Source organism: Triticum urartu, chromosome 6A, assembly GCF_056163025.1.
Source record: "Triticum urartu cultivar PI428250 chromosome 6A, HENAU_Tu73, whole genome shotgun sequence".
In the NCBI taxonomy this organism is placed as follows: domain Eukaryota; kingdom Viridiplantae; phylum Streptophyta; class Magnoliopsida; order Poales; family Poaceae; genus Triticum; species Triticum urartu.
In genome coordinates this window covers 368,473,694-368,545,782 of record NC_141878.1, presented here as the reverse complement: position 1 = coordinate 368,545,782, position 72,089 = coordinate 368,473,694, and the positions used below count along the sequence as shown (strand labels likewise).

The window sequence follows — 72,089 nt, the reverse complement described above, 5'->3', positions numbered from 1 at the left end:
TAGAATAATCATCAACAATGACAAAGCCATAGAGACAAGCAGTAGTAGTGAGAGTTGAGTAATGAGTGGGACCGAAAAGATCCATGTGGAGCAGTTCGAAGGGTCGAGTAGTTGTCATGATTGTCTTCGAGGGATGTTTGCCCTCATCATCTTCCCTGCTTCACAGGCACCGCATAAGTGATCTTTCTTGAACTTGACGCCCTTGATGCCTATGACATGCTTCTTCTTTGCAAGGGTGTGGAGGTTCCTCATGCTAGCATGCCCAAGCCTCCGATGCCAGAGCCAGCATTCTGAAGCTTTTGCTAGAAGACATACGGCAAACTGTGGTCCTGCTGAGAAATCTACCACGTACAAATCATCTTTCTAATACCCTTCAAACACTAGAGACTTGTCAGATTCCATTAGAACAAGGCAACGATATTTTCCAAATATTACGATCATGTTCAAATCGCAAAGCATTGAGACATACATTAAGTTGAAGCCAAGGGATTCAACAGCATGACTTTATCCATGTGTTGATCCTTTGAGATTGCAACTCTACCTAGACCCAATACCTTACTTTTACTAGTGTCAGCAAATGTGATGTGGCTCTTGTCGGATAGACGTAAGGTTGAGTCCATAAGAAGGCTTCTTTTGTCAGTCATGTGGTTGGTACACCCACTATCAATAATCCATTCTAAAGACGCTGGTGTCGTACCCTACAGTGCAGTTAGGGGGATAGGCTTCACGAAGAGAATTGTGAAGCAAAAACATTTGACGAACCAGTGGGTTATGAAAGCTTAGATCCAGATTAGGACTGATAGGGAGAGTAGCAAGCGATTCAGGAACGAAGTACATAGTAAGACCATTCGGGCATTTGATCTTGCGCCCCACAAGATGTTTAAGGTCCCCAGCAATAGCGTCAGACGATTTTGGTTTTCTGCTGGAGACCTTTCCCTGCAAAAGAGAGTTAATCCTTCTTAGCCACCCACATCTTCAAGGGTGGCTTGGAAGCAATAAGTCTAAGTGCAGTGTCTGAGAACTTTGGCTTTGGAGCTCTAGCAAAAAGTCTTGCAGGCGGACAATAGTACTCATAAGAATAAGCAGAATAGTTCTTGGTCTTATGAACATGGCGGTTTGATGAACCGCGCTCATATTCATAGGCCTGAGTATGGTTTCCCTGCAAAACATTTGCGTTAGTGCGACTCAGGTGAGTCCTCTGTCTGTATGAAGCCTTTGGGCCGTATGAAGCTTGTGGTCTGGGGTTAGTCTTCTTCATCTGTGGTGTCATGAAGACATTCACAAGAAGATTTTCCAAACACCTTTTGGGCACCCAGATCTTCTTCATAGGCAGTCCATTCCTGTAGTTAGTACCAATGTACCTGGCAAACACTTCACCATTCTGATTCTTAAATAGTTTATAGTTTGCATCAAAGGATTCATCAATGACAATGGGGTTAGCACAAGTGAAGCCAGACAGATTGGATGGATCTGCTGAAGGTTCCTTTGCAGCATCCCATGTGGTTTTGGGGTACTGTTCAGGTTTCCAGTAAGAGCCGTCAGCATTCATTTTCCTTACGACCCAACACCCTCTTTCCTCGGGTTTCGGTTCAGAATCTGCCTTTTGAGGACATCACATAGTGTCTGATGCCCTTTAAGGCTTTTGTACATCCCTGTTTCAAGCAATGTCTTCAATCTAGCATTCTCATCAGCAATAGCAGTGGTATCCTCAGCAGACGAGTTAGTTACCACATCAACAGTTGAAGATATTGCAACAGTAGCAGTAGTAGAACATTCAGCAACAGAAGTAGCATTATCACGCTCAATGCATTTAAGACATGGTGGTTCAAATCCTTCCTGAGCGGAACTGATCTGTTCGGCGCGAAGTGACTCATTTTCCTTTTGAAGATCTTCATGAGCCGCTCTCAATTTATCAAGATCTTGCTTCCTTTGAAGATAATCATAGGAAAGCTTTTCATGAGTTGTTGAGAGCGTTTCATGACGACTTTCAAGTTCCTCATACTTAACGTGAAGATTTTTTATGTCTTCTATTAAGGACTCAGATCGAGTCATTTCAGCGCCCAACAGATCATCGCTTTTGTCTAACAGTTTTTGAATATGTTCCATGGCTTTCTGTTGTTCAGTTGCAATTTTAGCAAGTGTTTTGTAGCTGGGTCTTGAACCACAATCAGAGTCATCGTCACTAGATGTTTGATAGTGAGTAGTGCGTGTGTTTACCTTGGCACCGCGTGCCATGAAGCAATAGGTAGGAGCAGAGTAGTCCTTGTCATTTGCATCGGTGTCGGTGGTGAAGTCATTGTCTTCAGTGTTGAAGATGGACTTGGCAACATATGTTGTAGCCAGACTTGCAACGCCAGAATCAGACTCCTCCTCAGACTCCACCTCCGCCTCCTCAGAAGCGGACTCCTCCTCTGAATTCATTTCCTTGCCAACAAACGCATGTGCCTTGCCAGATGAGCTCTTCTTGTGTGATGAAGACTTTGAGGAAGACTTGGAAGAAGACTTTGAGTATTTATTCTTCTTCTTGTCGTCAGAGTCATATTCCTTGCTCTTCTTCTTATTTCTGTTCTCATTGTCCCACTGCGGACACTCAGAGATGAAGTGTCCAGTTTTCTTGCACTTGTGGCATGTTTTCTTCTTGTAGTCATGAGCAGAAGCTTCATCATTCCTTGAGCTTGATCGTGAAGACTTTCTGAAGCCTTTCTTCTTGGTGAATTTTTGGAACTTCTTCACAAGCATAGCAAGTTCCTTTCCAATGTCTTCAGGATCATCAGAACTGCTGTCATATTCTTCTTCAGATGAGGAGACAGCTTTTGCCTTCAAGGCACGAGTTCACCCATAGTTTGGACCGTAGATATCTCTTTTCTCAGAAAGCTGAAACTCATGTGTGTTTAGCCTCTCAAGTATGTCGGACGGATCGAGTGTCTTGAAATCAGGTCGTTCTTGAATCATCAGGGCTAGGGTGTCAAACGAACTGTCAAGTGATCAGTAGTGTCTTGACGACTTCATGCTTGGTGATCTCGGTAGCGTCGAGGGCTTGAAGCTCATTTGTGATGTCAGTGAGTCGATCAAACGTGAGCTGGACATTCTCATTGTCATTTCGCTTGAAGCGGTTGAAGAGGTTGCGAAGGACACCGATTCTCTGATCTCTCTGGGTTGAGATGCCTTCGTTGACCTTGGAGAGCCAGTCCCAGACCAGCTTAGATGTTTCCAAAGCACTCACACGGCCATACTGTCCTTTGGTCAGATGACCACAGATGATGTTCTTGGCAGTAGAGTCCAGTTGAACGAACTTCTTGACATCAGCAGCAGTGACACCTTCTCCAGCCTTGGGAACGCCGTTCTTGACGAGATACCATAGGTCGACGTCAATGGCTTCAAGATGCATGCGCATCTTATTCTTCCAGTAGGGATATTCAGTTCCATCAAAGACGGGGCACGCAGCGGAGACTTTAATTATCCTTGCAGTCGACATAGCTAAAACTCCAGGTGGTTAAACCGAATCACACATAACAAGGGAGCACCTTGCTCTGATACCAATTGAAAGTGCGTTATATCGACTAGAGGGGGGTGAATAGGCGATTTTTATGAAAGTCTTCAAAACGTGGAAGTTATGAAGACAAACAGTAGAAATAAACCTATTACCCTGCAGCGGAAGGTAGACTACACTAGGCAAGCCATAGTCAAGTATTCAATAAAGTGAAAGCACAATGACAAATAGCTGCAATGTAGTAAGGATCAGGTAGGAAGATATTATGAAGCCAAACAGAACAAGCAGTCATTCAGTGAAGATAAAAGATAGTGCAATCATACAATGACTTCACAAGGAGTAACAGTACGTAAAGAGAAGGGAAGGATGAAACCAGTGACTCGTTGAAGACAATGACGTGTTGGACCAGTTCCAGTTGCTGTGACAACTGTATGTCTGGTTAGAGCGGCTAGGTATTTAAACCTGAGGACACACAGTCCCGGACACCCAGTCCTGAACACGCAGCTCAGGACACCCAGTCCTCACCGTATTCCCCTTGAGCTAAGGTCACACAGACCTCGCCCAATCACTCTGGTAAGTCTTCAAGGTAGACTCCCAAACCTTCACAGACTTCGTTCACCGGCGACCACAATGTCTCTTGGATGCTCAGAACGCGACGCCTAACCGGCTGGAGGATGCACAGTCCTCAAGTGTAATAAGTCTTCAGATCACACAGACAAGAAGACCTAAGTGATGCCTAATTCTCTTTGGCTCTGGGTGGTTAGGGCTTTATCCTCGCAAGGAATTCTCTCTCAAAGGCTTCGAGGTGGGTTGCTCTCAAACGACAAAAGCCGTACTCTGAATCTGAGCAGCCAACCATTTATGGTTGTAGGGGGTGGGCTATTTATAGCCACTAGGCAACCCGACCTGATTTGTCCGAAATGACCCTGGGTCACTAAGGAACTGACACGTGTTCCAACGGTTAGATTTCAAACTCACACGGCAACTTTACTTGGGCTACAAGAAAAGCTGACTTGTCCGACTCTGGACAAGATTCGCTCTCATAGTCTTCACTCGAAGACATAGGTTATGTTTAAGCATCACTTCAGTCATTCTGACTGATTCTCTTGGACCCCACTTAACAGTACGGTGGTTCCTATGACTCAACACAGAAGAAAAAGAACTACGAAAGATCTAAGTCTTCGAGCTCCATAGGCTTCATGCGGTGTCTTCTCTTGTCATAGTCTTCAATGTGAATATCTTCATATACCACCTTTGACATCAATGTCTTCATACATTTTTAGGGGTCATCTCTGGTAGGAAAACCGAATCAATGAGGGACTTCTACCTGTGTTATCCTACAATTCTCACAAACACATTAGTCCCTCAACTAGGTTTGTCGTCAATACTCCAAAACCAACTAGGGGCGGCACTAGATGCACTTACACATTGAACTCTATTTCTCGTAAAGTGCTTGTGGCAGGAAGCCGAGAATGATTTTTGTAGATACTACGTTTGCGAGTTCATCTACAACGTGACCTCTCAGCGGGGCTACTCTAAAAAACAATTTCAAGTACGTAAACAATAATATTCACAATTTTATTTTATTACCATCATTTGTGTTGAGTTTCATTCATATATATGTATCGATGTCACTCTTTAAATTAGATCTGGCAGATGCGGGATGAACTCCTACCACATGATCGCATACAAGCAATTCAAGAGGAATTGGCGGGATTATTTCATGACCACGTCATACATAAAACCGGATAATACCATGTGGAAATTGATATAGACATGAGATGTTAGGGATTGTAAGAGATCTTATATTGTATATATGTAGCTAGTAGCATCGGATAGATATACGAAAACTTCCTAACTCTCCAAATTAACCCTCCAAAACCCCCTAACCCTCGATATTTATTGCATTATGGGCTGTTATTTCACATTATGTCACAATACTTATGGTTATTCTCGCTTATTTTACAAGGTTTACATAAGGAGGGAGAATGCCGGCAGCTGGAATTCTGGGCTGGAAAAGGAGCAAATATTAGAGACCTATTCTGCACAACTACAAAAGTCCTGAAACTCCACGGAACACCTTATAATAAATAATGAAAAATCCTTGCCAAAGATGAAGACCAGGGGCCCACACCCTGCTCACGAGGGTGCCCCCCCCCCGGGCGCGCCCCCTACCTCGTGGGCCTCCTGGTGGCTCTCCGATGACCATCTTCTCCTATATGAAGTCTTTCATCAGGAAAAAAATAAGAAGCAACCTTTCGGGACGAAACTCCGCCGCCAGGAGGCGGAACCTTGGCGGATCCAATCTAGAGCTCCGGCAGAGCTGTTCTGCCGGGGAAACTTCCCTCCCGGAGGGGGAAATCATCGCCATCGTCATCACCAATGCTCATCTGATCGGGAGAGGGCAATCTCCATCAACATCTTCATCAGCACCATCTCATCTTAAAACCCTAATTCATCTCTTGTATCCAATTCTTGTCTCCAAGTCTGGGACTGGTGCTAGTAGGTTGCTAGTGGTGTTAATTACTCCTTGTAGTTGATGCTAGTTGGTTTAATTGGTGGAAGATCATATGTTCAGATCCTTTATGCATATTATTACCCCTCTGGTTATGAACATGAATATGCTTTGTGAGTAGTTACGTTTGTTCCTGAGGACAAGGGAGAAGTCTTGCTATTAGTAGTCATGTGAATTTGGTATTCGTTCGATATTTTGATGAGATGTATGTTGTCTAGCCTCTAGTGGTGTTATGTGAACGTAGACTACATAACACTTCACCATTATTTGGGCCTAGAGGAAGGCATTGGGAAGTAATAAGTAGACGATGGGTTGCTAGAGTGACAGAAGCTTAAACCCTAGTTTATGTGTTGCTTCGTAAGGGGCTGATTTGGATCCATATGTTTCATGCTATGGTTAGGTTTACCTTAATACTTTCGTTGTAGTTGCGGATGCTTGCAATAGAGGTTAATCATAAGTGGGATGCTTGTTCAAGTAAGAACAGCACCCAAGCACCGGTCCACCCACATATCAAATTATCAAAGTACCGAACGCGAATCATATGAACGTGATGAAAACTAGCTTGGCGATATTCCCATGTGTCCTCGGGAGGCTTTTCCTTATATAAGAGTTTGTCCAGGCTTGTCCTTTGCTACAAAAAGGATTGGGCCACCTTGATGCACTTTATTTACTTTTGTTACTTGTTGCTCGTTACAAATTATCTCACCACAAAACTATTTGTTACCACTTATTTCAGTACTTGCAGAGAATACCTTGCTGAAAACTGTTTATCATTTCCTTCTGCTCCTCGTTGGGTTCGACACTCTTACTTATCGAAAGGACTATGATAGATCCCCTATACTTGTGGGTCATCAAGACTCTTTTCTGGCGCCGTTGCCGGGGAGTGAAGCGCCTTTGGTAAGGAAAAATTTATAGTGTGCTGAAATTTACTGTCACTTGTTACTATGGAAAGTAATCCTCTGAGGGGCTTGTTCGGGGTATCTTCGCCCCGACCAGTAGAGCAAAGAGTTGCTCCTCAACCTACTGAACCTATTGAAAATGAAATTCCTTATGAGTATCCTTCGAGTACGATAGAAAAACTGCTAGCTAATCCTTTTACAGGAGATGGAACAAAGCATCCTGATGAACACCTAATATATGTGGATAAAGTTTGTGGATTATTTAAGCTTGCAGGTATACCCGATGATGTTGCTAAGAAGAAGGTCTTCCCTTTATCTTTGAAGGGAGACGCATTGACATGGTATAGGCTATGTGATGATATGGGATCATGGAACTATAGAAGATTGAAATTGGAATTTCATCAAAAGTATTACCCTATGCATCTTGTTCATCGTGATCACAATTATATATATATATATATATATAACTTTTGGCCTCGCGAAGGAGAAAGCATCGGTCAAGCTTGGGGAGGCTTAAATCAATGTTATATTCATGCCCCAATCATGAGCTTCCAAGAAAAACAATTCTTCAAAAAAATTATGCTCGGCTTTCTGAAAATAATCGCACCATGCTCGATACTTCTTGTGCTGGCTCTTTTATGATGAAGACTGTTGGATTTAGATGGGATTTATTGGATAGAATTAAACGGAACTCTGAAGATTGGGACCTCGACAATGGTAAGGAGTCAGGTATGACACCTAAGTTTGATTGTGTTAAATCTTTTATGGATACCAATATTTTCCGTAAGTTTAGCACTAAATATGGACTTGATTCTGAGATAGTAGCTTGTTTCTGTGAATCTTTTGCTACTTATGTTGATCTCCCTAAGGAGAAGTGGTTTAAATATCATCATCCCATAGAAGTAAAAGTAGCTGCACCTATTAAAGTTGAAGAAAAGACTGTCACTTATAATGATCCTATTGTTCCTACTTGTTATGTTGAGAGACCACCTTTTCCTGTTAGGATAAAGGATCATGCTAAAGCTTCAACTATGGTTCGTAAAAGCAATATTAAAACATATACACCTCCTGAGCAAGTTAAAGTTGAACCTAATATTGCTATTGTTAAAGATCTCTTGTCTGATAATATAGATGGGCATGTTATTTATTTCTGTGATGAAATTGCTAGAATTGCTAAACCCCGTGATACAGATAAACCTAGACCTGTGATAGGCATGGCTGTTATTTCTGTTAAAATAGGAGATCATTGTTATCATGGCTTATGTGATATGGGTGCTAGTGCTAGTGCAATACCTATTGACTTATACAAAGAAATTATGCATGACATTGCACCTGTTGAGTTAGAAGAAATTGATGTTACTATTAAACTTGCTAATAGAGATACTATTTCACCAATGGGAATTGTTAGATATGTTGAAGTCTTGTGTGGGAAAACTAAATATCCTGCTGATTTTCTTGTTCTTGGTTCCCCACAAGATAGCTTTTGTCCCATTATATTTGGTAGACCCTTCTTAAATACTGTTAATGCTACCATAGATTGCACAAGGGATGTTGTTACTGTCGGCTTAGATGATATGACTCATGAGTTTAATTTCTCTAAATTTAGTAAATAACACCATGAAGAAGAATTGCCTAGTAAGGATGAAATTATTAGTCTTGCTTCTATTGCCGTACCTCCTAATGATCCTTTAGAACAATATTTACTAGACCATGAGAATGATATGTTTATGAATGAAAGAAGGGAAATGGATGAAATATTCTTTAAACATGAACCTATTCTGAAACGCAATTTTCTTGTTGAAATCCTAGGGGATCCCCCTCTACCTAAGGGTGATCCCGTGTTTGAGCTTAAACCATTGCCTGATAATATTAAATATGCTTATCTTGATGAAAAGAATATATATCATGTTATTATTAGTGCTAACCTTTCAGAGCATGAAGAATAAAGATTATTGAAAACTCTGAAGAAGCACCATGTTGCTATTGGATATACTCTTGATGATCTTAAGGGCATTAGTCCCACTCTATGTCAACATAAAATAAATTTGGAAGCAGATGCCAAACCAGTCTGTGATCCTGACGATGTCTGAATCCTAAAATGAAAGAAGTGGTAAGAAAAGAAATACTAAAGCTTCTGGAGGCAGGTATAATTTATCCCGTTGCTGATAGTCAGTGGGTAAGTCATGTTCATTGTGTCCCTAAGAAGGGAGGCATTACTGTTGTTCCTAATGATAAAGATGAATTGATTCCACAAAGAATTATTACAGGTTATAGGATGGTAATTGATTTCCGCAAATTAAATAAGGCTACTAAGAAAGATCATTACCCCTTACCTTTTATCGATCAAATGCTAGAAAGATTATGCAAACATACACATTACTTCTTTCTAGATGGTTATTCTGGTTTCTCTCAAATACCTGTGTCGGCTAAATATCAATCAAAGACTACTTTTACATGCCCTTTTGGTACTTTTGCTTATAGATGTATGCCTTTTGGTTTATGTAATGCAGCTGCTACCTTTCAAAGATGCATGATGGCTATATTCTCTGACTTTTGTGAAAAGATTTGTGAGGATTTCATGGATGACTTTTCCGTCTATGGATCCTCTTTTGATGATTGCTTGAGCAATCTTGATCCAGTTTTGTAGAGATGTGAAGAAACTAATCTTGTCTTGAATTGGGAAAAGTGCCACTTTATGGTTAATGAGGGTATTGTCTTGGGGCATAAAGTTTCTGAAAGAGGTATTGAAGTTGATAAAGCCAAGGTTGATGCTATTGAAAAGATGCCATGTCCCAAGGACATCGAAGGTATAAGAAGTTTCCTTGGTCATGCCAGATTTTATAGGGGGTTCATTAAGGACTTCTCGGAAATTTCTCGGCCTCTGACTAATTTATTACAAAAAGATATACCATTTGTCTTTGATGATGATTGTGTAGAAGCATTTGAAATACTTAAGAAAGCATTAGTCTCTGCACCTATTGTTCAGCCACCTGATTGGAATTTACCCTTTGAAATTATGTGTGATGCTAGTGACTATGCTGTAGGTGCTGTTCTAGGACAAAGAGTTGATAAGAAATTAAATGTTATCCATTATGCTAGTAAGACCCTAGACAATGCTCAAAGAAATTATGCTACTACTGAAAAAGAACTTTTAGCAGTTGTATTTGCTTGTGATAAGTTCAGACCTTATATTGTTGATCCTAAAGTAACTATCCACACTGATTATGCTGCTATTACATATCTTATGGAGAAGAAAGATGCTAAACCTAGACTTATTAGATGGGTTCTCTTGCTACAAGAATTTGATTTGCATATTATTGATAGAAAAGGAGCTGAGAACCCCGTTGCAGACAACTTATCTAGGTTAGAGAATGTTCTTGATGACCCACTACCTATTGATGATAGCTTTCCTGATGAACAATTAAATGTCATAAGTACTTCTCGTAGTACCCCTTGGTATGCTGATTATGCTAATTACATAGTTGCTAAATTTATACCACCTAGCTTCACATACCAACAAAAGAAAAAGTTCTTCTATGATTTGAGACATTACTTTTGGGATGACCCACATCTTTATAAAGAAGGAGTAGATGGTGTTATTAGACGTTGTGTACCTGAGCATGAACAGGAACAGATCCTACGCAAGTGCCATTCCGAAACTTATGGAGGACACCACGCGGGAGATAGAACTGCACATAAGGTATTGCAATCCGGTTTTTATTGGCCTACTCTCTTCAAGGATGCCCGTAAGTTTGTCCTATCTTGTGATGAATGTCAAAGAATTGGTAATATTAGTAGACATCAAGAAATGCCTATGAATTATTCACTTGTTATTGAACCGTTTGATGTTTGGGGCTTTGATTATATGGGACCTTTTCCTGCCTCTAATGGATATACACATATTTTAGTTGTTGTTGATTACGTTACTAAGTGGGTAGAAGCTATTCCAACTAGTAGTGCCGATCATAACACTTCTATTAAAATTCTTAAAGAAGTTATTTTTCCGAGGTTTGGAGTCCCTAGGTATTTAATGACTGATGGTGGTTCACATTTTACTCATGGTGCTTTCCGTAAAATGCTTGCTAAATATGACGTCAATCATAGAGTTGCATCTCCATATCACCCACAGTCTAGTGGTCAAGTAGAATTAAGTAATAGAGAACTCAAATTAATTTTGCAAAAGACTGTCAATAGGTCTAGAAAGAATTGGTCCAAGAAACTTGATGATGCATTATGGGCCTATAGAACTGCATATAAAAATCCTATGGGTATGTCTCCGTATAAAATGGTCTATGGAAAAGCATGTCACTTACCTCTCAAACTAGAACACAAGGCTTATTGGGCTATTAAATAACTAAATTCTGATTTTAAACTTGCCGGCAAGAAGAGGTTATTTGATATTAGCTCACTTGATGAATGGAGAACCCAAGCTTATGAAAATGCCAAGTTGTTTAAAGAAAAGGTTAAAAGATGGCATGACAAGAGGATACAAAAGCATGAGTTTAATGTAGGTGATTATGTATTGCTATACAACTCTCGTTTAAGATTTTTTGCAGGGAAACTTCTCTCTAAATGGGAAGGCCCCTATGTTATCGAGGAGGTCTATCATTCCGGTGCCATAAAAATCAACAACTTCGAGGGCACAAATCCGAAGGTGGTAAATGGTCAAAGAATCAAACATTATATCTCAGGTAATCCCATAAATGTTGAAACCAATATTATTGAAACCGTAACCCCGGAGGAATACATAAGGGACACTTTCCAGAACGTTTCAGACTCCGAAAAGGAATAGGTATGTGGTACGGTAAGTAAACCGACTCCAAAACAATTTTAAGGCAATATTTCTCCGTTTTTGAATATTTAGAAAAATAGAAAATTAAGTAGCAGTCCGGGAAGGACACGAGGCCCCACGAGGGTGGAGGGCGCGCCCTACCGCCCTGGGCACGCCCCCTACCTCGTGAGCACCTCGTGTGCCTTCCGGACTCCGTTTTCTTGCACAATACATATTTTGGTCGGTAAAAATTCACTATATGTTCTCCCGAAGGTTTTGACTCCAGTATCACGCAAAAATCCCTTGTCTTTGTTTTGAGCTATCCTGCTGCAGACAGAGCAACATGTCGTCCTAGGATTCGGAAGGAGAAAGCTATGTGACTAATTACCTTGCAGATCCTAAGGTCTATGGGGATGTGGAGCATTGTGGTTGGACTACGGAATAAGAAGAAGACTATGAACCCAAGGGAAAGGAGAAGACGAGCTTAGATGAAGATGAAGTCCCACTACCTCAACCTGGGGACATGCATGTGGAGTTCAAAAAGTCAAGCCTCCCGGATAGGGTAAAGAAACCTAAGATCGAGTTTATCCCTTTTCGCCTCTTGCAGGAGAACAAGCAGGAACTATGCAAAAAGATACTAAGCTTGGAGCAGGAGATCGAGGATCTAAGGGACCAAAATTCTGTCCTCAAGCGCAAACTAAGGAAGAAGCCTACGCCATCAACAAAATCACCACCGTCTCCACCAACAAAGAAGAATTGAGTATCTGGTATGGGCACTCCCCTTGGCAACAGCCAAGCTTGGGGGAGGTGCCCCGGTATCGTATCACCATCACTTTTTTCTTTACTATTTTTCTTAGTTTGATCCTTTTGGTAGTATTTTGATCTAGTAGAATAAAGTTTATGGCATGATCTAGTTGTGAGTTTTGCTGTATTATCCTTCTATGTAATCGAGTCCGTGAGCTATATAATAAAGATTAGTGTTGAGTCAAGGGCTTGATTTTCTTGCTATAATCTTGGGTGAATAAAAAAGAGAAAATAATAAAAAGAAACAAAAGTTCATATTGATCTTATTGATAGTAATGACTTCACATAGGAAGAGTGTGATGATTAAAAGTTGTTGAGAGTTGGCAGACATATCTTTGGTCATCATTGCAATTAATAAGAAGTAATAAGGAAAGAGAGGTTTCACATATAAATATACTATTATTGACATCTTTTATGATTGGGAGCACTCATCAAAATATGACATGCTAAAGAGTTGATGTTGGACAAGGAAGACAACGTAATGGGTTATATTTTCTTATATCTGAGATAAAGTATGTTGTCATGGATCATCCAACATGTTGAGCTTGCCTTTCCCCCTCATGCTAGCCAAATCCTCAGCACCAAGTAGAGATACTACTTGTGCTTCCAAATATCCTTAAACCAGTTTTGCCATGAGAGTCCACCATATCTACCTATGGATTGAATAAGATCCTTCAAGTAAGTTTTCATTGGTGCAAAGCAATAAAAATTGCTCTCTAAATATGTATGATTGATTGGTGTGGGAGAAATAAGCTTTATACGATCTTGTGATGTGGAAGTAATAAAAGCGACAGACTGCATAATAAAGGTTCATATCACAAGGGGCAATATAAAGTGACGTTCTTTTGCATTAATATTTTGTGCATCCAACCATAAAAGCGCATGGCAACCTCTGCTTTCCTCTGCGAAGGGCCTATCTTTTATTATTATCTTCTACCTTATGCAAGTGTCATGGTGATCTTCACCTTTCCTTTTTACTTTTTATCCTTTGGCAAACCCAGTGTGTTGGAAAGATCCTGATAGATATATCTAATTGGATGTAGGGGAGCATGAGTTATTATTGTTGACATTACCCTTGAGGTAAAAGGTTGTGGGGCAAAACTATAAGCCCATATCTTTCTCTGTGTCTGATTAAAACTCTGTAACCACAAGTATTGCGCGAGTGTTAGCAATTATGAAAGACTAGATGATAGTTGAGTATGTGCACTTGCTTTTTTTAGCTCTGACATAGACTCTTTCTGATGTTATGATAAATTGCAATTGCTTCAATGACTGAGGTTATAGTTTGTTAGTTCTCAATAAGGTTTCTGATTCATACTTTTGCATTGTGAATAGATCATCACTTGAACGTAAGTAATCATATGACAATATCTATATATGTTGCTGTTATGAGAATAATCACGATGCCCTCATGTCCGTATTTTATTTTTTTATCGACGCCTCTACCTCTAAACATGGGGACATATTTATTGTTATCGGCTTTCGCTTGAGGACAAGCGAGGTCTAAGCTTGGGGGAGTTGATACGTCCATTTTGCATCATGCTTTTATATCGATATTTATTGCATTATGAGTTGTTATTTCACATTATGTCACAATACTTATGGCTATTCTCTCTTATTTTACAAGGTTTACATAAGGAGGGAGAATGCCGGCAGCTGGAATTCTGGGCTGGAAAAGGAGCAAATATTAGAGACCTATTCTGTACAACTCCAAAATTCCTGAAACTCCACGGAACACCTTATAATGAATAATGAAAAATCCTCGCCAAAGATGAAGACCAGGGGGCCCACACCCTGCTCACGAGGGTGCCCCCCCCCTAGGGCGTGCCCCCCTACCTCGTGGGCCCCCTGGTGGCTCTTCGATGACCATCTTCTCCTATATGAAGTCTTTTGTCGGGAAAAAAAATAAGAAGCAACCTTTCGGGACGAAACTCTGCCGCTACGAGGCGGAACCTTGGCAGATCCAATCTACAGCTCCGGCAGAGCTGTTCTGCCGAGGAAACTTCCCTCCCGGAGGGGGAAATCATCGCCATCGTCATCACCAACGCTGCTCTCATCAGGAGAGGGCAATCTCCATCAACATCTTCATCAGCACCATCTCATCTCAAAACCCTAGTTCATCTCATGTATCCAATTCTTGTCTCCAAGTCCGGGACTGGTGCTAGTAGGTTGCTAGTAGTGTTAATTACTCCTTGTAGTTGATGCTAGTTGATTTAATTGGTGGAAGATCATATGTTCAGATCCTTTATGCATATTATTACCCCTCTGATTATGAACATGAATATGCTTTGTGAGTAGTTACGTTTGTTCCTGAGGACAAGGGAGAAGTCTTACTATTAGTACTCATGTGAATTTGGTATTCATTCGATATTTTGATGAGATGTATGTTGTCTAGCCTCTAATGGTGTCATGTGAACGTCGACTACATAACACTTCACCATTATTTGGGCCTAGAGGAAGGCATTGGGAAGTAATAAGTAGATGATGGGTTTCTAGAGTGACAGAAGCTTAAACCCTAGTTTATGCGTTGCTTCGTAAGGGGCTGATTTGGATCCATATGTTTCATGCTATGGTTAGGTTTACCTTAATACTTTTGTTGTAGTCGCGGATGCTTGCAATAGAGGTTAATCATAAGTGGGATGCTTGTTCAAGTAAGAAGAGCACCCAAGCACCGGTCCACCCACATATCAAATTATCAAAGTATCGAACGCGAATCATATGAACGTGATGAAAACTAGCTTGACGATATTCCCATGTGTCCTCGGGAGCGCTTTTCCTTATATAAGAGTTTGTCCAGGCTTGTCCTTTGCTACAAAAAGGATTGGGCCACGTTGCTGCACTTTATTTACTTTTGTTACTTGTTGCTCGTTACAAATTATCTCACCACAAAACTATTTGTTACCACTTATTTCAGTACTTGCAGAGAATACCTTGCTGAAAATCGTTTATCATTTCCTTCTGCTCCTCGTTGGGTTCTACACTCTTACTTATCGAAAGGACTACGATAGATTCCCTATACTTGTGGGTTCATTGCACATGGGGTACACCATATACCGATGTCTGTTTTCCCTTTTTTATATCGACCAGATGATGCCTTATGCGTTGCATGGGAAATTTACTAAAATAAATGCATAAAAGGTACTAAAAGCATCCAAAACTAATGGGAAGCAAATGTAAGTTTTAAAAAATACAATAGGTATAAAAACAGAAAAATAATTAAATTAAGATTAAGAAAATTTTATTTCTAATAAAAATGTGAAGGGTGAACTACATATGTATGCTGCAATCGTCTCAATACAAAATCCAATGCAAAAAATAACCTATGACTAACATGCATGAATTAATTATGTGGCAGCATTGCACGCATAGAGTTATGTAAAAATAAGGAAATTATGACTTGCATGGATGACTGACATATGTCTAGAAAAAATAGATATACTAAGTCATAACTATTTAGGAGTAGAAGATTTGTTTGCTTTCCTATTTTGCATTTTTTTTATTTTTTATTTTTCTCTATGTTTTTTGGTAAAAATATACACATATTATTTAATATGCATGAATACTTTTCCTTACATACGTGAACATTATTTTTCAAAATATGAAACTATTTTTAGACATGCATGAACATGTGTATATACAAGAAATTCTAAGCACTTGTTTAATTAAGAGCACATCCAAAAATATTTTAATATGTGTGAATATTTTTCTTGCTACATATGTACACTTGTTGCATGCATAGCTTTTATTTTTAAATATAATACATATGCATTTTTTACAATGTGGACAATTGTTTTTGCAATACATGATTTTGTTTTGTTTTGGCCTGTGAGATCATTTTCTAGGAGCAGTTTAAAAAATATTGTAACCAATTGTGTAAAATTTGTTTGTATTGTTAGAAAAAAATCACGAGCTCCAAAAACTTTATGTGTGATGTCCTGCAAATACACCAGGCTAGATGACAAGAACAATTCAGGGAAAGTATTGTAACCTAGTTTGTATCGACCAAGGAAGCTAAAGGAAGGCGTCTAGTGGCGGCAGTGACCCATCGCACCCACTATGGGCCGGCATGAATGCGGCGACCAGAGAGGAGGAAGCAGTCGCGCGGGACATAGAGCGGTTGTGCGGGAGAGGTTTTTGGATGAGAGTGCGCTCTCGAACTCGTATGTGGCGGGGGTCGTTTGTATCGACCAAGGAAGCTAAAGGAAGGCGTCTAGTGGCGACAGTGACCCATCGCACCCACTATGGGCCGGCATGAATGCGGTGACCAGAGAGGAGGAAGCAGTCGCGCAGGACATAGAGCGGTTGTGCGGGAGAGGTTTTTGGATGAGAGTGCGCTCTCGAACTTGTACGTGGCGGGGTCGGGCGGATTTGGTGCGGAGATTCAAAAATGTGTCCACAACATATGCGGCACCATGTTGGATAGCAAAAATGATCCTGACACGGGACATTTACAGGCGTGTTGAGGAACACAGTTGGAGATGCTCTTATGCCCGGCAAGTACACCATAATGCAATAACAAAAAAGAAAATGCTTTGACATGGTTCATGGAACACTGATATTTGTCCCATGAGGCCATCATCCTTGTAGCACATAGCTCCGCTCCTCTTTCCCAAAAAAAAGACCAGCTGCATCACGCCATGCCTGTCCACAAAGTGTCTGAGCAACATGTCAACTGTAACGACAAACGTACCGGGGAGATTCACCAATGCGCACTGCACCGCACCCCAGATGCATAAATGGTGTCCTCAGCCTCTCTCTCTCACACACACACAGATGCAACTCCATAGGGTGACTGGTACAGCGCATGCCCATCCTGCCAGCAGTTGAGAGAGAAGGGGAGGGGAGGGACAAGTCCATGTGACAAAAGCCCTTGGTTTCCAAACCCTAAACCCCTGGCCTGCGCTGCACAGCAGGGAATTCAATGCCTTTGCATTTGTGTTTGCTCATAAACTCACCACAGTCGTGCCCATTCCTTCACTCCTTGTGTGCAAGACAAGGAAATCAATCGCATGCTCATAAAAAAAGAAGAGAAGGAATTGCATGGACATTTGAAGGGGGAGAGCAGAGGGGACATCTACTGGTTGCGAAAGCAAGTGCTGTAAATCATGTTTCTGCCACACAGGGCTAGACCAGCTTCTATTCCTTGGGCCCGCCCGCCCACCCGCCCGCCCGGTTAGTATATTTGTCTTACGCTGTTCTCTGCCTGCCTGCCTGCTGTTTCTGGCCCTTCTCTGTAGACGGGTGAACTGCTAGAGCAACCCGTGTGCGTCCACGCACCACGTACTACCGAAGCTTAATTTTGATCGTAGGCACCTCCTTGGTCCTTGCGCTGGGAACGGCGACGGCGAGTTCCATCGAGACATAAGGCCGACTCCACCGCGCGACCCTATCCTGTTCGGTCCCGTCCGTTTGGGATAAAAGAAACAAAAAAAGGCGGTCTAGCGCGCGGGAGCAAACGGACTTTTGTCCGCTTTCGACCCATCCCGGCCCAAACTTACACCGGTTTTGGGATGAAACGAATAGCGCGCGAACGGGCGGGACGCGCGTGCTTGTCCTTCCCTGGCCCGCCTGTCGGTGGGAGAAACCAAAAACCCTCCGACGGTCATTTGGCGCCATTTCCCCCAAATCCTCCCACGTCCCTCCCGCCGCCCTCCCTCCTCTCCCCCCGTCCATGGCCGACGCCCCGCCGAGTTCCGGCAGCCTGGCCGTCGACCCGACCGCAAAGGTGAAGAAGAAGGCGCCAAGGAAGCCGCGGTCGGAGTACACGCCGGAGGAGATCGCCAAGTTGGACGCGGAATCGGCGAAGAGGAGGGAACGGAGAACGGCCGTCAAGATGAATGCCGCCGCGGCCAGGTTCGCCGCCCAGCGCGAGGAGCTGGAGGCCGCGCGTCGCAAGGCCGCTGCCGACGAGAAGGAGGACCTCGTCAACAAAGTGCACGCCATCCTCATGCTTGGCATGGGCCGTCCGGCGGGGTTCCATGCAGCGGCCATCGGCCCGGCGAGCACAGGCTCATCGGTCGCCCGGCCTACGCACTGCCAGTCGCCCACGTCGCGCGCCGCGCCCATGTCGCCCGGCTTTCCTCCACCCAGGCACGACGGCCAGACCCGTTTCTCGGCGTCGCCGGACGTGGGCTTGTTCGCGCCGTTCACACCACGCCCCGCGGCCGTCATCGACCTCAACGTGACGCCCGGGTCCAGCAGCGGCGGGCGGCCTTCCGTCGAGATGCAAAGAAAGCAGGCGCGTGCATCGTTCACGGGCACCATGCCGGCCCCCGCGTGTTGTTTGACGAAATGCCAACCTCAACGCCGACGGTGGACGACCCCTTCTACAATTAGTACATGGAGGACGTGATCTTCCAGGGTGGGCATGGCCGTGCCTACGACCCGATGAGACCCAAAGTCAGGATGGCCGCGCCCAGTACGTGCCCGATGAAGAGGCCGACGACCGTGCTGACTACGACCATGGTGATTCGTGGCATGAAGACGATGACATCTATGTCGAAGGTGAAGATGAAGCCAATGATGTTGATATTAGTGGCGCTCCATTGTTCATAGACGAGCTCACCCAAAGAGCGGAAACACAAAAGAAGCGGAAGAGCATTCGCACCGGTTCATATACACAAGATGAAAACAAGTTGATTTGCCAATGTTGGATGGAGATTAGCCAAGATCCAAAGACCGACGCGCAACAAAAGGGCATTGTTTTTTGGACAAGAGTCCACAAAACATTCCATGAAAGGAAGATGTTTGAGCCCTACCAAATTACAAGCAACCGTGGCATCGGTTCGATTCAAAAAAGATGGTTGTTCATCCAACAAGAGTGCAACAAGTATTGTGCCGCATTTGAGAGCGTTGAAGCACGGCCCGTGAGTGGTCTCGGCGTTGGAGACATGGTATGCTCTTCTCTTTCTAGCCCTTGCTACGGCCATGAGACTTCGGCCGTGTATATGTTTGCATGTTCACTTGTTGTTGATCATGTGGTGTAGGCATTTCAATCTTTGGAGGCATTCAAGGCCCGACACAATGACAAGCCATTCACTCTTACGCATTGTTGGACGATCATCAACAATTACCCTAAGTTCAAGGATCAATACCGTGAACTTCAAAGGAAGAGAGGCAAGAAGACGGCCAAGTTCGCCGGAGGTGGGGATGGCGAGGCGTTGAAGAGGCCGAGGGGCAAGACCAACTCAAAGGTGGACGACATACGTGACGCCTCATCCATGGCCTTGCATGAGACTTTGCATGGCATGATGTCACATAAGGATGTGAGGGACGAGAAGAAGCGGCAAAGCAAGGACGAGCAAATGAAGCAATACCTAGACCTCCAACGACAGAAGCTTGAGATGGAGGAGGCGGCTAAGAAGAGAAAGATAGACATGGAGGAGGCGGCCCGGCAAAGGCAGCTCGACATGGAAGGGACCGCCCGGCAAAGGCAGCTCGACATCGAGGCCGACAACGTCAAGGCCAGGCAGAGGCAGCTCGACATCGAGGCCACCAATGCCGCCATCAAAGCGAAGGAGGTGGCCCTTGCGATCATGAGCGTGGACTTGTCAAAGATGAGCGACAAGACGAGGGCCTGGTTCGAGGCGAAGCAAAAGGAGATGCTCGACGCCAAAGGCCTGAACTAGGTCGTCCGATCGGCGTGGCCGTTCTTTTTGGAGGCTGGCATGGGTGCCGTCCGCCCGCTGGGCCGCTGGCAGTGTGCCGGCGAAAAAACATTCATTTTGGAGGCCGGCTGTGTTGCCGGCCGCTGGCTATGTTGCCGGCGAGGACAATTATTCATTTTGGAGGCTGGCTGTGTTGCTGGTGATGGTCGTGTAGGCCGCTGGCTTTGTTGCCGGCGTGATGAACTCGGGTTTTGAACTAAGGCTTGACATTTAAAACGTTCTTTTTTTTTTAAATAGACGCGGATAGGATCGGGCAAAAGGATGCGGCCGCGCGCTGGGCACAGGCCACCGCATTCCAAGACAGGCCTGGACACGACTCCAAATCCATAACTAAAGGGACAAAAACCGAACAAAATGGACGTCTGTTTGGGGTCATATGGTGGAGTTGGCCTAATAGAAATGAATAGCTAGCGTTGTTGAACTTCCCGTCGATGATCCGACGGCTAATGCAGATGCTAGCAGCCGGTGGGTAAACGTGTAGGTAGCTCATGTCAACAAAGTGCATGCCGTTCGGCCACCGCGCGATGGATCGATCGGTTTTGCCCTGCCATCCCCGTGCGCAATGCTGCTGTGTCCGACCGACCGGCCGGCGTAATCGGGTGGTGGCATGCAGCAAAGCAGCAGGATGCATGTCATGTGCCGACAGGGAATCCTTCTTCACGTCAGAAGCAGGAGCAGTGCATGCCGGTTCTGCTACAGCCAGACAAGAGACAGGAGAGGACGCATACCGCCCGCGCGCCTGCCTGTGTCATGCTCATGCTCTCCAACCCTCACGCGCGCTCCACGGAACCGCCACCATGGAACTCTCTCTCTCTCCCTCTCTCCCTCCCTCCCTCTCTCGTCGTTGCCACAGTAGTCTCGCATCTCTCTAGGGGTACTACCAGATCTTCCAAATCACAGCTTTAAAAATCCGTGCATGAACCATACGTACGTACTGCAAAGTTGATGCATTTCTCCAAGGGGAATTCCTGCGCTCCTTACGCAGGCCAGTACTAGCCGTTTTGGGCCGCGCAGTATGGGTTGACTTCTAGCATATGCATTTACGTGAATCAATCTATGATTGGGTGGTTAGATGAATAGTGGTATCTCAGCCCATCCGAGTCAGACTATAAGGCGTCTATGGTGATTTCGTAAAATCCCAAAATGATATGCTGACTCAGTCTCTCGAAGATACTCATAGAGATAGGATGTATATGTGTGTTCATAGGATGAGTTTATGCGCGTATATATAAGCGGATGCGACTTTATTGTGTTTAAAAAAAACATGCATCTACGTTGACATTAACTAATCAAACTATGTTTGTTTGATTGATGGCTAGCATTGTTGCTGACAAACAACCTCTATTCTCTCCTTGTAGCATGTATAGCCAGACTTTGGCTAATCCGACCCCGCAAAAGCCTGTGGACGCGACCGGGCGCGTCCGCGGGCAGTGATTCGTCACGCCTAAACATGATCATTTGTCGGGCCGGGCTTGGCAAAGCCTGAAGGAAAAATCCCAAGCCCGAGCCCGGCCCGACCCGAAGTACATGGACAGCGCTATTTTTTAATTAAATTAATCGTATTTCGGATATTATATTAATTTATTATACCTATATTTCGTATAAAATATGTTTATGTGTATATTTCGGGCTTTATTTGTGCTTTCGGGCCGGCTTTCGGGTGAGAAAGTGGAGCCCGAGCCCAGCCCAAATGTCGGGCTTGGGGTTCGGGCCAGTGGGCTAGGTTGTCCATGAGCAAGTCTAGTCACTCCTCAAATATTTGATTCTACAACTAGACATCTCAAATTAGAAACCTCAAATCCATATTATTACATGCAACATAAACCGATCTCTAAGCGGAACTCGTCTGGCTCCGCCGTGCCCATGTCTAGCGGCCAGCTGCGCTCCCCAGAGTGTTGGTCCGATACCAGCAAGGTAGAGTAGGGCATGGGACACGAGTCGACTCACGGGACTCAAGGCGCCGCCATCTCCCATGCCCTACTTTTCGTCGTCGGAGCCCGGAACCCGAACGGTGCTGGAGGACGTCATACCGATGATGGATCCGTCCTCGGACGAGCCGGTGACATCTACCACGACACGATTGCGGCGCCTGGAGTGGTGCGCCATACGGGGCACCGGAGAATGCGACTCCGCCTCACCAAGATCCACTGTCGCGAGGGCTGCCGGCGCCTCTCGCGCCCGCTTACTCACACGGTTGACACACCGCGCCATGTTTGCGGATGACGCCCATGGTGGGTCCATGGCCTCGGCGCGCCAACAGAGGGGATGCGCGTGCCACCGTGTTCGGACGCCAGATGGACCACACCGCCTCCGATGAGGCAACGACGACACCTAGCGTCGGATCCATGCGCCATTTGGGCGGATGCGAAGGATTCCTGATGAAAGGAGTCCGAGCGCTGCCTCGCATTGGCCTCCTCCCGTTAGTGGCGGAGCGCAAGCCGGACAACCATCTCCTCCTCGGGGCCGCATGGATGAGCTCGGGTCTGGCGGATCTGGAGGTGAACGACTCGGATCTGCTGCCCGCCATGTCGGAGACGGCTGGAGATCACCGGACGGGAGCTTGGGTGGCGGAGGGGAATGGACTGAAGTGGCTAGGGTTTGGTCCAGCGAGCGGATGGGGAGGAACATTTGTGGGGTTGGGTGGGCCAGTGTGGGTCGGGTCTGACATGGCGGGCGCGCCCTGGCGCGACTGGGCGCCCTCATATCCGCCCCATATTTGGGCTTATACAAGGGGTGTCAGTCAGCCCGGACGTTTGAGGGCCGTTTGAGGCACCCGTCTGGGTCAAAATTTTGTAAGTTGAGTCGCTAGACTCACCAGTATCAACAGGAATGGGTGAAAGATAACCAGTTAAAGTTTCAGGTTCGAGAGTTTTACTCTTTGCATGAACCCAAGTTGTTCGAAGATACTGCTCGGGAGTCCAATAGGATCCATCCACATTGAGTTTCTTTTCGAAACCTAATCCTTCTTCTGAGGATTTTTGTGAAGAATTGACTTCTTGAGCACATCACATAAGGTTTGATGCCCTTTTAGGCTCCTTAGCATTCCAGTCTCAAGTAAACCCTTTAACCTGCGATTTTCTTCAGTGATAGCACCAAAATCCTCGGAAGACGGGTTAGCACTACCAGTTTCAGTGGTAGCAATATTCTAAGTAACATTATTAGAGGTTTTAGCATGAGAATATGCATTGCTACGTTCTAGGCATTTGAAGCAAGGAGGTACAAAATCATCAGGAAATCGAACAGATTGCTCGGCGAAGAGTTCTTGATTCCTGTTAAGGAGTTCATCTGATAAACTCTTATAGTCAATTGTAAGTGAATCATATCGATTGGTAAGATCATCAAAAGTTGATGAAAGAGCATCTTGCTCTTCAATTAACTTTTGATTCTTCTCCATCTCTTCAACCAGTAATCCTTCGGTTTTCCTGAGATTTCTCTCAAGCATTTCAAGTTCATCATGTTGGGATTTAGCAATCTTGACCAGCTTGTCATAAGAAATATATTCAGGTGAATATTCGTTCATGGATCTTTGGTGTTTTGCAGATACCTGATCCTTTGTAGATTTTTCCATGAGACAGAAGGCGACTGGTTCATCATCACTTGAATCATCATTACTTGAAGTATCATTATCGGTATCTGATTCGCTGAAATCCTTCGATGATTCAATGGAAACATATGCATTGCTTCTTCCAATCCCTTTGTAGAATTCTTAATCATCTGATTCAGTGTCAGTAGCTTCTTCTTCGCAGTCCAAAGTCAGATTAGCACATGCTCTATCCAGTCGAGACATCCTCTTCATATTTGATTCAATGGTAGATCTAGCTTTCATGTCAGTGACTGGTCTCATCGAAGAAGATGATGGAGATGCAATTTCCTTCAAGAGCTTAGTATGACGATCTACTCGTATAAAACCACCACAGTGAAGGTATTTCCATCTGCTGCTAGGTTTTCCTTCCCAACCAGGGCAATCAACGATGAGATGACCGTATAATTTGCACTTGAAGCACTTCATATCTTTTGGAGGAAATCTTCTTCGTGACGATTCTGGTGCGTCACACTTGTCATCATTTGTGAGACAGAGGTTTTGCCTTTTTAGATCACTTAGCCTTTGTGTGAGCATTTCAAGTTCTCTGGTGATGGTGTGTTGATTCTCAACATCTTCTTCTGCAGAACTGCCATAGTGTGAGAGAATTTCTCCTTCACTTTCCGAAGAGGATACTTGATTGGTATTTTCTAGTTCCATCTTTTCTTCATAAATTTACAACAGTGTCATGACCTCAACATAGTGAAGCTCTTCATAGTGAAGCTCTTCATAGTCTGGTCTTTGTTTGATTTCAGCTACAATAGGATCGAAGGATTCATCAAGAGCACTCAAAAGCTTGTTGATTACATCTCTATCGGTGATATCAGTTACTCCTCGCTGATGTAGTCTTTCCACAATGTTTGTCAATCGATCAGTGAGTTCCATGCCACTTTCCTTATGAAGGCTTTTGAATCTAGTGAACATAGCACGAAGCATTTGAATGTGAGAATCTGATCTGACAAAAATTATTCATGAGCATTGTTGATACCATCCCAAATTTTCTTTGCAGTATTGAGCCTTTGGAACCGAAAGAAAATATCTTTTGATAGACTGCCACAGATGATAAATTTTGCTTGAGCATCCAACTGCAGATTTGCTTTATTATCGGAAGACAGATTATTTTGTTGCTGAATGGTGTAGCCATCTTCCACAATCTGCCACAGATCGTAGTTGATAGCTTGAATACTGATTCTCATTCGTTCCTTCCAGTACAGATAGTCATTTCCATAGAAGATAGGAAATCTTTCCGAGTGCAAGGATCTACCTGCATACATCATACTCAAAACTCTAAGGACGTTAGACCTTTAATAAACAGAGACAGGGAGTACTGATACGTCCATTTTGCACCATGCTTTTATATTGATATTTGTTGCATTATGGGATTTTATTACACATTATGGTACAATACTTATGCCTTTTCTCTTATTTTACAAGGTTTACATGAAGAGGGAGAATGCTGGCAGCTAGAATTCTGGACCGAAAAGGAGCAAATCTGAGAGACCTATTCTGCACAAATCCAAAAGTCCTGAAAAATTACTAATAATTGTTTTGGAATATATAAAAAATATTGGGCGAAGAAAATACTAGAGGGGACCCACCAGGTCACCACAAACCTGGGGGCGCGCCCTACCCCCAAGGTGCGCCCCAGGGCTTGTGGGCCCCCTGGCAGGTTCCGGTGCTCATCTTGCTATATGGAGGGTTTTGACCTGGAAAAAATCATCAGGAAGCTTTCGAGACAAAGCGCCGCCGTCTTAAGGGAACCTAGGCGCAAGCAATCTAGGGCTCCGGCGGAGCTGTTCTGCCGGGGAAACTTCTCTCCTGGAGGGGGAAATCGAGCCCATCGTCATCACCAACGATCCTTTCTTCGAGAGGGGGTTAATCTCCATCAGCATCTTCACCAACACCATCTCCTCTCAAACCCTAGTTCATCTCTTGTATCCGATCTCTATCTCAAAACCTCAGATTGGTACCTGTGGGTTGCTAGTAGTGTTGATTACTCCTTGTAGTTGATGCTAGTTGGTTTATTTGGTGGAAGATCATATGTTCAGATCCTTAATGATATTCAATCCCCCTCTGATTATGAACATGAATATGCTTTGTGAGTAGCTATGTTTGTTCTTGAGGACATGGGAGAAGTCTTGTTATAACTAATCATGTGAATTTAGTATCCGTTCGATATTTTGATGAGATGTATGTTGTCTTTCCTCTAGTGGTGTTATGTGAACGTCGACTACATGACACGTCACCATGATTTGGGCCTAGGGGGAGGCATTGGGAAGTAATAAGTAGATGATGGGTTTCTAGAGTGTCAGAAGCTTAAACCCTAGTTTATGCGTTGCTTCGTAAGGGACTGACTTGGATCCACATGTTTCATGCTATGGTTAGATTTATCTTAATTCTTCTTTCGTAGTTGCGGATGCTTTCCAAAGGGGTTAATCATAAGTGTGAGGATTTTCCAAGTAAGGACAACACCCAAGCACCAGTCCACCCACATATCAAATTATTAAAGTAACGAACGCGAATCATATGAGCATGATGAAAACTAACTTGACAATAATTCCCATGTGCCCTCGAGAGCGCTTTGCTTTATATAAGAGTTTGTCTAGGCTTATCATTTGCTATAAAAAAGGATTGGACCACCTTGCTGCTCCTTAGTTACATTTGTTACTTGTTACCCGTTACGAATTATCTTATCACAAAACTATCTGTTACCGATAATTTCAGTGCTTGCAGAGAATACCCTCCTGAAAACCGCTTGTCATTTCCTTCTGCTCCTTGTCGGGTTCGACACTCTTACTTATCGAAAGGACTACGATAGATCCCCTATGCTTGTGAGGAGAGGTGATACGTCCATTTTGCATCATGTTTTCCTACTGTTATTTATAATGTTTTTATTCATAATAATGCTTTATGGAGTAATTCTAATGACTTTTCTCACATAATATGCAAGGTTTACACAAAGAGGGAGAATGCTGGCAGCTGGGACTCTGGACCTAAAAAAGCTACGTTAGAGTTACCTATTCTACACATCTCCAAATGACCTAAAAATTACAGAGAATTGTTTTGGAATATATGAAAAATATTGTAGCAAGTAACTACCAGAGGGGGCTCACCACGTGGGCACAACCCACGTGGGCGCGCCAGGCAGCCCAGGCATGCCCTGGTGGGTTGTGCCCTCCTTGGCCCACCTCCGGCGCCCCTCTTCTGGTATATAAGTCATTTTGACCTAGAAAAAAAATAAAGAGAGGAATTTCGGGACGGAGCGCCGCCTTCTTGAGGTGGAACTTGGGCAGGAGCACTTTTGCCCTCCGGCGGAGCGATCCCGCCAGAGGAACTTCCCTCCCGGAGGGGGAAATCATCATTGCCATCATCATCACCAACAACTCTCCCATCTTGGGGAGGGTAATATCCATCAACATCTTCAACAAGACCATCTCCTCTCAAACCCTAGTTCATCTCTTGTGTTCAATCTTTGTACTGGAACCTCAGATTGGTACTTGTGGGTGACTAGTAGCTAGTGTTGATTACATCTTGTAGTTGATTACTATATGGTTTATTTGGTGGAAGATTATATGTTTAGATCCATTATGATATTTAATACCCCTCTGATCTTGACCATGATTATCATTTGTGAGTAGTTACTTTGTTCTTGAGGTCACATGAGAAATCTTGTTGCAAGTAATCATGTGAACTTGATATGTGTTCGATATTTGGATGATATGTATGTTGTCATTCCCTTAGTGGTGTCATATGAACGTCGAGTACATGCCACTTCACCATATGTGGGCCTAAGGGAATGCATTGAGTAGTAGTTATTAGATGATGGGTTGCTAGAGTGACAGAAACTTAAACCCTAGTTTATGCGCTATTTCGTAAGGGACTGATTTGGATCCAAAAGTTTAATGCTATGTTTAGATTTTATCTTAATACTTTTCTCGTAGTTGCGGATGCTTGCGAGAGGGTTAATCATAAGTAGGAGTTTTGTTCAAGTAAGAGAAACACCTAAGCACCGGTCCACCCACATATCAAATTATCAAGGTAGCGAACACGAATCTAACAAACATGATGAAAGTGACTAGATGAAATTCCCGTGTACCCTCAAGAATGCTTTGCTTATGACAAGAGACTGTTTGGGCCTGTCCTTTGACCCAAAAGGATTGGGCTACCTTGCTGCACTTTATTTACCGTTACCGTTACTTGCTCGTTACAAATTATCTTGCTATCAAACTACTCGTTACTTACAATTTCAGTACTTGCAGAGATTACCTTGCTGAAAACCACATGTCATTTCCTTCTGCTCCTCGTTGGGTTCAACACTCTCACTTATCGAAAGGACTACGATTGACCCCCTATACTTGTGGGTCATCAAGAGGCATGCGTAGTTCATGGAGACAGACTAGGAGCAAGACCACATTAAGCAAATGATGGAGCAGAAGAGGAATGAAGAGATCAAGAAGTTTAGGAACAATAAGGAAGACAAAGGAAATACAAGGCAGTTAAAAGAAAACTTCTAGATCTAATGGCTGAACATTATACTGACAATGATGAAGGAAATATGCCCTAGAGGCAATAATAAAGTTGTTATTTATATTTGCTTATATCATGATAAATGTTTATTATTCATGCTATAATTGTATTAACTGGAAACTTAGTACATGTGTGAATACATAGACAAACAGAGTGTCCCTAGTATGCCTCTACTTGACTAGCTCGTTAATGAAATATGGTTAAGTTTCCTGACCATCGACATGTGTTTTCATTTGATGAACGATATCACATCATTAGAGAATGATGTGATGGACAAGACCCATCTGTTAGCTTAGCATAATGATCGTTTAGTTTTATTGCTATTGCTTTCTTCGTGACTTATACATATTCCTCTAACTATGAGATTATGCAACTCCCGAATACCGGAGGAACATCTTGTGTGCTATCAAACGTCACAACATAACTGGGTGATTATAAAGATGCTCTATAGGTGTCTCCGAAGGTATTTGTTGAGTTGGCATAGATCAAGATTAGGATTTGTCACTCCGAATATCAGAGAGGTATTTTTGGGCCCTCTCGGTAATGCACATCACTATAAGCCTTGCAAGAAATGTGACTAATGAGTTAGTTGCGGGATGATGCATTACGGAGCGAGTAAAGATACTTGTCGGTAACGAGATTGAACTAGGTATGATGATACCGACGATCGAATCTCGGGCAAGTAACATACCGATGACAAAGGGAATGATGTATGTTGTTATGCGGTTTGACCGATAAAGATCTTTGTAGAATATGTAGGAACCAATATGAGCATCTAGGTTCCGCTATTGGTTATTTACCGGAGATGTGTCTCGGTCATGTATACATAGTTCCCAAACCCGTAGGGTCCGCACGCTTAACGTTCGATGACGATTTGTATTATGAGTTATGTGTTTTGGTGACCGAAGTTTGTTTGGAGTCCCGGATGAGATCATGACATGACGAGGAGTCTCGAAATGCTCGAGAGGTAAAGATTGATATATTGGAAGGTTATATACGGACACTGGAATGGTTCCGATAAGGTTCGGGGATTTTTCGGAGTACCGGGAGGCTACCAGAACCCCCCGGGAAAGTTATTGGGCCTAATGGTCCATAGTGGAGGAGAGGAGGCAGGCCACGGGAGGTGGCACGCGCCCCCCTTGCCCAATCCGAATTGGACAAGGGGAGGGGGCGCGACCCCCCTCTTTCCTTCTCCTTATCCCTCCTTTCCCCTTCCCCCCTCTTGGTGCACCCCCCTTGGGCCAGCCTCCTCCTACCCCCTCCTTTATATACATGGGCAGGGGGCACCCCAAAGACACAACAATTGTTTCTTAGCCGTGTGCAGTGCCCCCCTCCACAGTTTGCTCCTCCAGTCATATTGTCGTAGTGCTTAGGCGAAGCCCTGCGTGGATCACATCACCATCACCGTCACCACGCCGTCGTGCTGTCGGAACTCTCCCTCGACCCTCTACTGGATCAAGAGTTCGAGGGACGTCATCGAGCTGAACGTGTGCTAAACACGAAGGTGCCGTATGTTCGGTACTTGGATCGGTTGGATCGTGAAGATGTTTGACTACATCAACCGCATTAACCTAACGCTTCCGCTTTCGGTCTATGAGGGTACGTGGACACACTCTCCCCCTCTTGTTTCTATACATCTCCTAGATAGATCTTGTGTGATCATAGGAAATTTTTGAAACTGCATGCTACATTCCCCAACAAATGAAGGTGACACTAATTTGCTAGCATATGAGGACATAATTGATAGGCTTGAGGCAATGATGAAACATAGAGATGATCCACTTCATCATTTTGAAGGGGACACTGATGTGGAGCCATATGAACCAGATGAGGAGGAGGAGGCATCACATGAGTAGGCAACACAGGAGAAAATCAGAGTAAGGGCCCAACCACAAGAGCTCATGCAAGTTTGGATCAAATTCTAGAGGAAGATTGGTTTCCTTCATCTAATGGGGTGAGACTCAGGTCACCGAAGTGAGGAAAAGAATGATGGGGCTGAAAAATAACCTTTTAGGCTTCCAGGTGGTAGGAAGAGCAGGGCTAAAAAGAAGAAGCCAATGGGTTTGGTATGATGAGAAGAGAAAACACACATGAGCAATTTGTTAAGAACCTTTGTTTCCTAGATGTGACCCAATTCAGGAGGGCACTTCTTACCATTCACATCTCATAGAACAGGAACTATATCTATCATAGGAACTGTCCGGACAAGATTATAACATTCTGCACAAGTGAAGATTGCCTTTTTTTCGTTGCATCCATTGAGATTGCACATGAGAGGACATTATGTATAAAGAATATGAACCTGCACCACAGTTATCATGCAGTATGAGAGAGAACAAAAGTGACTGCTAAATGGATGGCACATGAATGTGAGCAGCAGTCGTGGATAGACCCTAACACACCCGTCCACACTATAGTGGAAATTTTGAAGTAAAAGAATGTAATAGAAGTCTCCATTTATATGTCCTACAAGGCTAGGAAGCAAGCTAAGAGTGTTGTCCTAGGAGATCAGAAGGCACAATACCTCATGATAAGGGATTACCTGCAAGGTGTGTTAGATACCAATCCAGGATGTAGATGCATTATGACAATAAAGCATCTGAAGGCACATCCAAGCAAGAATCCAACATTCTATGGCTTGTTCATGTGCCTAAATGCTTGCAAAGAGGGTTTCATAAATGGCTGGAAACCATTCATGGGTATTATAACGCCCCGGACACACCCGCCGGTGGACGTTACTCCTGGCGGGATCTAGACTGGCCCCCACAGATCAATACTAGTCTTTTCTGTGCATTTTGTCCTCACTCATGCACACCCGGGAGCAACTTCCCGGTCGGTCACCCATCCTAACACTACTCCAAGCTGAGCACGCTTAACTTTGGAGTTCTGTCAGAATGGGCTATCGGAAAAGAAGGAATTCCTTATTGATATGAGTAGTCTATCATCCCTATTAAGCCAGGCCATCACATACACCCCCACTCAGAGCAACCAACGTCCTTGTCGGGCCACAGGAACATTCCCTCTTGGCACATACGTCTGTGCTTCCAGTCCAGTACATGTGCCATGCCGTGTGCCACGACGGGTCACAAACTTCATGAACAACATGACCACACACTTGTCCGCAACCATCCGTGTAACCGCGAGGGTCGGCTCTGATACCAACTTGTAACGCCCCAGACACACCCGTCGGTGGTCGTTACTCCTAGCGGGATCTAGACTGGCCCCATAGATCAATACTAGTCTTTTCTGCGCACTTTGTCCTCATTCATGTGCACCCGGGAGCAACTGCCCGGTCGGTCACCCATCCTGACACTAGTCCAAGCTGAGCACGCTTAACTTTGGAGTTCTGTCCGAATGGGCTACCGGAAAAGAAGGAATTCCTTATTGATATGAGTAGTCTATCATCCCTAATAAGCCGGGCCATCACAGGTATTTTCTATATTTCACTTGTGTGACTCAAGTTTTGTATATACATACCCACTCATTTGTTTGTAATTAACTTGTGCCATGTGGTGTTGTAGGTGTTGATGGTTGCTTTATATAGTTGACAACAAGGCAGGAAATCCTAGCTGCCATTGGAAGATATGGGAATAACAACATATTTCCCGTTGCACTTACAATTATGGACAAGGAAGACACTGCAAGATGGTCTTAGTTTCTTACTCAACTTAATTATATCATTGGTGGTGAGTCAGTGAAGTTTGGCTACTACACTATTACATCTAATCGGCAAAAGGTACCATCTCAATCATCTCCTTATATGTTATACAATTTCAGTTTGCACATGCTTATTTATTTCAAACATGGACTTCTTAGAGCATTCTAAAACCTTTTCAAACAAGGACTTCTTAGAGCCATAAAGAATGTCATCCTTGATTGCCTAGAAAGATTCTGCCTTAGACATATTTATCAGACATTTGAATTGCTGGTTTTAGAGGTGAAGAGTTACAGAAGTAGATGGATCAAGCTAGTTATTCATATACTTTGCATGAATATGAGGCAACAATGGAAGGCATGAAAAAAAGAGTGTGAGCCAGCTTGGAGATGGCTTAGCAAGATACCAAAGCATACATGGGCTAGACATGCCATGGACAAAAACTATAAAACTGACTTGGTTGTCAACAATATAAGTGAAGTATTTAACAAGATGATACTTGAAGTCAGAGGAAAACTAAAAGTGCAACTATACCTAGGTGGTTTTGGTAATTCCTAACAAGATATAGCTCATTGAACTAATGCTATTTCAAGATGATCATTTCAGAAAGTTCAATGATTGGCATGGCATGGATTAAGAATGTGTACCCCCTCAAAATGCTAAGGACATACATTGGCTCAAGCTCAAGACTCTACATTTTCATTTTAGTGATCCAAGATCACACTGAGTCCATAGGAAAAGCCAATACTATTAAAAGGGGATGAGGTGTTGCTTAATGGCTTGCTTGCTCAAAATGCTTAGAGATATGCTCCAAAAGCCCTCAACCACTTTCTCATATCCACATATGTCCCAAAACCAAAAGTCGAACTCGGCCCCACCGAAATTATCTATCCAGCGCCACCGAGTTCACTTGACATAGCCACTGCCAAAAACCCTAGTCACTTCTGTCTCACCGATAGGGATTTCGGTCTCACCGAGATGGGATTGCAAACTCTCTGTTTCCCTTCGTAACATTTCGGTCCAACTGAGATGAGCGATCGGTCCCACTGAGTTTGCAATGCAAACTCTCTGTTTCCCTTTCGTAACGTTTTGGTCTCACCGAAATGAGCGATTTGGTCCCACCGAGTTTGCCTGACCAACTCTTTGTTTTCCTATTACAGAAGTCGGTCCTACCGAGTTTATGTGATCGGTCTCACCGAGATTACGTTATGCCCTAAACCTAATGAAATCGGTCCCATCGAGTTGACATGTCGGTCCCATCGAAAATCCTAGCATTCACATTTTGAAGTAAATCGGTCTGACCGAGTTTCATGATTCGGTCCCACCGAGTTTGGTAAATTGTGTGTAACATTAGATTTTGTGTGGAGGCCATTTATACCCCTCCAACCACTCTTCATTCGTGAGGAGAGCCATAAGAACGTGCCTACACTTCTACCATTCATTTTCTCAGAGAGAACCACCTAATCATGTGTTGAGACCAAGATATTCCAACCCAACCACAAGAATCTTGATCTCTAGCCTTCCCCAAGTTGCCTTCCACTCAAATCATCTTTCTACAAAATCCAAATCTGAGAGAGAGAGAGTTGAGTGTTGGGGACACTATCATTTGAAGCACAAGAGCAAGGAGTTCATCATCAACACACCATCTACTACCTTTTGGAGAGTGGTGTCTCCTAGATTGGTTAGGTGTCACTTGGGAGCCTCCGACAAGATTGTGGAGTTGAACCAAGGAGTTTGTAAGGGCAAGGAGATCACCTACTTCGTGAAGATCTACCCTAGTGAGGCAAGTCCTTCGTGGGCGATGGCCATGGTGGGAGAGACAAGGTTTCTTCTTCGTGGAACCTTCGTGGGTGGAGCCCTCCGTGAACTCGCGCAGTCGTTACCCTTCGTGGGTTGAAGTCTTAATCAACGTGGATGTACGATAGCACCACCTATCGGAACCACGCCAAAAATCTCTGTGTCTACATTGCATTTGCTCCCTCCAAAGTCCTCCCCTTACCTTCATGTGCAATGTTTTACATTCTGCTGCTATACTCTTAGTCTTGCATGTGTAGGTTGATTGCTTGACTTGTGCTAAGTTGGTAAAATTTGCCAAAACGTAAAATTGGGAAAAGGCTAGACTTTTATTTTGTCAAGTAGTCTAACCACCCCCTTTAGATATACTTTCGATCCTGCAAGTGGTATCAGAGCTTTGGTCTCCATTTGCCTTGATTTCCATAGCTTTGGTGATCATAGCCTTGGTTTGACAACCTAGGAGAGTATGCCATCTAGCGAGGGAAATTACCACCGTAGAGGTCCTTACTTTGATGATACTAATTTTGCTAGTTGGAAGCATAAGATGAAAATGCATATTCTTGGACATAACCCCGCTGAGGGAGTCCTGGACTAAGGGGTCCTCGGGCGTCTGGCCTATTAGCCATGGGCCAGACTGATGGGCTGTGAAGATACGAAGATCGAAGACTGCACCCGTGTCCGGATAGGACTTTCCTTGGCGTGGAAGGCAAGATTGGCGGCCAACTATGTAGATTCATTTCTATGTAACCGACCTTGTGTAACCCTAGATCCCTCCAGTGTCTATATAAACCGGAGGGCTAGGTCTGTAGATAGGCTGAATACTCATTATCATAGCCATACAAGCTAGACCTCTAGGGTTTAGCCATTACGATCTCGAGGTAGTTCAACTCTTGTAATACTCCTATTCATCAATATCAATCAAGCATGACATAGGGTATTACCTCCATAGAGAGGGCCCAAACCTGGGTAAAACATCGTGTCCCCTGTCTCCTGTTACCATCGACCTTAGACGCACAGTTCAGGACCCCCTACCCAAGATCCACCGGTTTTGACACCGACATTGGTGCTTTCATTGAGAGTTCCACTGTGTCGTCGACAACAAGGTCGATGATTCGCCTTGTACTTCAAGACAATATCACTACCGAAGGAGAACTGGCCCCAGGCCAAACCCTCCGGTTGGGCAGCTTTACCATGACCGCCCGTTCGGCATTAAGCCGACGATGACCTCTCGGGCCATCAAAAATCCTCTTCGTATCGACCCCAAACACTCCAAGCAGATGGATCCGGTGGAGTTTTCGTCTTTAAACGAGCTCCTTGATCGTATTACCGCCCTGGGAATCGCCGCAGATTACGATCGGATCGGGCTCAAACCCGACCAAAGAGAAATCAAATCTCCACCGATCACCCACCAGATAGCGGTAGTCGAGGAGCAAGACGGTGACTCTTCCCCTATACTGAAGACGGACTACGTCCGGATCGCCGACCCTACAGAGCCGGATACCCATCCACAAAAGGAGGCGACCGGCCTTCCGAACATAGTATCAGATGGCGGGCAAAGGCAACCAGAAGATACTCCGGAGCCCGGACTGTTAAGTCTGGAAAAACTTCAGACGGCAGATCATCGATCGGGTCAGGGTCCAGATCTAATTCCACCCACCCACCCAGACATAAGCGCTCTCACGAGCATACAACAGCAGTCTCAGGAAACGGTCCACCACTTTTGGGCCAGATTCCTCCTTGTCAAGGACAAGGTTAAACATTGCCGCGACGAGGACGCGATATCAGCGTTCCGCAACAGTTGCACGAACGAAGGAATCCTCAACGCCATTAATCGCTGCCGCATACTACACTTTGCTAACTTGGCAACTATCGTACAGAAATACAACGCAATGGAAAGCGCCTGGAGGGATCAGGCAACCTGTTGGGAGCCATCGGTCCCAACTCAACCACTGGTCCAGGCGAAAAGGGCGCATCCCCGTGACGCGCCCAATCTAATAGCCATGAAATACAAACCCATTACGCGGCGCGGAACCGTTCTGGAGGGATGGCTCGATGGCCCATGCAAAATACACACAACATCGGATACCATACCAACCCACAACCTTAGAGCATGTTGGATACTCCGACAGGTAGCCAAAAGCGGCGAGGACATCCTTACCAAAAACACCCCAGAGCAACACCCTCCAGAAGACGACGACCCGAGAGTACTGATGGTCTTTGAGACATTCTCTTCAAACAATAAGCACAAAAGGGCACTTCGCGGCCTCGACGAAGTTTGTCAAATCGCCACAGTAAACCCTTGGAACGACACGGCTATAACCTTTAATTCCGGCGACGAACCAAAATACAGGACAGTTCGAGTACCAGCCGCTCTAGTCCTCAGTCCCATCATGGATGGCTTTCGACTCACCAAGGTCCTAATGGACGATGGCAGCAGACTAAACCTCATCTATGAGGATACACTCCACAAAATGGAAATAGATAGGAGCTGCATCAAGCAAAGCAGCACGACCCTCCGAGGAATCATTCCCAGTCGGGAGGCGCGGTGTGCGGGAAATATCACACTTGACATGGTATTCGGCATGCCGGAGAATTATCGGTCTAAAGAAATCACCTTCCAAGTGGCTCCTTTCAGCAACGGATACCACACCCTGTTGGGACGGGATGCTTTTACACGCTTCCAAGCTATACCTCATTACATGTATATAAAGCTCAAAATGCCCGGACCAAACAGCATAATCACTCTTGTTAGTGATCCAGACATAGCACTCCGCACCGAAAACAAAACCGCATCCCTGGCCCTTGAGGCATTATCTGAAGCCCTCGCGGCCGAAGAATTAACCGCACTGCGCTCCACGGTGGATAGGGACGATGTGATCTTAGACAAACAACCCAAATCCACCTCCTTCAAATCGGCAGAAGAAATAGTCAAATTCTAGGTCCACCCAACGGACCCCAAGAAGACTGCATCTATTGGAGCACAACTAGACCCAACGGTCGACGCCGCACTAAGGGATTTCCTCCACAAAAACTGGGATATATTCACCTGGCACCCTTCTAAAATTCCTGGAATCCCACGTGAGCTGGCCGAACATAGCCTTAATATCTTAAAGGGATACAAACCAATCAAACAAGCACTGCATCGTTTTTCCGAGCCCAAACGCCAAGCTATGGGGAAGGAGCTGGCCAAGCTAATTGAAGCCGGATTCATCAGAGAAATAAAACATCCAGACTGGCTGGCAAACCTGGTGATGGTACCAAAGAAGGACAAATCCTGGCGGTTGTGCGTCGATTTTAAAGACCTCAATAAGGCTTGCCATAAGGACCCCTTCCCCCTCCCCCACATTGATCAAATCATCGATGCTACCGCAGGACACGACTCACTGTGCTTCCTTGATGCATATTCCGGATACCATCAAATCAAAATGAAGGAGTCCGATCAAGCTGCAACAGCATTCATTACCCCATATGGGCGATTCTGCTTTAACACCATTCCCTTCGGGCTCAAGAACGCCGGCGCCACATACCTACGCATGATTCAAACATGCCTGGAGAAACAGATCGGCAAGACAATTGAAGCTTATGTGGACGACGTCGTCATCAAAACTAGGCGCGTCGAAACACTAATAGACGATTTACATCTCACATTTGATAACCTCCACGCGTATGACATTAAGCTCAATCCGGAAAAGTGCGTTTTCGGCGTCCCTGCTGGAAAACTGCTGGGCTTCATCGTTTCCAACAGAGGAATTGAAGCAAATCCAGCCAAAATCCAAGCTCTGTCACAATTGGCTACGCCAACATACCTTAAACAAGTCCAAAACCTCACGGGTTCCGTGGCAGCTCTAAGCCGCTTTATCTCCAGATTGGGAGAAAAGGCACTGCCACTCTATCGCCTTCTACGGCGAATTGATCACTTCGAGTGGATGGACGCAGCAACAGCCGGACTAGAGGAAATAAAAACCCTTCTTGCGAGCAACCCAATCTTGGCCGCACCAAACGTCGGTGAACCGATGTTATTATGCATATCGGCAACACACTAGGTGGTGAGCGCCGTGCTCGTCATTGAACAAGAACAGGACAGACACAAATTCCCGCTTCAGAAGCCATTATACTACGTATCCACCGTCCTTACACCATGCAAATCCCGGTACCCCCATTATCAAAATATAGCATACGCGGTCTTCATGGCATCCCGAAAGCTCCGTCACTACTTCCAGGAGTGTTCGATCACAGTGGCTTCCGAAGTACCACTCAATGACATTATAAACAACCGCGATGCCACGGGCCGGATTGCCAAATGGGCCATTGAGCTCATTCCATTTGATATTACACTAGATCATTGCTGGCGCGCGTTGCCGCACCCGTCCTTTTTTTACTATAGTATGAAGTGCTAGGAATTTATGTAAAAACATGAAGTTGTTTATCAACAAATTTTTTGTTTTCTTTCCAAACTTGAGTCCATAATGATTGTTTAATCATTTTCAATGGGTTGGTTATGCACCTTATTTGTAGATACTTGGAAGGCATGCTAATATTTGTAATATAAATATGAACAATAGGAAAAACTGATAGACACAGTGCATATTTCTCAATCTAATGCTTGATGTATCCAAATGGTCGGTGTGCTAGCCGGTATCAGGCAAAACTGGATCTTAAAAACAACTATATCTAAAGGAAACCATTTACATCACCCACTATCATTGTTTAATTCAAGCTATAATAAAACAAAATCACAAAATACAAATCAAACTGACAGCAAATTAGCATAGGTACTTCCCCAAGCCATAGCACTAAACTTTAAGAAGCAATGTGTCATCCTAAGTCAGCTACACGTACATACATGCACCATCAGCACCTCAATCGTGCATTAGCGCTAATCCAATCAGAAACAAGAGCACAATACTTCCATCTCCGTTCGATGCTCAATTGGTAGCTTGCAGACAAGTTGGCACCTATTAAGTTATAAAATAGCAAGTCTTATTTCTTTAATAATCACAACATTCAGATTATGGGTGTGAGATGTTAGATGATAATACTATTTCCTTTTAAATTTTAAGGAAATATATGAATTAGCAACAATGCTAAATAAAACATCAACGCTAGTAATGAGTCTTTGATACATGAACATGAAATATCCCAAGCCATGCTAAACAAAACATCATCACTGGTTATGAAAGTGAAATCCTCTAGTGGAAATGAAAACTATAACACAGGAAGTAAGATCAGATTTCAACTTTATCAATCTAAATAGTGAAGTTTACTTTAGTGACCTCAACAGTCAAGATCCCCTCTTCCAGTATCCTTGAAACAAAAACATAAAACTACTTTTAACTTTGTACTGCATGAAAATGGGATCACAAAGGCAGAGGAGAAAATAATATAAGACTCATTAACTCAGTCTGGCAGGAACATTTGGGTTAACACCAGCATCTAGTAAGCAGTTCATCATACCAGGTAGGACACTGTTCATTGCTGCCATCAAGTAATGCCCATATAGTCAATTTTATTCACATCAGCACCAGCCTGTATAAATAAATTATAATTTATTAGAGCAAGTGCTTGAGATGTCATCTACAGAAAATGTATGGACCAATAAATAAAGTTGCATCTATAGACTACATACTGAAGGAAGCTCCATAAATAAAAATTGTGAAGTGATGCCTCATAAAAATAGCAAGAAGGATTCAAATAGTATACTCACATATATAACCCAAACCATGTTTTTCATTCATTTCTTCAATCTATTGAAATAAAATTGCTAATTGTAGATCCTCCTTTATGACGGGCTTGTTTCTAACTATAATTTATTTATTTTAAGGAAAGATATCTATGTAAAGCTTGGAATGGACATCAACATTTGAGAATTGCCGGAATGGCTGCTCTGTGATGTCTGATTCTAAGAGCCGAACATGTTCCGTGGTGTTTTCCAGGTTAGTGGATAACTACAAAAAAATTGACCTAGCATCCATACACACGTCTGGTGGATACCACAGGAACCCATTTCCAATAAGGAGGTTAGGTGTTACTACTAAAAACATGCGTTCTTCTAATTAGATTTTACCTTTGCTTCTTGGAGAAGATATATATTCCCTGGACATCTTTGTGTATGCTCACAAGACATAACAGAAAAAGGAACCAGAACATGAAGTAATTCTTAGAGAAAATCTGCATAATTGCTACTCTAGCGTCGGTAATCATTTGCCTTGACCAATCATTTACTTTAGAGAAAATCTGCACAAATCCATTTAACTTGGAGCATGATGGAAAACCAAATCAACAAATAGAGAACTTTAAAACAAAATTAAGTGCCGCTATCCACCGGAGGTGGAAACTTAAGAATTCCCAAAATGCGCTAGTAATAACCTGTCGAATGGCCATTTGAGATTGAAGACTAAAAGATTCCCCAAATCAAAATGCTAGAACCAGTCTCCAAGATTTACCCGAAACAATTGAATCCAACTAGTATGGACACCACCTGCACAAAATAAGGATTGGTAAGATATTAGAACATTGTAATCATTGCGTGGAAGAGGGGTTGTACAGGAAAGAAACAAATGTAGATAGAGAGTAACCAAGCCAAGAACCATGCTGCTAGAGGTTTTGTTGCTGGAGTAGTAAAGGTGATCGGAGAGTGCCAGGTGAGGTAAGCTTATATGCACAGATGCTTGTACTAAACAAAACAAAAAGTCACACCTACTGTATTATGCGTCACAGGCAAGTGGAACACATCATCCACCATGAGTCAACCAGAAACTGAAGATTGAGTACTTCCGTCAAACTACAACAGATCGGTTTTGCCCGTCGAACAGACAAACAGTCGAGCGCCAGTTTGTACCAACCTGATCGGCATGAGGTCCATGAGGCCCGAAGCCGGGACGTGTTGCCCTACTAACCTCTCTGCAAGTAACCTGGTCTCGTCACGACTCCACATTTTAATAGTGAATTATAAAATTACCCCTGAAAGAAAGGGTTATGCAGTCAGTCCAGGACGTCTGTATATGGACGTCACATAAACTCAATATAACATGCAGTATTCTCAGGTGGATCAATGATATTCAGGTACTCAAGTTTGACAACTTTTGTTTCAAATTTCTTGAAGTCTCTAATATACTGGCCACCTTCTGTTGACCAATTTATTCTACTCTAGAAGTCAAATGCAGAATAAATTGGTAGTTGCACTTGAAGGAACCTATCTTACAGCCATTCCAGACCCTCGAAGTGATGCACGCCCTGAGCCCCTCCCAACCGAGAGGGCCCCCCCAATTAGAAACTGGTCAGATGTTTGTACGTACCTCTGGCTGGTTGCTCGATGTGGTGGATCTGGCGACGGCGCGCCCGAGAACTCCAGACATGGCTTGAAAAGTCAAACACATGCTTCAGGGATTTAGTGCGCCACCGATTTGGGGATGTAGCTCATCGCCGCCTCAAGAAAAAGATGCTCCCTGCTGCACCTTTAGGGAATACAGGAAAAAGAGGAAAACCACGAGTAGGTGTACGTAGATGGAGACGCCACTCCGACGGGGCGATTGAGGAGCTGGGAGATGAAGACCATGGAGGCGGCACACCTAGGCTAGGCGAGGGTAGGTCTCATGCGCGAGAGTCAGAGAGAGGAAAGGAGCGTCGTGGGGTGTGGCTGCATGGAAGGACACTTGTAAAAGCCCATTAGGCCCAATTTCACACCAGGGGTCCAAAATAGTCACCGGAGCAGCGGCCCAACAAGGAAACACTCGGTTTTAGCGAACACAACGATTCCAGGCAGGATTAAGAGTAAATCTAACAGCCAAAAACATTCTAAACTGATGATCCAAAGGATGAAAGTGCTAATAGCCTGAGAGGGCTGGAAAGGTGCTCAGTTTTAATATATCTAAATACAAACCACGTAGAGCTATTAAATCCCAAGTACTGGCTGACTTCGTCACCGAATGGACAGAGGCCGAACTCCCTAAAGAGTATGGCACATATTCCAATTGGGTTATGTATTTCGATGGCTCCAAAATGCTGGCAGGGCTAGGGGCGGGCGTCGTTTTAACGTCACCTACTGGAGACATCGTTCAGTACATACTCCAAATACTATACACAGACTCCAACAATGCAGCCGAATACGAGGCCTAATTGCATGGTCTCCGGATGGCGGTCTTGATACGTCTCCAACGTATCTATAATTTTTGATTGCTCCATGCTATTATATTAGAAGCCAAACCAGACAAAACGGCCGAAGCGGGGCCGGTAATAGATTTCATATCCGGCCTGGTACACCGTTATGGTGTCCCACACAGCATAATCACTGATAATGGCTCTAATTTCACAGCCGATGAAGTGAAAACTTGGTGTGCTAATCTGGGCATTAAGCTCGATTACGCCTCTGTCTATCACCCGCAGACAAACGGTCAAGTCGAACGGGCTAATGATCTTATTATGAGCGGCATCAAACCTAGACTAGTGCGGTCTTTGAAAGAATCAGGCAAGCACTGGGTAGAGGAACTTGACCCCGTACTCTGGGGGCTGCGGACCACGCCCAACCGCACTACTGGATATACACCTTCCTTCATGGTGTACGGTGCAGAAGCAGTGTTACCCTGCGATATTATTCATGACTCACCTCGAGTGCACATGTACAAAGAGGGAGAAGCCGAGCTTGATCGGCAGGACAACTTAGATGCCCTGGAGGAGGAGCGCGACGTCGCAAAAGCCCGTTCCGCATTTTGTCAACAACAGGATCGTAGGTATCAAAGCAGAGAAGTGCGGGCCAAGACTTATAACATTGGTGAACCCGTTCTACGCCTGCCAGAGAAGAAAAAGGACAAACTGATGCCCAAGTGGGAGGGTCCCTTCATCATTGATGAAGTTCTCACCGGAGGAGCGTACCGCCTGCGTGATGCGTCAGACAATCACCTGGATCCGAACCCCTGGAATGCAGCCAGACTCCGACGATTTTATGCCTAGCGCCGAACTCTGTGTTCGTCTCCTTCCTCCTGTTATTAACGTTATTCTTTTCTCTCTTTTTATTTTTTTATCTTTTTTCGTTTTGCTCTTTGGCCCTACGGCTTTAGTACGGCTAGACCATCCTCCCCTGATGTGTACATCTCCACAAATGTACGGTCATTATACCTGGGGGCTTCTCGTACAGAAGCTTGCTATTATTCTTCGAGCATCAAGCTCACCACATATGCGTTTTTCCATATGTACCTTTTCTTCACCATTATATGCATCGATATGACTTAAGTTTTGGCCAAGCTAGGTTGCCTGGCTCCTGTGCTTATGCCCTACGTCCCCGTTAGTTCGGCTAGGGCATAAAGGGAGCACCTCTGTGATTGTTACTGCCGGGTCATCTGGATGTGTAACTCAGACTGGGTGAAGCCGAAAGCTAGCGTTCTTAAGGGAATATTCGGTCGGCGAATTAAAGACGTTTCCGCATTCACTCCATTCTGAAACCCCAGAAGTTACTTACCCTATGATTTTTTCAATCACAGTTCGGACATGCACTTTAAACGCATGCACACCCAGGGAAAGGAACCCTTAATGGAACTATTCTTTCTGGAAGATGTTTCTTACATAATGTAATATAACATAACTAGCCGGATAAACTTTATCTGTTCAAGCAACTATGACCCCTATGCCTGGTTCCCATGCATACCCTGGTATATTCTAGCGTTAGGGTATTTGGAAACACTCTGCACCTTCAGGTCCAGAGGTCGAAGCGAAAAGGCCAGCCATGACAGTTGTTTTTATTATCCAGCTAGAAGGAAAGTACGTAGTCACCTAGGACTTAAAAATTTCCTCCTCTATACCGTCCAACAGGCGGTCTAATTTACAATCCTATTGGGAGTATCTAGCAGCCACCTCTACTTGGCCATATACTAAACTAACGGGAATTTCTTCCCCATGTGACCCTAGCGGTCCGACCCGGGCCATGTGATTCGGATCCAGCTTGGTATATCGTGTTTTTACCATGGCCCAGGCCTCTCGCACACCCTCTCGGCAGGCAGATATCTTCCATAGTCGGATACGCCACCGCGCTCCCTTGAACAGATCTACAAGCTTCTCCATATTCCCTGGAGGGGAGTCGGATGGCCATAAGGCCTTGGCTACACTCCGCATTGCCTGTCGAGCTTGCTCGTGCAACTGCTACAGCCCTTGCAGAAGATCACTTGATGATCCAGACACCTCCTCTTCAGGACGACCCGTTAATATACTTGCAATCATAGCTATATCAGCAACTTTTACTTCCAAACTGTTATAAGGTAAATAACTGAATATGCCGCCTCGTAGTTTTTTGTTCTCCTTCACGGAGTCTGCCAGCTGGGCCCGTACATCTTTCAGTTCTTCGCGCATTTGGGTGTTCGCATCCTGGAGCTTGTTTTTCTCCTGAACGACTTTTGTTAGCACACGCTCGCCCGCTGCTAGCAGTTTTTTGGCTCCATGTTCTCCGCTTTGAGCGGCGTCCAGCTGTTCTTGCAGTTCGAATCAACGCAGAGGTTGAGGAATAAAGGGATAAGTCGATCTATACATGACTATAGAGAAACTGCACGGCCATTCAACAAGGGTAGATTCCCTATTAATTAAACATAATTAATTAATTGTAATAGGAGTATCATAAGGCCCTTTCCAGTGCGCCATGGTGTACAGGTGCTGAGGGTGCCACATAGGCAGAAAAATGATGTGGTAAAATAATTAAAGAGGAGAGAGAGCATTATAGTGACCCCAAGAAGAACCAATGCTAAGCACGTGGACCTATGCAAAAGTACTACCAACCAATACAAGAGGGATTTTTGTCACTAAACAATTAAATAAAGGTGGCTTAGCTACAAAATCTAAGCACCGATGCATTGGGGACATTAATTGCTAAGCATTTTAATGCACTTAGCACCTCACTTTAGGCTGGTTGTAATGGGGAGTATCATATACTAGTATCATGCATATGATACTAGTGTATGATACTACCTCCTTAATGCATAGTATCATACTACCTCTGTCCTGGTTTTTTTAGTCCCCTTTGTAATTTATTCTAAATTTTTACTAAAGATTTAACTGACAAAATGTTAGTGCATATAAAAAAAATTGTATAGTTGGATTCGCATTTGAACATAGTTTTCAATGATACAATTTTTGATGACATGCATGAACATTTTATTAGTTAAATTTGCGGTCAAAGTTTGGCACAGGTTACAATGGGGACTAATAAACCAGGACGGAGGTAGTATATTAGTATCATGTAGTACCTTATTTATTGTCATGCATGACACATACTAGCATATCATTTATTATGATACAGTATCATGATATGATACTCAACTCTCTCTTTCTTCATTTAATTCTATGACACCTCATCAAAATTGCATAGTTGGCATGCATGATACTAGCTATGATACTACCATTACAACCAGCCTTAGCACCAATGCATTGGAGGAGGCCTAAGCGGTATCATGCATGTCAACTAGACTTTTTGGATAATGTGGCACACAATTAAATGAGGAAATCCAAGATGTGGTATGATATCATGATACCGTATCTTATTAAATGTTGTACTACTTTGTGCATCCATGACAATTAATAAGGTAACCTAAGATACCAACTTATGATACTATACATTACGGAACTAGTATCATATCCATGATACTAGTATATGATACTCCCCATTACGATTAGCCTTAGGCATCTTAGGTTGTGCACCGTGACCAATATGGAAACGAGAGAACTTAATATTTATTTGCTAAGTAATACCATTGCATGCAATGAACTGACCACTGCATGCCATGCTAGATAGTCTCAAGTCATTGAAAGCATACATGCCCACAACTCTTATTGGTTGATTCCTTTGTTCGTAGCAATAAATATGGAACGAGGTGGGAGTTAATGCACCGCTTCTAAGCATTTTTTGGATTATTTTGTTTTCATAATGTGTCTAATGCACCTATACAAAGGGAGTAACATATGATATTATGCACTGTGGAGATAGTATCATACACTAGTATCATATGCATGATACTAGTATATGATACCTCCCATTGTGCACATCCTTATAGCAAGCAAGTTATTTGGTCTTCCTCAATTAGCTCATGGATCGCAGGTCATAAGTATTTAGGATCCATGGCTAACCAGGCCTCGATTTCCTAATACGCAAAATAGTGTGAAAAACTTTTTAAAAATTAAGACATGTATATTATGAAGAGAAGGGAGTACATGTATATACCTCCATGTGTTGCCATAAAGGGAAAATATTTTTAACGCAATAAGAGGATCACACAGAAGAAATATTGATACAAAACAAATAGGAAAAGTAAGATTATATTTTGGTTATAAAGCATAGATTTTTTGCCATTGTTTAAACCGACAAAATAGGTATGTGCATGTGATTGATCTGCTTTATTGGGGCACAAAAGATAAGAGATTAATTCCTACTTATTTCTTTATGGGCAGTGAATTTATTGCCATTTACTTGGTTAGAGCATGTCTAGCAGACTCCTTAAAGCCGTGACCCGTAAAGCACAGATAAGGGCTGAGAAAAACGCGATTTAAAGGTCGAAATCGACTCGGCGACGATTCCGGCCTTCAAACTGTGAAACCACACAATGCAATTGATTGTAATTTTGAGAAATAAAACAAAATTCCGAGAATTCAAACACAATTTTGGTGACATCTACACATAGTTTTCGCGCCACAACCCAAAAGAGATCGCATCCATCATCACTCATCAATCATCATTATCATCACAATATGAAATCTTCACCGCCACCATTGCCACCACCACTTGACGAACCTTGGCACTGCATGGCCTCTTGCGGCTAGCCTCCTCCTCTCCAAGATCTCCAACCTTGCCATGTCATGCCATTCTTTGGTGACCTCATCCATCTCATTTCGATTCATCGTCATGATTTTGTTCTCCTCTTGAAGGAGCTTGGCCATGGCTTTGTGCTCATCGGCCATGGCTCTCCTCTCCTCAATGGCGGCCTTGCGCATGGTGTCCTCCTTGAGTAGTTTCCACTTCTCTTGAGACTTCTTCTCGACCAACTCCTTCTTTGCCTCCAATGTCTTGATCACCAATATCTCATTGGACTTGACCATGTGATCTAGCTTGTCCCGCAAGCTTGATGCCTCTGCTTCCTTCTTGATCTTGTCCTTGGCCTTTTTGTTTCCATTGGGCTTGTTCTTGTTTCTTGGGCCATCATCATCCTCCATCTGGGTGAGTGCACCTCTCATTGGTGGGGATTCTTTCTCAATCAACTTCAACTTCTCGCTCTCTTGAAGAAGTTTCCAACAATGCTCTAGTTGAAATGCCTTTTTACCGAAAGCTTCCATGTCCTTGTACCTTTCTTGCGCAATTTTCCTTTAAAATGAAAACTATATCAAATTATGCAACCACTCTGATGGCTACAAATGATTTGCACAACTTGGGACATGAAGCCAAACTCACATAATCGGATTCAACGGTACCACTTGGAGGTGCATTGCGGACTTGTTGCAAGCATGTAGCCCAACGGCTAAAAATCGGCTTGATCACGTCCCAACGACCTTGGAGTGACCGAAAGGTGCATGGCGTCCTGTTGGGATACTTTGCCATAACGTGCAATTACTGATCCTCTATCCTTTGTCAATACCGTTTGGCGGTTTGGTCAGTGCCGGTGCACGCATCAAGGGACACCAATTCCCAAGCCTTGATGAAGATGGTATCTTCCAACTACGTGTAGTTCTTCGATCTTGCGCGCACTTTTTCTTGCGCTTCGTCGAACACCCCCTCCTCAACCTTCTTGACCTCATCTTCTTCCACGCTGTGGTCGTGCACGCCACCATCCATCTCATTGTAACAGTAATCACCGATCGGGACTTGACCGATATCAACGGTGTTGTCATCTAACAAGTGCACAAACTCGGCAGCCGCATCATGCAAACCAGCGCTACAATTTCGCTCAACAAGTCACGAACACGTGCAATGGAGAAAAGTGAAAGAAGTACAAGAAATCGAAGCATCATACCTTGCGCCCATTTCGTCAAACACCTCAGGGCGGCGGCAACAGCGCCGTCGGCTGGCATCCTCGGGGTAGATCTTTCCTAGGCAATCGGGGGAGGTGTTGGTGGGGTAGGTCTTCCTACGAGCTTCTTGCATATCGCACCCGAAACCTTCCCCTTCATCGCCGGCAGCCCAACCGGATTTGCATCTGCGAGGCTGCGGGAGTGCGTGCCTTCCCGGCAGGGGCGGCGGGAGCGCCGTCCTGGACGACGATGTTGCCCTGCCGCTTGCGGGGTGGCGTGGTGTAGCCTTGAACGGCGATGGGCGCGACATGGCCGGCGATGAGATATGCCGAAGGGGATGTCGCGTGGATGACATCCGCGGTGACGACCGATGGCTGGGAGGCTTCCATGGCAGCAGAGGGAAGCCGGGGAAGGTGCTCCGGGGCGGGCGGAGGGAAGGGGAACCGGGAACTATCGCGCAGAAATCTCCCTCCCGCCAAATCTCGCACCCGATAGGGGTCAAGCTCGGGTTGGCCTCCCACCCCGTGTATCTAAAGGTTGAGGGCAAAGTTTTTCCGCGCCCCGCAATTTTTTTACAGCTCGCAGGCCGATGTGTTGTCTGATCGGGCCACTTTTTTCGGTCGAAACCGTAATTATCAGTTATTTTGCGGGTCGGCGCGTTGTAAAGGGTCTGTTAGAGATGCTGTTACCAAAGACATCTGATTGGTACCTGATTACCATAAGAAAACAATTTATTTACAAACTATGAATTTATTGGTATAACATAGACGGTTCTGATTTATTGGGTCACCGAAGATTGGTTTGTTGAAAATCAGAAGCGAATAGAAAAATAGGAACAACCAATGAAGGGTGAAAGGACAAACGAAGAGGTGGCGGCGAAAACAATGATGAAAAAAAATGAAATAAGATGAAACCTTACATTACTTTTATGTAATATTTAGTAGAGATAGAGATATATTGCAATGCATCTACTCTTAGGCTGATCATAGTGTGAGTAACTTAGTTAGTAACATATCGCACACCAAGGCAAATTTATGTATGTGGCAAGTAGTTAATGAACTGTTCATGTATTGTTCACTATCTTGCAATCACCATTTTTTTTATTTTGTATAACTCTTGTGTTTACTTATTTCATCACCAAACTTTATACATGTGTAATATACATCCATATGATCATCTAGAATTCCTTTTGGAACTTTTTGAAACTTCAAATGTTATTTTTAAACAATTAAAATTGGAGTAGTGCTACGCAGCCGATGATTTATCCTCCAATGCATGCATGACACTGGTTAATAATCGTTAGATTAAATCCCACCATAGTTAAGCAATGTTGGATTCTACCATCATCCACCTCCCGTGCATAAACGATCGTGTGTGGAGCTATTCCGTTAAAAATAAGGTGCTCCAATGCACTCATGCTTCAAAAATTCACTTTCTAATGACTAATAATAATATTTACCTAATAATAAAGCGGCTATCGCTTCTAGTCATACGTCATGAAAATTACCCATAAAATTGCCAATAATCACCCATTATGCCACCTGTAAGTGAAAAAAAAAAGATTTGTTTTTTGCTTAGTTGCTACACCGGACTTTGGTTTATTAGACGAAACGACCCACTAAAGTACAACAAAGGGTGAGTAGCTCATTGGCTAGATCGCCACCCTTCAATTGGATAGACCTACGTTCGAATGCTGACTATCTGATTTTTCTTTCCTTTTTTTATTTTCTTTTATCGGCACATTCAAATACTTTTTAAAATAATCCTATCTTTTAAATATATTATATCTCAAAATTTCTCAGAAAAATGTGTGTATTTCAAATATGTTATTATCTTGCATGTTAATCATTTCTAAAAATCTCATTTTTCTTCATATTTGTTTAATTTTACTTTTATCAAGCAGATTCAAATACTTTTCAAAAATATTGATTAAAATTCTAACTCGAAGTCTAGTATGTTATGTATGTAAATTCCTCAGAAAAATGTATAGATTTTAAATATGCTATTATCTTGCATGTCAATTATCTCTAAAATTAGGTTTGGGATGCAGCCTTAATTAATACTTTTTATATGTGGTATTTTGAAAATGCCTATTATATATGTTCCTACACCATTTAAATCGAGTACATATGATAGTTTGGTGCTTTCTCAAAAATTATTGGCACGGTAGGGGATGTTGATTCCTACTAAAATTACAACATGTGTATAATCATCCTCTCTATTTTGTTTAATTTTACTTTTATCGAGCAGATTCAAATACTTTTCAAAAATATTGATTAAAATTCTAACTCGATGTCTAGTATGTTATGTATGTAAATTCCTCAGAAAAATGTATAGATTTTAAATATGCTATTATCTTGCATGTCAATTATCTCTAAAATTAGGTTTAGGATGCAGCCTTAATTAATACTTTTTATATGTGGTATTTTGAAAATGCCTATTATATATGTTCCTACACCATTTAAATCGAGTACATATGATAGTTTGGTGCTTTCTCAAAAATTATTGGCACGGTAGGGGATGTTGATTCCTACTAAAATTACAACATGTGTATAATCATCCTCTCTATTTTGCACAGTGCACAATAACCGACCCGTATATGATGACGTACACTAAAGTATTGATGCGAGCTTTATGTAAACCAGTGGCTTAACATTGATTTTCATAGTTTGAAATCATGCCCATAAAGTTTGGTTCTGACAATATCGATGTTCATATGCAACCTTGAACATTTGGTACACACGTCCTTATAGATTGATTGCTTTCGGTGTAAACATCTAATATGTTTGCAACTAAACTAAATATAACTTGGATTACATTTGCAAACACATGTAGCAACAAGACAAAAATTCACATGTTATCATTGAGTACTAAAATGTACTTCTCTATTTTCATCCTAATGCAATATTTGTTGGGCATCACTAAAGAGGAATGACAACAAAGGCATAAAAGAGATAGCGGCGGATAGGTAGATTTTTTTTGTTGTCTAATAAATTGGAAACACGTTGAGTACACTTCAGAAAATAACTCACCTTTATGTTTTTGTACACCACTGCAACATCGTGAATGAGGGATGGTTTTTTTTCTCCCGGTACAATGCACGGGCATGTTTGCTACTAGTAGTACTAATTGGGATAATTCATAGATGTTTCCCGTAAAAAAAAGGAATAATCCATAGGTGGTCATAGTTGAGCCTTACAATAAGACTATCCACAATAAGAGTAACATATGTGGTAATATCACACATATTAGGCAAAATAGATGATGTGACAAGTAATTAATAAAGAAAGAGAGTGATGTGATAACATAACTAGTTACTAGTAGTATGAATAACATCACGCATATCAAAACAAAATGAGTCTACAACTTAATAAATGAAGTGTTGCATGACACCACACATATGTTACTCCTCATTGTGGAGGTAGTAATAGACTAGTAACATATGCATGTTACTACTCTAAGTTACTCCCTACTGTGGCTAGTCTAAAGCTGGTCATAATGGAAGTAACTTAGAGAGTAAGATAGATGCTACATAAGCAAAAAAGATGACGTGACAAGTAATTAATGAGGAGAGAGGCTAATAGAGTAACATAATATGTTACCATCACATAGCGCTTTTCAATGCAAAATGGCTCTACAAAGCAATAAATGAGGACATCTATGTTATCACACCTATAATACCACCCACTATGAATGTAGTAACATAGACTAGTAGTACATGTTACTAGTTTAAGTTACTCCCTACTATGACCAGCCTAAGATGATCAAAGCTTCTTACGAGGACGTGCATCGACTCCTCCCCGCATTAACTTGAGCGCAAAGGCATTTTTTATGGCAGTGGAGAAACAAAACTGGCTCTCCGAGCAGTTAACGCGTGCCGATCCAGGATTGCGGACCGAGAGATTGATATTTCGATCCGAGAAGCCAGAGCGTACGCAGCCGAACCGCCGAATCGATTCGGCACCCGACCACGAGCGGCAAAGTATTACTACTGACTGATGAACATCGCGCGTGCCCATGCATATGCTGGCATTTGATGCGCCCGTCGTGAACTGGCCGTGTTATTTTTGGTCTCGCGGCGCTGACCACGGCATTACTGGGCCGCCGCTTTAGTTTTCACCGGCGCCGCCGCCCATCGGCAATGTCGTGATGCTACTTCAAATACAACGAGCGGCGTTGGGCGCAATAAGATCGAAAACTCGACATGCGTTTGCGTCCACCTTTGGAAAACAAGCTTGATGAGTGCATGCATGCATTCGCAAAAAATAGTACTACTAGTATGAATCAGTAGAAACACCATCCGTTGCAAGCATGCGTAAATCTTAATCTACTCCCCGAGTTCTTGCGAGGCACCGTCATACTGAAGAGGTCCCCAAAATTTAGCTTTAACACAGAGATAAGGAATTTCACCAAATCAACATGGTGAGAAATCACACAAAAAATGGACCATAAGATTCGATAAGATTAATTTCCATGCATTTGCTAGCTACAAGACCAGATTTCAATCCCCAAAAGTTGATCTAGTACAGGGTAGCATGATTGATTAGACACTGGCGTATATATATATAGGGGCGGCTAAGCAAATCTTAAAGCCTAGAGTACTAATTTCACCGATGATTGCATGCACAACAAGCGCGCCTCGCACCGCATTGCATCGCATGCACTCGACATCACGCCCTGCGGCTGCGGCCCATCGCAGACGGCGCTGCCACGACCTCCATGAACGGCGGGTACTGGATTACGTCCTGGAGGAGCCCCTGCGGCAGCACTGGGAAGTCGCCCTCATTCTCGTACCCATTGTCGCCGGCGCCCCAAGAAGAGGATACGCCGCCGAAAGCCTCGTGCCTCTCCTGGTTCGGCAGCCAGATCAACGCGTCAGGTTCGGCAGTGCGAACATGGTCGCGCGGCCGCCTGCTCGCGTGGGAGCCGTGCACCACGTCCTGCAGCAGCCCCGTCTCCGGCGGATCTCGCCCTTGCAGGACGCCGGCCCAGTCCCAGTCGTCGTCGTCGTCTTCCACTCCGGGAACAGACGACGCCGAGGCCGTGGCGGTGTCTGAAATGGTGACCGTAGCGGCGCACGAAGCAGCGGGACGAGGCGATGGTGGCGTCGGTATGGGCGGCGGAGGGGGGTTGACGTGGGAGTGGCCGTGGCCGGCGTGATGGAGGAGGACGCAGCCGTGCGGGGAGGAGCTCATGAGGTTGTGCAGGATGAAGGTGTTGAGCTGCGCCGGCGGATGCGCCTGCGCCGTCGACTGGCCCCACGGCCAGTACCCCGCCGGCCAGGAATCGACGGGTGCGGGGAAGTTGGTACGCGCCTTGGCTCCACGCATGAAGCGCGCGGCGACGTCGTAGGCGCAGGCCGCCTGCTCGGCGGTGTCGTACGTGCCGAGCCAGCGGCGCGCTTTGGACGCGGGGTCCCGGATCTCCGCCGCGAACCGGCCCCACGGACGGCGCCGCACCCCGCGGTACTGCATGCCCGTCGGAGACACGTCGCCGGACGCCAAGGAAGAACGCTTGCTGCGGTGGCGGTGTGCGTGCGCGTGCGTCTGTGCGGCCGCGTCGACGTCCATGATGTCCACGCTGTGGAATGGCGATGTGCTTGGTTGTGTTGGGACTTGGGAGTGTGAGGGGATGATGAGGCGCGGGGGAGCTGCTTATATAGATGGGGCGATGGGCAAGACAAGGAATTTCTTCTTCTTTTTGACAAAATACACCTCGAACCACTTGATATTGACTTTGTTGTGGTTTCTAGGCTTGGCGGGTTGCCATTTCTCAATCAATTGAAAAATGGCTATAGCTCAATCGATGCTCTTTTAGAAATGAAAATCGCTACTACTCCTACTTGTTTTTCAATCTCGAAATGGCTATTATTGCTGTCTTCAGTTCCTCAAAAAACAAATACCCCCTCCAATACAAATTAATTGTCGCACACTTGGTATGACTTTATAAAGTTATCTACTCTATCACTAAGCTCTCTAGGATTAGAGCAACTCTAACAGACTTTGCATCCCGCCGGCCCGCAAAACGCGTTTGCAGTTCGCGGAAAACGGCCTTTACGGGCCGGCACGGACGGCCACAGATGTAGATCCCCAAACGGATTCATATAAAAATATATTCACGAAATATGCTTTTTTTACGGGCTAGTTTTGAGGGGTCTGCTTTTTACGCCGCTGCATCCTGCATCTCACCGGCCCACAAATATCAAATCCAACATAATACAACATAATACAACAAACGAAAGCAAAATAAATAATTATTCAAATCAAATATAGTACAATAACCATTCACATTATAAATAATTATTCAAATCACCGAAGCAAACTTAAATAATGTAATACAAAACTTGTCGTGAATACAAATACAAATGAATACAAAAATGAGTCACTGTCCAGCCCTTTGCCTATGGTGCTCGATGAGATTCTTCTGAAGTTGAAAGTGTGTGTTTGCATTTTCAATCTCCTTGTATGTCTCAAGAAAAGCTCTAATGCGGTTAGGGTCTCTAGCTGGTTTCACACGGCTACCCACATTGTTGTAGAAGAATTCCAAGTTCATTCCTCTCTCATCTTCAAGAATCATATTGTGAAGGATAACACAACATTTAATGATATTTTTCAACGTTCTCTTATCCCCAAAACCAGCAGGACCACGGACAATGGCAAACCTAGATTGCAAAACACCGCTCGCAAATATCACAAAACAAACACTAACCAGAGGCGGATGCGGCGGGTGATCCCGGGCGGCGACGAGGGGGCAGGCTCGACGGTGGTCGATCCCCGGCGGCGGCAGCGATGAGGGGCGGCTCTTCTCACCGGATCCGAGGGGGGGGGTCGGTGCAGCGTATCGGCGCGGGAGGGTGGGGGACGGCCCCGCGACGCGATTCCGCCCGCAGATTTGGCCGGAATCACCGGTGGTGGACGGGCGGAAGTAAGGGCGACCGGCGGCGGAAGGAGGTGGGGAAAGGCGCGCGGGCTGAAATGTCCCTCCCGCCAACTGCTTCTCTATGATGCGGGGCACCGCAGCGGCGAGATAGAAACCCGCATATTCGCGGGTTGGGGCCGATATTTTGCTGCGCCCCTCAAATTTTTTTGCGGGCCGAGGCGGGATGTCGGGTCTGATCGGGCAGGTTTTTTTGCCCTACCCGCATTTTGGCGGTTATTTTGCGGGTCGGGGCCTGATGCGGGGTCTGCTAGAGTTATTCTTAGAGGCCTCTCATTCAATTGAGGTAACCAATTTAGATTTGGATCACCAATTTTGACCGAATCAACAATCTACCACTCAATTCTTTTAATTGAGAATGCTATTTTATTTTGGAGCTCTTTCATTCAAATGAGAAGTTCAATATCGAATTTGGGTCATGATTTTGACTGGGTCAACAATTTTTTAAATCAATCAAAAGCAACCGGCCCATAAAACCATACCAATCCCACGCACCCGCATCACTTAGACAAAAGACGTGACAGCATGTGATATTGTAGCAGCAATATAGTACATGCTGCCATGAACGCGGAAAATTTCCCACATAAGTATGAGTTGATTAATCGACAACACAAAATCACACGACGAAAGGCCTATCAAAACACCGCATTATATGAATAAAAAACACACACTCCATCATCTTCCCCACTAACCAAATCAAATACTCCCTCTGTTCTAAATATAAGGTGTATTAGTTTATTAAAAGTCAAATTCTTTTAACTTTGACAAAGTTTGGAGCCAAAAATATCGATATACACAATACTAAATAAATGAAATATGAAAATTCATTGCATAATGAATCTAAAAATCCGATTTGACATTATGGATATTGATATATTTCCACAAAAATGTGGTCAAACTTAAAGAGGTTTGACATTTCAAAAAACTAATGCACCTTATATTTTGAAATAAATGGAGTCAAAAAACGAAAATCCAATGACATCAACGACGCAGCAAAGCGCGCCCAACTCTTATAGTACTACACTAAGTGTACATCAATTAATATGGATAGGAGGGACTAGTTTGCCTTTTCTTTTCTTTTTTGAATATAAAGTATCAAATTCTCTACTCTTTATTTTTTGAGATTATGCGGAGTTCTTTTTTACTTTATCTTCTACAACGCGTATATCAACATCCAAAAATAGAGTTTATTTAAGACTTTAGTCATGTACCTTTAAAGATGACCATATATATCAGGTCGGGCTTAGCTGCACTGAAAATAAGCCCCAGATAATCTGATGTGGAAATAAACCACCGAGAGTAAGCTAACTAGCGACAGAGCTATCCACAACTCAGAGGGGGGTTGGGGGGGACGGTTGTGGCCCGCCAGCATTGGACCATAGTGTGAAATAAATTTTGAGGGGATGGCCTAGAGGAGATATTTTTTAATCGAAAGTGTTGTGCGCATGATACTCCATGCACGATTTGCACACAGCATGATGTGAAGCCACACAGATTAAAAAAGAGGGGCAATCCAATGGTGTAGATGAGATGTCGTGTGTAGATCGTGATGGAAATCGTCGTGTGTATAGCAGGATTCTTTTTTAGCATCATGTACCCCCCCCCCCCCCCCCCCCAAACACTCATATCTTAGCCTTGCGCCCCCTCCCAACCAACAATTCTTTTCGGTTCCTGTTCTTCAGTTTAAGTTGTGATACACCTGATGAAAAGTTTGTAATGGCCTTGGATTGTAACTATGTTATGACAAAACAAATCTGAGTTTTCGCACAAAAAAATGATATTGAGTTAATTTTTAGCTTTTTGCCGCTCTATGAACATAGAAGCGATTTTCAAACATCATGAAATGTTACCATGGAAAAAGAGAAAGATCATTGTCACATATACAAATATCATACAAACGACATGTCTCATATACGAGTACTTGAGAATATAACATAAGAAAAATCTTTGAAGTATTACATGGTTCTCCCAACAAAAGCATACACCATAAAGCGAACAGTCAAGAAAAGACACTCACAAGAATACAATGATGTATGGTATCCATATGTTACCTTCATTGCTGAGTGCAAAGTAATGAGAAGCGCTCTCCTCGTGATTATAAGATCCATTATCAACCGTGTTGATCCGCGGATCACTTAGTTTGCTCTCACGGTTGAAACGTGGATCACTTAGTTGTGAAGCCACGCACATGCAGTAATTATCTTTGTTTGCCTATCAACTTTGCAGCGTGTGACACTGAGGAGGATTCACCGTTTCTTCTGTAGAACACCAAAGCTCGTTCGATGACGTTTTGTAGCGATGAATGTTGTTTGAAGGTCTCGTTTCCCCCTCGTGACGGTACTTGTTGGAAATCAGGTACGTATACTGATGTCCATTATATATTTATATGATGCTAGATATCCAGCTCTCCGTATAAAACTCAAAGAAATGAGTTCTTTTTCCAACACACTGTTGCATCGCGACCAGTTGTACAGGTAGCCGGTAAAGCTTCTTTGATTCAAAGGATTTTCAAATGCATTTTGAAAGTTTGGAACCCTTATGCAAATTTTCTATCATGTGTCGTTGAATTCGTATGATCGAACTTGTTGTTCTGTTACAGTAATTATTATTTTTCTCTAAAAGAACAGAATTATTATTCGGCCGGGGTGACTATTAAGGCTAGTCATAGTGGGAGTAACTTAGCTAGTAACATAGCGCACTTCAAATTTTTTTTGCTTATATGGCAAGTAATTAATGAAAGATGGTAACATAATATGTTACTGTAACATAACGCTTTTCAAGACAAGATGAGTCTACAAGATAATTAATGAAGCCATCTAAGTTACTACTATTATGTTACTTTGCATTATGAAGATGGTAATTTAGGCTAGTGTCATATGCATGACACTAGTTTAAGAGGGTGCTTGGATCCAAGGAACTATTTTTAGTCTGACTAAAAATAGTCTCTTTTAGAGGCTAAAGTTCCAAGCACCCCTGACTAAAGAGAGGCTAGGACTAGTCTTGAGGCTAAAATTTTTTAATCATAGGAAACCTACTAAAATATGTATTAGCCCTCTCTCTCATCATTTAATGCCTCTCCTTTAACACATGTGAGTTATGGATTGGAGGGTTTGGAGGATAATAAATGCTTAATAACTTGAGTTTAGTCTCTTTAGTATTTGAATCCAAGCATGGGTGAAGTTAGCAAGTTTTAGTCCCATTACTTTTAGTCATGGGACTAAAACGTATCCAAGGACCCTCTAAATTACTTCCCACTATGACCAGCCTAAACGGGGCTGCCGCTGTAGCCACCCAGCCGGGGGGCGTGTGACCAATGGACGCATTGCAGCTTGGTTAACTGCATGGGTATTCATCACCTCATCATTTGCTCGCTCTTCCGGCCACTGCATGCGTGCCTGCCGCCATTAACTTTCTTTCCGAGCTCGCATCGGGCCCGAGCCTACGGGCTACGGCACTAGTGCCCCTGCCTGCGCGTGCGCCAAGCGGGGGAATGGAATTCGCCGCCGGGAGCAGTGCTTGGCAATTTGCATGGCTAAATTAGCTGCTGTGCACAGAAGTACATTAATTGTTACCATGCTGCAATTTACTAATAGTATACAGGCGTTTCAGGAGTAGCGATTTACCTACAATCGACAGTAACTGTAAAATTAGTGAATCTAATACTTCCTCCGTTTTTATTTAGTCCACATATTAGCTTTGGTCAAAGTTAAACTTTATAAACTTTGACAAAGTTTATAAACAAAAATGTTAACACATACAATAATAAAAAAATACCATTAGATTTATTATCGAATGTACTTTCACATCATATAGATTTGTTATGGTAAATGTTTATATTTTTTATATAAACTTGGTCAAACTTTACAAAGTTTGACTTTAGTCAAACCTGCGGAGTAAATAAAAACGGAGGGAGTACGTGTGCCACGAGCACATGGCAACTCCGGACGTTTTTTATGGCAAATTTAATGACACAAGAATGTCATTTTAATTGTCATGGCAACTTTCCTGCTTCAATTTATTTTTCACAGAAATTTATCGTGTGTCACTGTAATTTGCCATCCTTCTGTGACTGAAATTGCCATAAAAAAATTAAGGCCGAAGTGTCACGCACTTGACATGTGACACTTATTATTTGGAAAAATTAGTGATTTGTGTTAGAATAAATCCGAGGCGCTCCGTCGATCTACCAAGGACCAATCAATCACACGAGCACGATACCGAAATTTGTTAACGAAGTTCATCATTGTGACGCCCCCGATTCAATCGTACACTAATCATACACGCAAACGTGTACGATCAAGATCAGGGACTTACGGGAAGATATCACAACACAACTCTACAAATAAAAATAAGTCATGCAAGCATCATATTACAAGCCAGGGGCCTCGAAGGCTCGAATATAAGAGCTCGATCATAGACGAGTCAGCGGAATCAACAATATCTGAGTACAGACATAAGTTAAACAAGTTTGCCTTAAGAAGGCTAGCACAAACTGAGATACAGATCGAAAGAGGCGCAGGCCTCCTGCATGGGATCCTCCTAAACTATTCCTGGTCGCCGTCAGTGGGCTGCACGTAGTAGTAGGCACCTCCCGAGTAGTAGTAGTCGTCATCGACAGTGGCGTCTGGCTCCTGAACTCCATCGTCTAGTCGCAGCAATCGAGTAAAGAAAGGGGGAAAAGAGGGAGCAAAGCAACCGTGAGTACTCATCCAAAGTACTCGCAAACAAGGAGCTACACTACATATGTATGCATTGGTATCAAATGGAATAAGGATATCATATGTGGGCTGAACTGCAGAATGCCGAAATAAGAGGGTGATAGCTAGTCCTGTCGAAGACTACGTGTAACGCCCCGAGACCGATGTGCCAGGTGTCCTCCAGTTATTCGTTGTCGTTGTCATATCATTTGCTTGCGTGTTGCATCTTTCCATGTCATCATCTGCATTGCATCATCATGTTTTCAAAACTCGCATTCGTTCGCGTCTCCCAGTTCCGTCCGTTGTCCGTTCTGAGCCCAGACACACTTGCACGCGCCCGCGGCATGTCCGAAATAGTATTTTATAAGTGGCCGGAAAATGTTCTCGGAATGGGATGAGAGTTGGCGTGTGGTCTTATTATAGTGTAGGTAGGCCGCCTGCCAAGTTTCATCGCATTCGGAGTTTGTTTGATAGCCCAACCGTTAAACTATAGTGGCATTATAGCCGAGCACACGTCGGACGTTTTCAGTCTCCGAAAATTGTGGCCGGGCCTCTCTCTCCCCTCTTCTCAGCCCATCTCTATCTAGCACAACCCACTAGCCCACCTATCTAACCTCCCTCCGCTCCGGGTCGTCTGATCGAGATCGAACGGCTCCGAAACGGCCTCAAACCCCCTAACCCTAGCCCCCTTGCCTTATATATACCCCCTCCATGCCATTTTTGGCATCCCTAGCCCTCCACCTACCTCTAGCCCCCCTCCCCTCAATTTCAGCACCGAACCCCTCCCTGGCCTCCACTTGTCGCCACCGCCCTTGGCCTCTTCCCGCACCGCCACCTCGCCGGCGCCACATGGCGCGCTCCTAGTGGCCAGCCGCCACCGCGTGGTCACCCGCAGCCAACGGGACGATGCCACGTCGCCCCTGGCCTCCTCCACTCCGCCGCTGGACCGCCAGGCCCGAGAGGGGCCCGCGGAGCCCATCTGCCGCCGCCGTCGCAGCCCACGCGCGCCCGCGCGAGCCCGGCCTCCCGCTTCCTCCTCGATCCCGACCTGGATCGAGGGACTCTACCCCGCTGCGCCATCTCCTCGCCGCCGACAAGCTCGCCGGAGCCTGCTCGTGGCGGTCACCTCGGCAGCAGGCCAGTGCCGCCCTCGCCTTCCTTTTTTCCCTTCCCGTTCTCCTTCCTCCCCTCACCGGATCTCTCTCCCTCGCAGCTAGCCTCCACCGCCAGGGACGCCGGCCTCGAGCTCGCCTTCGCCGCCGGGAATGGAGAAGGGGCCACCAGTTCGTTCGTCCCCGTGCTAGATCCGGCGCCCCGAGGTTCCCTCGCCAGGATCTGCTCGTTCCCGATCTCGCCGACCGCGCCCATCGTCGTTTCCCCGCGTGCCACGCTCGCCGTAGTTCTTCGCTGACCGCGCCTGCGTCGACCGCACGCGCCTGGGCTGCCTCCCTTTCAACCGTTGACCGCGACACAGCTCCAACGCCAGCATGCCTCCCCAGATGCGCTCAACTTCTCCACAAGCCGGCCCAGGAGGCCCAATGTGAGCAGCCCAGTCCCAGCAGATTCGGCCCGTCTCTATTTTTTTTTCCTGTCCAGCGGATTTAGCTATTTTCCCTAAGAGTGCCAGTTTTGCAGAAAAGTCCCTCTAGATCATGCATTTAATATCTCCACAACCGTGCATCGGATTAAAACAATTTATATATGAAAGTTTCTTAAACTTTTGTGTAGATTAATAATATCCAACTTTCATCTATGTTTGAAATGTTTAAAATGCTGTTTGAGTAAATTTGCTCCTATGTCATGTTAAAATGCTTTAATTCATAACTATTTAACCGTAACTCGGAATTTAATAAACTTTATATGTAAATGGGGTAGAATTTTGCCTAGTTTATCATGGTGACATTGTTTTGCATGTTAAACAACTCTAAAATATGGTTTAGGGCAGAATAGGACCTAACCTAATATATGCACATGAGGAGTTTCCGGATTTGTTGTTCGTTGCTTCCGGCCTCATTTAACCTTGACTAGATGTGTAGTTTCTTTATGCTTCATCTCTTGCCATGCTAACAACATTTAATCTTGTTGGGTACATAAACGAGAGAGAACTAAATAAGTCATGTGGTGTTTTCTTCAATATGCAACTCTGTTGCATAATGAGCTCCACTTAATTTGTAGTGTTGTTTGTGCACTTTGCCATGCCATGCTTCATTAAACCGGACATGCATCATAATTGTTTATGCATCATGCCATGTCTATGTGTTGGTTGTTTACTATGTTGTTTGCTTCTTTCCGGTGTTGCTTCTTCGGGTTGGTTCCGATAACGTCGTGTTGTGAGCATTCGCTCGACTTCGTCCGTTTATCTTCTTCATGGACTCGTTCTTCTTCCTTGCTGGATTTCAGGCAAGATGACCATACCCTCGAAATCACTTCTATCTTTGCTTGCTAGTTGCTCACTCTTTTGCTATGCCTATGCTGCGATACCTACCACTTGCTTATCGTGCCTCCCATATTGTTGAACCAAGCCTCTAACCCACCTTGTCCTAGCAAACCGTTGTTTGGCTATGTTACCGCTTTGCTCAGCCCCTCTTATAGCGTTGTTAGTTGCAGGTGAAGATTGAAGTTTGTTCCTTGTTGGAACATGGAGATGTTGTTCCTTGTTGGAACATGTTTACTTGTTGGGATATCACAATATCTCTTATTTAATTAATGCATCTATATACTTGGTAAAGGGTGGAAGGCTCGGCCTTATGCCTGGTGTTTTGTTCCACTCTTGCCGCCCTAGTTTCCGTCATATCGGTGTTATGTTCCTGGATTTTGCGTTCCTTACGCGGTTGGGTATAATGGGAACCCCTTGACAGTTCACCTTGAATAAAACTCCTCCATCAAGGCCCAACATTGGTTTTACCATTTGCCACCTAGCCTTTTCTTTCCCTTGAGTCGGCCGGCTCAAGGGTCATCTTTATTTAAACCCCCGGGCCAGTGCTCGTCTGAGTGTTGGTCCAACTTGTCAGCCGCCGGTGGCCACCAGGGGCAACTCTAGGCTGGCCTACTGGAAGTTTGGACGATCCGATGTGCCCTGAGAACGAGATATGTGCAACTCCTATCGGGATTTGTCGGCACATTCGGGTGGCTTTGCTGGTCTTGTTTTACCATTGTCGAAATGTCTTGTAACCGGGATTCCGAGTCTGATCGGGTCTTCCCGCTAGAAGGAATATCCTTCGTTGACCGTGAGAGCTTGTGATGGGCTAACTTGGGACACCCCTGCAGGGTTATGAACTTTCGAAAGCCGTGCCCGCGGTTATGGGCAGATGGGAATTTGTTAACGCCCGGTTGTAGAAAACCTGAAGTTGACCTTAATTAAAATGCATCAACCGCGTGTGTAACCGTGATGGTCTCTTTCCGGCGGAGTCCGGGAAGTGAACACGGTGTTGGAGTTATGCTTTACGTAGGTTGTTCTAGGATCACTTCTTGATCATAGTTTCTCGACCGTGCTTTGCCTTCTCTTCTTGCTCTCATTTGCGTATGTTAGCCACCATATATGCTAGTCGCTTGCTGCAGCTCCACCTCATACCTTTTACCCTTCCTATAAGCTTAAATAGTCTTGATCGCGAGGGTGCGAGATTGCTGAGTCCCCGTGGCTCACAGATACTTCCAAAACCAGCTTGCAGGTGCCGTTGAACCATGCAGATGACGCAACCAAGCTCAAGGAGGAGCTCGATGAAGATCTTGTCCTTTGTGTTGTTTCGTTCTAGTGGATCAGTAGTGGAGCCCAGTTGGGGTCGATCGGGGACCTTGTCGCATTTGGGGTTCTTCTTTTATTTTGGTTCCGTAGTCGGACCTTGATTGTATCTGTTTAATGTAATGCTTTATTCATGTAATTGTGTGAAGTGGCGATTGTAAGCCAACTATGTATCTCTTTCCCTTATATATTACATGGGTTGTGTGAAGATTACCTCACTTGCAACATTGCTTTCAATGCGATTATGCCTCTAAGTCGTGCTTCGACACGTGGGAGATATAGCCGCATCGAGGGCGTTACAAGTTGGTAATCAGAGCCTTCCCCGACCTTAGGAGCCCCCACTGCTTAATCGTTTTTAGCAGCCGTTGTTGAGTCTAGAAAAATGTTTTTGAGTCATTTAGGAACTATATATCGGAGAGTTTAGGAATTCTTTTTACTCCCCAGTCTCTTCATCGCTCTGGTAAGGCATCCTGACGTAGAGTTTTGACTCTTCTCTTCTCAAATTTCACTAAAAAAATTTTTAGGATCACGCGGGTATCTTGGAATCGTTCCGATGGTTTTGTGACGAGAACATTGTTCTTGGTGCCTCCTGTCTTTAGGGGTTGTGGCAGTGTCCCGGGGAGTTGAGCTCCGAGGTGTTGTCGTCACAATTTTATCGTTGCAATTCTGGAATACCTGAGTTTAGTACGCCGACATCGAAAATCTCTTTTATGCAGTTCGTTGGTGAGATAACCTCGACGCCACCCAGTACTGGGGCGGGAGTTCGGGAGTATCGCCATAACTTGTATAACGGATGCTTTTCGAAGGTTGAGATAGATGGTTTCCAAAGTTTTTCTCGGTTATGTGTTGAAGGATGGATACAGCTGGATGTAGGATTTGTTAGTTTGCGTGAGATATTATGCTTCCTCTGTATCCCCAACACCTGATTGCATAACCGGAAAATTTTGGGAGTTTCATAGGTGGGAATTCAAGTAGCTCTTAGGATATCTTTCCGACAGATGTATGATTTGAAATTGGGGTTCGACGTCTAGTGGTCCGCCTATTCACGGTCGGTTTTACAGTGGTCTTGTTGTGTCTTAAAGAGTCCTTGGCTATGCCGACTCAGGGACGCTTCGTATGTCATGTGCACTGCCTTGTACATGATGGTGTTGTACGATCGAGCCCGTGTAGGCCCCACCGCGAAAACTTCGGACGAAATCTCTATCATATGTTTGTTCCGGCTTATTCTGCAAGCCAACCTTTTGTTTTTGTTTTGAGTTGTGGTATTCGAGTTGCTTCGAAGTTAAGTGTTGATTCCATAACTTTTCCAAGTAGTGTTCTCATATTTCTATGTGAATACTAATCCTTCATGATAATCGAGATTGTCATGTCAATCCTTTTCAACCGGTGTGTTTTCTCCTCAAGCGGTTCCGTTCATTTTCAACGTCCGCAAGATCAATTATCAGTTCTTCTCAACATTGTCCTTTTCATCCGTCTCCAAGTTGCCTTTGTTTTTCCCGCCCTCCCACCCTTGTTTCTTCAAGGACTCATATATCTTAATCAAGTATCCTCTTACTCTTGTGAAGTCTCTCCATCCTTTTCCGTCAATATTTTTATCCGATGATTCTCATGAAGATACTAACGGAGCTTCTAGTTCATCATTCTTCGTTTCTTTTATCTTCTCTGGTGGTTTCAAGTCAAGATTTGTTGATCTTACCCTTTTCCTCATTTCAATGCCTTCTCATACCGGTGCACCTCATAATAATTCACTTCTCGCTATTCATTTGTTCCGGCATGCTCAAGTTTTCTCAAAAGGCTCGTCTTGTCATTTAAGATCCTTTCAAGCTCTTTCGAGATTGTTATCTCATTCATGTCATTTAATTCAACCGGTGCAATCTCTCTTTTAAATCATTTCAACAGTGTTTCTTTTGAGTGGGCCCTAACCCACAGGTCTTTTTCCAGGATCTTACCTGACTCTTCTAATTTTACCGGAGCTATCCTAAATTCATTTCAAAGTTGACGTAAGAATGATTCATCATCTGTCATATGTTTTTCTCCAAGATCTTTCAAATTCTTTTCATCGTTGGCTCAACCTCTTCGTTTTTATTCTTCCGGAGGTCTAAACAATTCATGGTGGTGTTTCTCATCGTCATTCTCAACATTTGAAGACCGAAGAAGAGTTTCTTTTAGATCTTGCTCCATTCTCTGCCATCCTCTCATAATTGTTTTTGATTGTGGGAATTCTTTTCACCCATCTGGAACAATTCAAGAGTATTCTCAGTTTGTTATCCGGAGTTCATCAATTCAGAGTTATTCATTCACAGCTTTCAGCTATAGTTCTCCAAATCTTACCGGTGCTTTGTTCAAGTGATCTCTAATCAGTTCGTGATCCCTTCGTTCTCATGTATCTAGATTCTCTCAAGCATCTTCGTTCTTTTGCAAATTCTTCCTGGTGATTCGTTATCTTTTATTCATTCTTTTTCAATTCTTACGGTGGTTCTTCCAAGGTTCTTCTTCCTTCGTTTATCATATCAATGCATTCGTGCTTTTCCAAATCCTACCATTGGTTCGTCGAAGATCTTCCCAAGTTGATGCAATATCTATCTTAATCCTCTCTACAAGAATAAGTGGTGTGCCAAATCCATTGTTTTGTCATCAATTTAACTTGTGAAGGATAAAGCATAATGTAATTCTTATTCTTGTTTCATCAAGTTTATTCAATTTATTTTTCCGGAATGGTTCATCATATCACATTTATTGATTCGAGATGCTTCATCTGTTCTTTTTCCGGAGTTCCAACCTCTTTCAATCATATTATCACGGGGATCTCTATCTAAATCATTGTGAGGCTTCAATCTTATTCTTTCCACCAGTCAATTATTTTGGATCATTCTTTTATTACCGGAGTTCTTCATGAAGGTTCTACATGATGGATTCATCAAGGATTTAATTCCTTCTCGAAGTGTTCATCGACAGTCTTTGCTAAGAAACTCAAGCTTTCATCATCTTGCTATCCGGAGTGCAATTTTTTCTCCCATATCATTGGAGGTGGTATTATGTCATTCTTGATAATTTGAGTTCATGTTTCATGATTCACATGTTGTTAAGAATGAGGTATTTTAAACCCATATTTTTCTTCCATGGAGTTATCTTGGGCTATATTTCACCTAAAACTTTCCCTAAGGATTAGTCCTATTATGGTGATTATAATTGACCCAAGTTCTTCTTTATCCTCCTGATGAAATACTTTCTCGTCTCCTTGTTCATACCAATCCAATTCTTTTCCCGTGAGTGGCAGGTTTTCACCTCATAATTTGAGATGTACTCCATAAGACCATATCAAGATTATTCTTTTCGTTGTTGGTTTTCCAACAACTCCGTTTTACCATTTGTTGTAAGCGTGCTCCCTCAAGATCCTGTTTCCCTTCGCTCATTCCATTCCATTCTATTCTTTTGTTCCGGAGTCATGGTGATGTTGCTCTTTTCTCTCATCATCTTGGATAGTGTTCTTTTCGTGCCTATCCATTTAACCGGAGTGTCGTGTCCTCTGCTCAAGCTCTTTTCTTCCTATCTAGTCTTTCATCTCTTTTCAACCGGAGTGCTGTCAGAATTCGTTCTTCCTTGTTTCTCTTTTCTAACGGAGTGTTTCTTTTCAAGTTCTGTCACCTCCGTTGTATTTTTCTCGAAATGGCTTAACCTTTTCAAGGTTCGTGGTTTCACTCGTTTGCCAAAGAAGCAACTTAGTTTTACCTCTCCTCTTCCTCTTCCGTTTCCCTCCGGTGCCATTCTAGATCTCGGGACGAGATCCTCTCGTAGTGGTGGAGTGTTGTAACACCCCGAGACCGATGTGCCAGGTGTCCTCCAGTTATTCGTTGTCGTTGTCATGTCATTTGCTTGCGTGTTGCATCTTGCCATGTGATCATCTGCATTGCATCATCATGTTTTCAAAACTCGCATTCGTTCACGTCTCCCAGTTCCGTCCGTTGTCCGTTCTGAGCCCAGGCACACTTGCACGCGCCCGCGGCATGTCCGAAATAGTATTTTATAAGTGGTCGGAAAATGTTCTTGGAATGGGACAAGAGTTGGCGTGTGGTCTTATTATAGTGTAGGTAGGCCGCCTGCCAAGTTTCATCGCATTCGGAGTTTGTTTGATAGCCCAACCATTAAACTATAGCGGCATTATAGCCGGGCACACGTCGGACGTTTTCGGTCTCCGAAAATTCTGTTCGGGCCTCTCTCTCCCCTCTTCTCAGCCCATCTCTATCTAGCACAGCCCACTAGCCCACCCATCTAACCTCCCTCCGCTCCGGGTCGTCTGATCGAGATCGAACGGCTCCGAAACGGCCTCAAACCCCCTAACCCTAGCCCCCTTGCCTTATATATACCCCCTCCATGCCATTTTTGGCATCCCTAGCCCTCCACCTACCTCTAGCCCCCCTCCCCTCAATTTCAGCGCCGATCCCCTCCCTGGCCTCCACTTGTCGCCGCCGCCCTTGGCCTCTTCCCGCACCGCCACCTCACCGGTGCCACATGGCGCGCTCCTAGTGGCCAGCCGCCACCGCATGGTCACCCGCAGCCAACGGGACGATGCCACGTCGCCCCTGGCCTCCTCCACTCCGCCGCTGGTCCGCCAGGCCCGAGAGGGGCCCGCGGAGCCCATCTGCCGCCGCCGTCGCAGCCCACGCGCGCCCGCGCGAGCCCGGCCTCCCGCTTCCTCCTCGATCCCGACCTGGATCGAGGGACTCTACCCCGCTGCGCCATCTCCTCGCCGTCGACAAGCTCGCCGGAGCCTGCTCGTGGCGGTCACCTCGGCAGCAGGCCAGTGCCGCCCTCGCCTTCCTTTTTTTCCCTTCCCGTTCTCCTTCCTCCCCTCACCGGATCTCTCTCCCTCGCAGCTAGCCTCCACCGCCAGGGACGCCGGCCTCGAGCTCGCCTTCGCCGCCGGGAATGGAGAAGGGGCCACCAGTTCGTTCGTCCCCGTGCTAGATCCGGCGCCCCGAGGTTCCCTCGCCATGATCTGCTCGTTCCCGATCTCGCCGACCGCGCCCATCGTCGTTTCCCCGCGCGCCGCGCTCGCCGTAGTTCGGCCGCCGCCGCCGTGGTTCTTCGCTGACCGCGCCTGCGTCGACCGCACGCACCTGGGCTTCCTCCCTTTCAACCGTTGACCGCGGCCCAGCTCCAACGCCAGCATGCCTCCCCAGATGCGCTCAACTTCTCCACAAGCCGGCCCAGGAGGCCCAATGGGAGCAGCCCAGTCCCAGCAGATTTGGCCCGTCTCTATTTTTTTCCTGTCCAGCGGATTTAGCTATTTTCCCAAAGAGTGCTAGTTTTGCAGAAAAGTCCCTCTAGATCATGCATTTAATATCTCCACAACCGTGCATCGCATTAAAACAATTTATATATGAAAGTTGCTTAAACTTTTGTGTAGATTAATAATTTCCAACTTTCATCTATGTTTGAAATGTTTAAAATTCTATTTGAGTAAATTTGCTCCTATGTCATGTTAAAATGCTTTAATTCATAACTATTTAACCATAACTTGGAATTTAATAAACTTTATATGTAAATGGGGTAGAATTTTGCCTAGTTTATCATGGTGACATTGTTTTGCATGTTAAACAACTCTAAAATATGGTTTAGGGCAGAACAGGACCTAACCTAATATATGCACATGAGGAGTTTCCGGATTTGTTGTTCGTTGCTTCCGGCCTCATTTAACCTTGACTAGATGTGTAGTTTCTTTATGCTTCATCTCTTGCCATGCTAACAACATTTAATCTTGTTGGGTACATAAACGAGAGAGAACTAAATAAGTCATGTGGTGTTTTCTTCAATATGCAACTCCGTTGCATAATGAGCTCCACTTAATTTGTAGTGTTGTTTGTGCACTTTGCCATGCCATGCTTCATTAAACCGGACATGCATCATAATTGTTTGTGCATCATGCGATGTCTATGTGTTGGTTGTTTACTATGTTGTTTGCTTCTTTCTGGTGTTGCTTCTTCGGGTTGGTTCCGATACCGTCGTGGATTGAGGATTCATTCGACTTCGTCCATTTATCTTCTTCATGGACTCGTTCTTCTTCCTTGCGGGATTTCAGGCAAGATGACCATACCCTCGAGATCACTTCTATCTTTGCTTGCTAGTTGCTCGCTCTTTTGCTATGCCTATGCTGTGATACCTACCACTTGCTTATCGTGCCTCCCATATTGTTGAACCAAGCCTCTAACCCACCTTGTCCTAGCAAACCGTTGTTTGGCTATGTTACCGCTTTGCTCAGCCCCTCTTATAGCGTTGTTAGTTGCAGGTGAAGATTGAAGTTTGTTCCTTGTTGGAACATGGAGATGTTGTTCCTTGTTGGAACATGTTTACTTGTTGGGATATCACAATATCTCTTATTTAATTAATGCATCTATATACTTGGTAAAGGGTGGAAGGCTCGGCCTTATGCCTGGTGTTTTGTTCCACTCTTGCCGCCCTAGTTTCCGTCATATCGGTGTTATGTTCCTGGATTTTGCGTTCCTTACGCGGTTGGGTATAATGGGAACCCCTTGACAGTTCGCCTTGAATAAAACTCCTCCAGCAAGGCCCAACATTGGTTTTACCATTTGCCACCTAGCCTTTTCTTTCCCTTGAGTCGGCCGGCTCAAGGGTCATCTTTATTTAAACCCCCGGGCCAGTGCTCCTCTGAGTGTTGGTCCAACTTGTCAGCCGCCGGTGGCCACCAGGGGCAACTCTAGGCTGGCCTACTGGAAGTTTGGACGATCCGGTGTGCCCTGGGAATGAGATATGTGCAGCTCCTATCGGGATTTGTCGGCACATTCGGGTGGCTTTGCTGGTCTTGTTTTACCATTGTCGAAATGTCTTGTAGCCGGGGTTCCGAGTCTGATCGGGTCTTCCCGCTAGAAGGAATATCCTTCGTTGACCGTGAGAGCTTGTGATGGGCTAACTTGGGACACCCCTGCAGGGTTATGAACTTTCGAAAGCCGTGCCCGCGGTTATGGGCAGATGGGAATTTGTTAACGTCTGGTTGTAGAAAACCTGAAGTTGACCTTAATTAAAATGCATCAACCGCGTGTGTAACCGTGATGGTCTCTTTCCGGCGGAGTCCGGGAAGTGAACACGGTGTTGGAGTTATGCTTGACGTAGGTTGTTCTAGGATCACTTCTTGATCATAGTTTCTCGACCGTGCTTTGCCTTCTCTTCTCGCTCTCATTTGCTTATGTTAGCCACCATATATGCTAGTCGCTTGCTGCAGCTCCACCTCATACCTTTTACCCTTCCTATAAGCTTAAATATTCTTGATCGCGAGGGTGCGAGATTGCTGAGTCCCCGTGGCTCACATATACTTCCAAAACCAGCTTGCAGGTGCCGTTGAACCGTGTAGATGACGCAACCAAGCTCAAGGAGGAGCTCGATGAAGATCTTGTCCTTTGTGTTGTTTCGTTCTAGTGGATCAGTAGTGGAGTCCAGTTGGGGTCGATCGGGGACCTTGTTGCATTTGGGGTTCTTCTTTTATTTTGGTTCCGTAGTCGGACCTTGATTGTATCTGTTTGATGTAATGCTTTATTCATGTAATTGTGTGAAGTGGCGATTGTAAGCCAACTATGTATCTCTTTCCCTTATATATTACATGGGTTGTGTGAAGATTACCTCACTTGCGACATTGCTTTCAATGCGGTTATGCCTCTAAGTCGTGCTTCGACACGTGGGAGATATAGCCGCATCGAGGGCGTTACACTATGCTTTTGGTAACCTCCATCTTGCAGCAGGAGAAGAGAGTAGATGGCTACATCCCCATGACATCCCCGAGGCATGACTACGGGCGCTCCTTCCCATGACACTGCTACAATACCGCACCTCGGCCGCCCGGGCGCCGGCACACGCCGCCGGCTCCCCCGCGTGCCCGTGCTATTATGTTGGCATAGGTTACATCATGTGTCTACCCTTAATATATATGAGAGGCCTAGGATACAAGTGTCCTATTAGGACACAACTCCTATCTTGTCTACACACAGTCCAAAACCAAGTCCAATTGTAACCTACCTTGTACAAGAATATTCGACATAACTTTAACAAACTCCACCTTGGCGAATATTCTTCACCACCTTGAATTCATCCATGCGTCGAACCTCCATGTACATTGGACTTGAGATACGCTGTGAGCACCGCTGCTACTCCCGGACTCCATGGGACTCCACCTGCAACTGTAGTCTCTTCTCGTCTTGTTCATAGTCAACACTCGAGCAAAATTAAGTTCTTCAATACTCTACTTTGTGCTCCCAACTTTCGGAGAATCCGTTCAACACCATCACACATCGATCATTGTCTGCATGAAAATGAACAACTCACATATTGGACGCCACAAATAAGATTTACCTGAACTCAACGTCACCGCTCTTTCTTGACTACTTGTCTGAAATTTGAAGGAATTTCATCATCGCCCTGTGTCACCCTGAGTCAAATTCGCAGTTGTCTCACCCTTCTTACGGATAGTCTCTGGCATGTCCCACAGCTATAGCACTCCGCCTCCTTCTTTATTTGTTATCCACACTTTGCCATGTGCACTGAACACCACAGAATATACGGCCATGTACTCTCTCAGCCTTTGACGATTTCAGACTTTCCGCCACTTTCTCAGATTCTCCATGGTCAACTCCTGTCCATCAACTAGCACCAATAGACCCAGTCACCAATTTGAATCTGGTACTCATCAACACTGCTTCAGCACCCCCTGCATATTGTCTGACCACCAGTGCCTTGGTCTGTCGCTGTGTCCCGTGCTTACCGCACGCCTCGCCGCTATCACCGCGCCGAGTCTCTGCTGTCCCGGTCGAGTCTCCTGGGTCGCGTACCCACACCACTCAACCCCTACTGCAGAGAACCACCGATCATCACCGACCGATGCCGAGTATCACATCTCCATCAGTCCACTGGTACCCAGTCCGATCCACGTGTCTCTTGCTATCCCGCCGAAATAGGCTTCGACTCTCCGAATTCTTACGCCGTAGCCCCTCCATCAGCACAGAGTGAAGTCGTCCATCAGACTCTAGCTCCACCTTCAA

The 72,089-nt window shown here is 44.4% G+C and overlaps 1 protein-coding gene across 1 annotated transcript; it reads right to left on the bottom strand.

The window, feature by feature from the left end:
• Nucleotides 1-52,127: 52,127 nt before the first annotated feature.
• On the bottom strand, nt 52,128-53,292 carry LOC125517274 (uncharacterized). The gene has a single exon (XM_048682457.2). The coding sequence runs from the start codon at nt 53,241-53,243 to the stop codon at nt 52,344-52,346; it is 900 nt and encodes a 299-aa protein (XP_048538414.1). The 5' UTR covers nt 53,244-53,292; the 3' UTR covers nt 52,128-52,343.
• Between the last annotated feature and the right edge of the window lie 18,797 nt (nt 53,293-72,089).

Coding starts and splice junctions, on each gene's coding strand:
- LOC125517274 (XM_048682457.2), bottom strand. CDS start 53,243: ATGGACGTCGACGCGGCCGCACAGACGCACGCGCACGCACACCGCCAC.